The 71,129-nt window shown below is 46.0% G+C and overlaps 1 protein-coding gene and 1 long non-coding RNA gene across 2 annotated transcripts; one reads left to right on the top strand and one right to left on the bottom strand.

Annotated features, from left to right (window-relative positions):
- Window positions 1-12,324: 12,324 nt before the first annotated feature.
- On the bottom strand, window positions 12,325-16,529 carry LOC144667625 (protein Tob1-like). The gene is made up of 2 exons (XM_078529098.1): window positions 16,322-16,529; window positions 12,325-14,352 (listed from the first exon to the last, which is right to left on the bottom strand). Exon 2 carries the CDS (start codon window positions 14,168-14,170, stop codon window positions 13,199-13,201), a length of 972 nt encoding a protein of 323 aa, XP_078385224.1. The 5' UTR covers window positions 14,171-14,352; window positions 16,322-16,529; the 3' UTR covers window positions 12,325-13,198.
- A 655-nt stretch (window positions 16,530-17,184) lies between these two features.
- LOC144667631 (uncharacterized) lies at window positions 17,185-43,042 on the top strand. Its single transcript, XR_013573345.1, has 2 exons — window positions 17,185-17,343; window positions 42,789-43,042. It is a non-coding gene; the product is annotated as an uncharacterized LOC144667631 (long non-coding RNA).
- The last annotated feature ends 28,087 nt before the right edge of the window (window positions 43,043-71,129 follow it).

Here is a 71,129-nt window from a genome sequence, read left to right as displayed (position 1 = left end):
TCAGAGTTCATCCAGATCATAAATTCAGCTTTTCCAGAAGGGAAATTGAGCCACACAAGCCTGGACTCGATTACTGCTGTCACTCCGAAAGCACATCGAGTTACCTCTGCACTTCTGTTACTGCATCTCCATGGAGCTGTAATGAGGAAATGGAGGAAAGCCAACAGCTTATATAAATGAAAGCCTCTTATTGGCAGGATAAGGATGACCTTACCAACAACATTCCTTTTAAAGACAACAAACCCTCCAGCAGGACCCGTTAAAGAGAAAAGGCTAGGTTTCAACTCCTGCCTCTCACTGACAGTCAGAGTCCAGCCCAAACTCAGCAAGGTGTATGAGTTGACAGGTGGGAGCAAGTGTTGCAATGCCAGAGCCCCTTCTGATGCGAGGGTAACCCGCGGCTCTCGTGTCTGTTCCCGGGTGGGTGTCAAGCTCTACTGGAAGAAAGGATGGGAGTTCTCCCCATGTGTCCTGGACCAACATTCCTCCTTCAAATAACACCACAAGAAAAAACAGATTAACTGGCTCCTTGTGGAATCTTACTGTGCCCAAAAACGGTTGCTGCATTTCCCTACATAATAAATCACTGCCCCTTCAAAGTAATTCATTTTAACTTTTTCCGATTGTGAAAACAAGTGGTATTGGGCAGGTCGTGTTATACATGTCTCCTTAGTCATGGGGCATATATTTAATGAATTCTGCGCATTACAGCGTTGCCAGGAGTGGAAAATCACCCACATTATGCAAAGCACGGAGACTTGTTTTGCCTAATCTTGTTCAATTTGAATGTGAGTTTTTAGTTCTATTACAATGGGTTAAAAACTTGGAACTCCTTTCTTAACAGCATTGTGGGTGTACCTACACCAGACGGCACAGAAACAGGCCATTCAGCCCAAGCAGTCCATGCAGGGACTGGAGCGGTTCAATAAGGCGGCTCACCACCAACATCCCAATTAGGGATGGACAATAAACCCCGGCCTTATTTGCCAGCTCACATTCCAGGAACAAAAAATCTCCACCAAAGTGGAATTTAACTTTTAAACTGTCTTTGTTTTGCTGATAATCTTTGTGATGATTGAAAGAAAAATAAAGCAAAAGCATAAGAATGTAAGAACTAGGAGCAAGAGTAGGCCACTCGGCCCCTCCAGCCTGCTGCACCATTCATTACAGTCATGGTTGATCTGATTATGGCCTTAACTCCACTTTCCTGTCTGTCCCCCATAACCCTCGACTCCTGCGTAGATCAAAAACCTGCCTAACTCAGCCTTGAATATATTCAACGACCCAGCCTCTACTACTCTCTGGGAAAGAGAATTCCAAGATTAACAACCCCTGTGCAAAGAAATTCCTCCTCATTTCCATCTTAAATGGGAGACCCCTTACTTTGAAACTGTGCCCCCTAGTTCTAGATTCCCCCACGAGGGGGTTTGTGTTTCCATAGTGACTTCACCAACTCGGGATATCCTAAAGTGCTTCACAGCCGATGAAGTAATTTGGAAGTGTAGTCACTGTTGTAATGTAGGAAATGCAGCAGCTAATTTGTGTACAGCAAGATCCCACAAACAGCAATGTGATAATGGCCTGGTAATTTGTTTTTAGTGATGTTGATTGAAGAATAAATATTGGCCAGGACATGGGGAAGAACTCCCCTGCTCTTAAAATATTGTCATGGAATTTTTACTGATAGGAATAGGATTGCTTCCACCAAAGCCTATAGGGGTAGTCTTTAATGTCTCGTGCTGTGAACAAGGGGCCAGAGAAGAGAGGCCGCAGGGAGCAGGACAAGCAGTGGGTCTCCCGCTGGCTGTTGGCTCACTGTTGCAGTGGTGTGTGTAGGCCTGGCTCAGGTCAGGTCACTCTGGCAGCCTGGGACATGCATTCCTCTTGCTCCAGTTAGGTTTGGTACCCTCCCTGCCCCCAGCCAGTGCATTGATACTGCAGCAGTGACTTTTTAATCCCAGTGACTCTGCTTGTGTCTGATCCATGGCCCCAGTGAGGAAGGACAGGGTGGTGGGGGGGGTGGAGATTGAGGTCCAAGTAGCTTCATTGGAAACACAGAAGTAAAGATTGTATCTGTGGCATGAATAATTTCTAAATTAGGAGTGCTGAACTCCTTCAGCAAACATGTGGTTCTGGCCTGTGTTACAACGTGACTGCACATTCCTCATTGTGTAATCTCTCTCACATGCACTCGAAATATCAGAAGGACACTGCCCTTTCACATTTGGTACCTGGCTTCTAATCTACTCCACACAGATGACAGGATCTGTCTTTGGACATTATGACACGTAATGAGCTTGTGACAATTTCTGTCCAATTCTAAACATGAATGAAAAGAAAACCACAATTTATGCTGACAAGAATTGGCAATCTCTTCAAAGAAAGTTTTACTGTGAATCTAACCCATGCAAAAACTTTACTTTATAATTTTACTCATCTGTTTCTGAATTATGGGCCGTATTTATCGTCCATCCCTAGTACAGTTCCCAATGCTGGCGGCGGGGGAGGGGGGGGTATTCCCAGAGTTTTATCACATGACCTCCTTGCACCAAATGCTTCACCTCCACACTCATCCCATTGGTTGTCTATGTCCACCCTTGCGATGCCCCACATTTCCAGCCAATGAGAAATCAAACAGACTTCCCTCCAACTGATTGGATGATTCTTGACCGTCAGTCAGTCTTTTCCTTCCCATCACCAACATTTTTATAACTCAAAATATTTTAAACTTTAAAAAAAAAATTCTGCAATGATTTTTCACCTGGGATAATCGAAGAATTGTCCTGAGGATTCATCTGCAATTCCTGGAAACACCAGGGTAATCCTTGAGGTTGGCAACCCTAATCCTCAGTTGTTAGGGGACATCAGAAGCAGTGGGACCCAACCACAGTGTGGATTGGCAGTGGGGTCAATGGACCAGCTTCCCTGAAAGACATTAGCTGATGTTTACTGTAATCCAGCTATTTTCTCTAACCCTGTGCTGTACCTGCCCTGGGAGTGTTTGATGGGGATGGTGCAGAGGGAGCTTTACTCTGTATCTAACCTCGTGTTGTATGTGCCCTGGGAGTGTTTGACGGGGACAGTGTAGAGGGAGCTTTACTCTGTATCTAACCCCGTGCTGTACCTGCCCTGGGAGTGTTTGATGGGGACAGTGTAGAGGGAGCTTTACTCTGTATCTAACCCCGTGCTGTACCTGCCCTGGGAGTGTTTGATGGGGACAGTGTAGAGGGAGCTTTACTCTGTATCTAACCCCGTGCTGTATCAGTCCTGGGAGTGTTTGATGGGGACAGTGTAGAGGGAGCTTTACTCTGTATCTAACCCCGTGCTGTACCTGCCCTGGGAGTGTATGACGGGGACAGCGCAGAGTGAGTTTTACTCTGTATCCAACCCCGTGCTGTACCTGCCCTGGGAGTGTATGACGGGGACAGTGTAGAGGGAGCTTTACTCTGTATCTAACCCTGTGCTGAGCCTTCCCCTCAAGGTGTCTGATGTGAACCAGGCCCAACATTATGCAGTTAATGAAACAGTGTATCTGGCTGTTCTGGTGTTAGAACCACTATCATTACAATGGTTGTGAGATGACGCCTGGGCCCATCTAACATGCTGGAAAATCAGTATGACGCGGTCTAAGAGTTTTAGCCTGTCTCAGGACTCTGAGTGCAGCATCATTTTCAATTGCACATATTTCTTAGAGCACAGAAAGGGCCACCTGCGATCACTCTGTCTAAATATGGAGAGCCACAGGAAAGACACATTTTTTTCTATTATATATTTAGCTCTCGAGGACAGCTAAACTATAAATAACAAACATTGGTCATGGTCTTTCTGGGCCAACTTTGATGACACATAATAATCATGTTGGTGATTTCCACCCTGGCCTAGCTCAGGATCTTTCAACTTTCAAATTAGATAAACTCACAGGATCTTTGTAGCAATGGGATTGATATTTTTTCAGTTGTTTCAATCAATCCTGACCTTTTAAAATCAGTAATACTGTGTTAAGGTTGCCAGCTCTGATTAGATGTATTCCTGGAGATTTCGTCACATTCTCTCCCACCTTCACTAACCTGCTACCCCCCACCCCCCCACCAGCACCCCCATCACGTCCATCCTTGAGGTGTCTCACCCCTACCTGGTCACACCATGTCCATCTCAGTGCCCTGTCCTAAGGATCCTGCTACTGTTCATCTGACATGTTCATCCTCACAGCACCCCAACTCCACAGCCAATTAGAAAGCAGACAGACTATTCATGACTCAGTTGGATGATTCTTGATTCTCAGTCAAACAGCCTTCATTCCCCAAACTCCTATAACTGAAAAAACATGTTGAATGAAAGTGAAATTATTTTTGGCCCATTCCACTGCTTTATCTCTTGGGCTTTTGCTCAGTGTCCAGTCTTCAAACCCCAGAACTCAAATCCAGAGCAGGGGAGTGGGGAGAGTAAGTGGGTGTGATGATGTGGGGAGGAAATCTGAGATTAAGCATAAAACACAACGCTAAGACATGTCAGAGAAAAATAAACATCGGGCCCAATGAGTCCGGCTGTATCATGTGCCTGCTTGGAATTATGGTGTCAGTGTTGGCTCAATGGGTAACACAACCTCGGAGTCAAGATCCATTGCAGAGACTTTAGCAGAAAATCTGGACTGACACTCCCGCGCAGTGCTGAGGGGGAGCTGCACTGCCAGAGGTGCCACCTTCTGGATGATATATTAACCGAGGTCCTTCTGCCCTTCAAGTGGATGCAAAAGCTCCCATGGCAGTATTTGAAGAGCAGCAGCGGAGTGCACCCACCGTGTCCTGGTCAATATTAATCACAGCCAACATTGCTGAAAACATCATATGGCCATTATTTCAATGCTGCGTGTGGGAGCTTGCTGTGCAGAAATGGGCCACCACATTTTCTACATTACAACTATGGCTACTCTTCAAAAGTGCTTCACTGGCTGTAAAGTGTTTTGGGGTATCCTGAGATGGCTATAGAAATGCAGAGTCTTTCCTTTTCCTTGTGATTTTAACTCAGAGGTTGCAGCAAGGTCAAAGTGCAGAGTTTAATCGCCCAGTGTTCCATTTTTCAGCTGGTGCACTGGAACATTTGGGCCCAGGAGCCAAGAATTCCTTGGCGAAGCTGGGACTCTCTGGGTTAACAGCTGGGAACAAATCCCTGCTATCTGGCCAAGTGGTTGCATATGGATTCCTTTTCCACTCTACCTTGGCAATTCCAGACATGAGGAATGTTTAAATCTGTTTCACATCTGCTTCAAACTGTGCACACTGGCCCTATCTTACTCACTGAGCAGGCTCCTCTGTATTTGAGTGCTCCAACCTTACACCCACTCCCAAAACTCAGATTTATAGATGTTTACAGCACAGGGGGCCATTTGGCCCATCATGTCTGCACCAGTCAACAAAGATCTGACTACAGTAAGCCCATTCTCCAACGCTTTGCCCATATCTCTGGAGGCTATGGCAACGCAAGTGATTATCTAAATACATAAATGTTACGAGAGTTTCTGACTCAACCACCCTTTCAGTCAGAGTTCCAGACTCCACCACCCTCTGGGAGAAAAAAATTCTCAACTCCCCTCTTAGCCTTCTACGTCTTACCTTAAATCTATGCCCCCTGGTTATTGACCCCTCTACTAATGGAAAATGTGCCATCCTATCCACCCTATCTATGCCTGTCATAATCTTATACTCCTCTATCAGGAGTGTTAATGAGAGTAATACATGTGATGTGGTCGACATGGACTTTAGCAAGGTCCCTCATGGCAGACTGTCTTACTTGTCAAGTAAGAGTCCATGGGATCCAAGGCAAAGTGGCATATTGGATCCAAAAATGGCTGAGAATCAGGAAGTGTAACATAAACTGTAACAATCTCTCACCATGGTTTAAACACTAACACAGAAAGGTGGGATTTGTTAAAAACAGCACCAAATTTAAACTTACTGATTGAACAGCGCAGCCCTTTTCGTACAATAACAAACTAGCCAACCATATCTTACCAGATTTTCGAATCTTTAGTGGTTATGATCATTATATCATAAGGTTTAGGATGACAGTAGAAATGACATTGGTCAATCCAGAGTAAGGATAATCAATTGGCAGAGACCGGACTTCAATGGGCAAGATCTGAGCTGGGCCAGGTAGACTGGATCCAAAGGTTGGCAGGAAAAACACTAACTGAACAATGGGCTACCTTCAAAGAGGAGATGATTCAGGCACAGTCAAGGTATGTTCCTTGAAAAGGAAAGGGTAGGATAAACAAATCCAGAGCTCCCTGGATGACAAAGGAGATAGAAATTAAGTTAAAGAAAAAGTGTCCTTATGGCAGGTGTCAGGTAACAAATACAACTGAGAACCAAGCTGAATACAGAAGGCTCAGAAGGGATGTGAAAAAGCAAATACGAGAGGTAGAGAGGGATTATGAGAAAAGACTGGCAGCTAACATAAAAGGAAATCCCAAAGTACTCTATAAGCACATCAATAGTAAAAGGGTGGTAAAAGGAGGAGTAAGGCCAATTAGGGACCAAAAAGGGGTTTTTACACACAGAGCCAGGAGGCACGGCTGAGGTGTTAAATGAACACTTTGCATCTGTTTTTATCTACGAGGAAGAAACTGCCCAGGCCATGGTGACAGAGGAGGAAACTCAGTCACTTAGAAGGGTGTAAAATTGATAAGGAGGAGGTATTGGATAAGCTGTCGGTACTTAAAGTTGCTAAGGCACCGGAACCAGATGAGATGCATCCAAGAATATTGAAGAAAGTGAGAGTGGAAATTGCAGAGGCACCGGCCATAATCTTCCTCCTTTGGGGGGAGGTGCCAGGGGACTGGAGAATTGCAAACATTATGCCCTTGTTCAAAAAGGTTGTAAAGATCTGCCCTGCAATTACAGATCAGTCAGTTTAACTTCGGTGGTGGGGAAACTTCTAGGAACAGTTATTCAGGATAGAATTAATAGTCACATGAAAAAATGTAGATCAATTCAGAAGAGTTAGCATGGATTTGTTAAAGGAAAATCGTGTCTAACGAACTTGGGAGTTTTTTTGAAGAGGTAACAGAGATAGTCGATTAGGGCAAAGCCATTGATGTGGTGTATATGGACCTCCAAAAGACATTCAGTACAGTGCCACACAACAGACTTGTAGGAATAGAAGGGACAGTAGCAATGTGGATACAAAATTGGCTGAGGGATAGGAAACAGAGTTATGGTTAATGGATATTTTTCAGGCTGGAACGAGGTTTGTAGTGGAGTTCCCCAGGGGTTGGTATTGGGACCCTTGCTTATATATATATATATATATATATATATATATATAAATAAAAAAATGATCTAGATCTTGGTGTGCAGGGGATAATTTCAAAGTTTGTGGACGACAAAACTTGGGGTCGTTGTAAACTGTGAGGAAGACAGTGTAGAACTTCAAAAGGACATTGACATATTGGTAGAGTGGGCAGATAGGTGGCAGATGGAGCTCAATGTGGAGAAGTGTGAGGTCAAACACTTAGGTACAAAGAACACGGAGAGACAGATGAGGAATTTCTTCTCTCAAAGGGTAGTGAATCTGTGGAATTCTTTACTGGAGAGGGCTGTAGAGGCTGGGTCATTAAGTATATTCAAGGTTGAGATAGACAGATTTTTAATCAGTAAGGGAATCAAGGGTTATGGGGAAAAGGCAGGAAAGTGGAGTTGAGGGTTATCAGATCAGACATGATCTCATTGAATGGTGGAGCAGACTCAATGGGCCAAATGGCCTACTTCTGCTCCTACATCTTATGGAGGCAGTATAAAATAAAGGATACTATTCTAAAGGGTGTGCAGGAGCAGAGAGACCTGGGTGTATATGTACTTAAGTCATTAAAGGTTGCAGGACAGGTAGAGAGAGATGTTTATAAAGCTGTAAGTATTCTCGGCTTCATTAAAAGGGGCATAGGGTACAAGATCAGGAAGGTTATGATGAACTTATATAAGACACTGGTTAGGCCTCAGCTGGTATTGTGTACAGATTGGGGCCACACTATAGGAAGGATGTGAATGCATTGGAGAGTGCAGAAGAGATTTACGAGAATGGTGCCAGGGATGAGACACTTCAGTTATGAGGAAAGATTGGAGAAGTTGGGACTGTTCTCCTTGGAGAGGAGGAGACTTGATAGGAGTTTTCAAAATCATGAGGGGTCTGGACAGTGTCGACAGGGAGAAACTGTTCCCGCTCGTAAATGGATCAAGAACCAGAGGACACAATTTTAAAGTGTTTTGCAAAAGAAGCAAACATGAGGTGAGAAAAAACTATCACATAGCGAGTAGTTAGGGTTTGGAATGCACTGCCTAGAAGTGTGGAGGCAGGTTCAATTGAGGCATTCAAGAGGGCATTAGATGATTATCTAAATAGAAACAACAAGCAGGGGTAAAGGGAAAAGTCCAAATGACCTCCACCCTGTAACAATTGAGATTGAGGTTATACAGTTAGCGCAAAAAGCTTTAATATAGGTTTCTAATTATGGTCACTGCTACTAACACCATCATTGGTTTTATACAAAGCCTCACTGACCTGTGGCATTAAGGATGAAGTCTCCAAGGTTTCATCCTTGACGCCTTCCCATCCTCACTTGTAGGTTCTCCTTCCTTGACCCTAACTGCAAATAGTCAGCTTTCATGTGTAAGCACCTGATAACCATTTTCACGTCCAGCCTGCACTCCATGATCATTTGTCTGGCTATTTGGTCTAGTGTCAAGTATATAAATGAGCCAGGTTTGTTTTTAACTGCTTTTTAACAAGACCAATGCCAATTTGCTTGAATGGACCCAGGAGCTTTGCACCCAAGATCCATGTCCCATTCTTTCAACCTACTCCAGCTTCTAACTTGTGACCCGCTCCATTCTCGAACTGAGGTTCTCTGGAAAGACAATAGCGGAGGTACGTCATTTAACTAGTGATCCAGGGGCTTGGGGCAGACTTTTAAATCCCACCATGGCAGCTGGTAGAATGTACATTTAATTAATAAAATCAGGAATATAAAGCTAGCCTCAGTAATGGTGACCATGAAACTATTGTCGATTGTCATAAAAACCCATCTGCTTCACTATTATACTTTGGAGAAGGAAATCTGCCATCCTTACCTGGTCTGGCCTACATGTGACTCCAGACCCACAGCAATGTGGTTGACTCTTAACTGCCCTCTGAAATGGCCTAGCAAGCTACTCAGTTCAAGGGCAATTAGGGATGGACAACTAATATTGGACTTGCCAGCAATGCCCACATCCCATGAAAGAATTAAATTTAAACCTCATGTCCAATTTAACACCTACTTCTACCTCTGAACTAGTGTCTAACTCTTGTCTCTTCTACCACTGAAGATCTCATCCATGCCCTAATCACCTCCAGACACTCCTTCCCCCTTACCCTCCCCCATCCTAACCCTGAACAAAGTCCCACTCTTCCAACATGGTTAGACTGGCTCCCAGCTCCCCAAATTCAAAAACTTCAGAATGGAAACTCTGAATGGTAAAATTAAGATTCATCACTGTAGTATTAGGGTATTTGGGACTGTAATGGTTAATATGGGACCAGGGAAACAGTACCACCCACATTATGATGTAGTCACATGGGAATAGTAGAGTGTAGTGGAGAGTCTGGTAGAAATTGGAATGAAGATAGCACCTAGGTAGGTCTCCATCCTTATATATATGTTATTAATAAACAGTTATTGTTCAACCATACAAGCCACAAGAAAGTGGAATTCAACCCAGAGAAGTGAGGTAATGCATTTGGGGAGGAAAGGAATACACAATAAATGGGAGGATAGTGAAAGGTGTAGAGGAAGTAAGGGGCCTTAGAGTGAGTGTACACAGATCCACAAAGGTAGGGCAGGTCAATAATGTAGTTAAGGCATATGGAATACTTTCCTTTATTAGCTGAAACATTGAATGCAAGAGCAGGGAGGTTATGCTGGAACTATAGAAAACACTAGTTAGGCCACAATTTGAGTAATGTCTGCAGTTCTGGTCATTACTGAAAGGATGTAATTTATTAAAGAGGGTACAGAGAAGATTTATGAGGATGTTGCTAGGACTGGAAAATTGTAACTATGAGGGAAGATTGCATAGGCTGGGGTTGCTTCCCTTGGATCAGAGGCGGCTGAGGGGAGATTTGTACAAGGTTATGTGGGGCCTGGATACAGTACATGGGAAGGACCAGTTTCCTTTAGTGAGTTCAATGACTAGGGGGCATAGATTTAAAGTGATTGGTAGAAGGATTAGAAGAGATATGAGGAAAAAGCTTACACGTAGTGTGGTAAGGGTCTGGAGCACTCTGCCTGAAAGGGTAGTAGACACAGAAACCCTCAACTTGTTTAAAAAGGTGTCTGAATAGACACCTGAAGTCCCATAACCTCCAGGGCTACAGACCAAGTGCTAGAAAATGGGATTAAAGTGGGGGCTCATTTTCCAGCTGGTACACATGGGCACAGTGGCCTCCTTCTGTGCTGTAAATTCTTCTACATTTTCTAAACATCTGAAATGGGGGAATGTGGGGGAGTGGTTAAATGCAAATTGCACCGAGTCAGCATGGAAACAATGGGCTGAATGGCCGTCTGTGCTGTCACGCTTCTATGATAAGGCTCAAAGCACACAGTGGAAGCAAGTTTTAATCTGCCAGGAGTGCACAGACTGCAGCATACAGTTTTTTAAAAATCACCCTTTTGGAACTAAATCAGTTTAGAGTTTAATGCAATCCCCCCCATGCCCACTTGTTAATTGTCAGGACTACAGTCAAATACTAATATTGCCATCTTTGTTGCATGTGTGGGCATTCTTACTTCTAAATGGTGGTGAATAACTTTCAGAGCCAGCACAGATGAGATGATTGGGCTCCTCTGCTAGAATATACAACTGCAATGTGGTTCTAGAGATGCAGATTTTATGGAAACAACAGAGCAGAGTTTAAAAGCTCTCTTACACAGGAGAATTGTTTTGCCACAGACTTTCCCTCACCCTGCCGATCAGCACATTATTTGGTTTGTTGTTTTAAAATACACACTTATACCATTTCTGCTCTCTTGAGCAAGTGCTAAGAACGTAACACTGATCCAACAGGTGTTAGGTTCGTCCCCCAATCAGTCCAATGAACAAGGGGTTGCCAGACAAAGCTGCTATGCCTCCCTCAGTTGCATAGTCTGCCACCTATCACTGTCCATGCTCACACATTAAGATCCACATTGGCAAGGGAATGATGCTCAAACTGAAGCTGTCAAAGTGCAGCTACTTCATCCCATTCCACCTAAAGCATCAACTCCAACAGGAAAAGCAGGATTTACTTCAGCTCAAAACTATTTTTACTCAGAGGAAAGCCCCCCCCTCCTAAAGCAAGCAGCAGCAAATGTCATTGTGCAGCATTAAAACCACTGCAACACAGTTGAAATTTTATTTCTACAAAAATGCAGAGGCCAGTGTCTCATAATGAGACACGTCCATCCTTTACAGTTCACACACCAACCACACAGACGACATATGCCATTTTGTTTGTACATTGTGCAGCTAATGCTTATGTAATGGAACAATTGGCACAGGGCATCTGCACACAAATGAAAACACAGCCTCATTCACCAGGCTGGTCAAGACAAAAAGGTACAAATGCCAGTTACAGAAAGCATAGAAACAAGGAGGCCATTCAGCCCCAAGAGCCTGTTCCCCCCATTCAATTAGATCATAACTGATCTGTACCTCAATTCCATCTACACATCATTGCTCCATTTCCCCAGATTTCCTAACACAAAAGAAATCTAGCAATTCTATTCTCAAATGTTAACTGTCCGCTAAGCCACAGCCTTGTTGGGAAGAGTTCCAGATTTCTATCAGCCTGTGGAAGTAGTACTCTGTTTCACTCTTGAACAAGCTAACTCTAACTTTAAGGATATGCATCCCTCCACCCCCTTGCTCTCAATACTCCTTAAGATCAAATAGTTTCTCTGTATCTATCCTCTCAAAGCCACAATCATTTAAGACATCTGAACTAGATCACAGAACCTTCTAGAAGAGAATACTATCAGCTTATTTTCTTTTTAAAAAGGCTGAACAGATCAGTAGAACACAGATCCTCTGCTCCATAGTTTATTTTGGGCAACTCAATTTATAAATCTTGGTTTAAAAAAATCAGATGCAACACCAATTAGTTTATTTTGGGAACTGTGCAGAATTGAAAAGAAAAATTTGAAGAAATATTATGACCAAGAATTTGAATGTGCAGGTCTTCACCTACAGTAACTGGTTTTACATAATGGTGTATTTAACAATATGAAGCAGAGGAAAAGAAGCCCAAGACATGTAATTTTTGAATTATTTTAATACAAACTTTTACCAATATAAACTATCTCAGTCCCTCTTAACAGGTAAGACACAGACTCAAAATACTTTGTTATACTGTTTTTATCAAGTATTGCACAAGGTAGGTACAAAATTAATATTTACGATTACATTTGTCCATAATATATAGCAAAAAAAATTTATTTTTACTTTTTTTAAACTCTTAACAGAAAATACAACTCTCATGTTTTTCCAAAAAAAGCTGAAATTTCTACACTTTAAACACCATCACTAAGGAATATCCTGTACACAATCTTAAGAGTAGCTTGATGCCTCTGAATATGGATTTATTTTTTTTACAACGATTTGTAAAAAAAAATAGAATGCAAGCTATCGCAGCCATCACAGATCACTGAAGTAGTAAAAAGATATAAATGCAATACCGTGTTGTAGAAACAATATATACTCTGATATTTTACAAACTTCATACTAAATTAAATTATACAATTACAAAAAGACCAGAAATCCCACTTTTATTAGTGCCAATTGTTAAATCAGCCCATGTCCTGTCCAAGTGTAAATACTGTTTGAGGAGGTCTCATCTCCACAACATTTTTCTTTTTTTCTTTTTTTTTATTTTTAAAAAGGTACACAGTCCATATAAAATCATTTTTGTGCTTGGTTGGCAAAAACAAAACTTTCTGATGCTTCTTAAATAACCAAGCGCCAAACTACAAGCTTATTTCCCCCCCATTCCAAAAAACATTTGTAAAAAAAGAAAAAAGTTATCTCAAGGGGATTAAGGGGGAAAACACCCTTGGGTTCAATTAATTTTAAACTTTTACAATTAGAGCTTAATATTTAATTATAATGTATCGAATTTCCTCCCCCCCTTTTTAATTAGCCATGACAGGTTGGAACTGCTGGTTAGAATACTGCATGTTACTGAGGCTGAAATTCAGACCATCAACAAAGGATTTCTCATTGAGGCCTCCATAGGCAAACATATCAAAGGCATTACCATACTGGAGAGGGCTGAGATTTAGGGGACTCTCCCCTGGGAACATTGCACTGGTACCACTCTGCCCCTGGATGCCAGGGAAAACAAACTCCTTGGCATTGGGAGAGAGGGCTGAAGTCTTCTGCTGTTGCTGCTGGCTGCCCACACCAAGCCCATAGAGAGACTGCATGGATGACGACATGCTTTTCTGCTTCAGCAGGTTATTCATGTTCAAGCCAAGGTTAGTGGGGGATGCGCGAGCGACCTTGTTGCGGCCACTGCTCTTCATTTTGGTCGAGCCGAACTTTGTAGCAGCAAAAGTGGCAGTGGTGAATGTTAAAGGCTGGGCGGAACGAGGCATGAAAGTGGGGCTCACGGCAGCAGAGTGACCAAATGGGGGAGATGGGGAGCTGGATACAGATGAGCCCCCAGCTGGGTCACAAATGGGCATAAAGACCTGGGCCTCAGGGTTGAAGCTGTTTTTGATTTCTTTGTCCAGGTCTGTCCCAGTATCATTGTTATCATCCACATACAGCACCTTGATGGGCCCCTTCTCTCCAATCTGATACGACACCTCGAAAGGGTCTATCCACACACTCAGGTCCTGAGGCAGGTTGTCACGAACATCCTTCATGTCCAGTCCACTTTCTTTGGCAGCTTGCTCGATGACGGGGTCAATAGCCTCCCCTATGTGTATACACCTGTACCCAGACCCTCTGTATGGTTTGTCTGGATACCAGTGACCTTCATATTTCTTCTTCAGCAGCCGTTCCAACTCCTCCCCAAAGATGTTGACTCGTCGCCTCGGGAGTTTGTTGTACAAATACGAGATGATAAAATTGAGTGCTACTTGGATTTCAAGCTGCATAGCTGCTCAATCACTAGAATGAGTTGTAAACTCTGCGTTGCAAACCAAAAGAAAATATATAATATATATTAACTCCTGAAAGGCAGTGTTTAAATCGCCTCAGATAGAAGCTTCAGGTTTCTTACAAAGTGCTGGTTAGGGTGGAATTTTTGTTTTCCTCAAGTGAGCAATGCTGTCTGTTCCTTGAAAGGGGGAAAAACAAAGGTAAGTAAGAAAAAGGGCAACATTTCAGTGTCATCATTTCAATGGCACTTCCATCCTCATGTTACAACAGAGTAATTTTGAATAATTCCTGCTTTGCAGTTTAATCTCAACATGTAGCTCCTCATTAAATGTTAAACCATATAAAGACAGAGGCTTACAATGACTGAAAAAATCCAATGTCCCAGCACCTCAAGTATTCTTTTAGAGCAACTCTGACTCAATTACAAATCAAATTAAAGCCAGATGGCTTTTAAAAAAAATTGACAACCTTCAAAATAAATCAAATACCTACGTCACAGATTGAGCAATTAAGCCAACTGTCCAATTGGAATTAGGAAAATAGATCCGAGGGCAGCAATCTGCAGAATCGGCACCATTGCTCAGGGATAAATAACATCTTCAAAATAACCATGCAACAAATCCAAAGGGGAAAAATCTGGGCTTTTAATTTTGTATAAAAGAATTGTTTGCTCAGAGGTGAGAGGTTATATTTGGAAAGGTCCCAGCTTCTTTTATGCTTCAGGTCTCATATTGACGTCAAACGCATGATTGTGAAGCGCACAGAATGAATGAACGTCACTGACTGCAAATACCAGGCAGAATGCAAATGATCAGATTAACCGTAAGCATGCCAGACACATAAGCAATAAACACATCAGTACAACAGAGTAGGCCCCGAACACAGGCCCTTCAATACCAAATCAAGAGATGCCATGCACTAGGGAGGGCACAGACACCCTTTAAATACCATACAGATTAAAACCAGGCACTATGCCAGCCCTTTAAATGCCACAGGCAGACTGCCAGCTAAATTACTAACCCTTTCATTCCAGCTACAGCAGGAGAGAGATTACACCCAGCAATCAGAGTTAATTGCCAGGAGGGCAGAGCAAGATTTCAAGGCTATTAGGAGTTAGAGATGGGAGCAAATAAATGTTCCATTTTATTAAAGGCTGCGTAATGTCCTGGGGGAGCAAGGACTGCCCCTTCATGGGTATTAAGAGTTACAGGCTTTTGGAGAGTACACACCAATGGAGAGGTAGGATAGATGAGGGTAGGGTCTGCCAGGGAGAGTAGGTGCAGGGTGGGGAGGGGTCCCCAGGCAGAGGGAGGGGAGAGTGGGAGGAAGGGAAGCAGTCCCCAAGTGAAGTGGGAAGAGCTATAAAACAGACCCTAGGAGGGACTGGGGAGGTCCACCAGGCAAAGTGGAAGGGTCTCCAGAGTGGGGGAAAAGGGGTCCCTAGGCAAGGGGGGAGGGGAAGAAAATGGGGGGGTGGAGAGTGCGCGGCGTCCCCAGGCAACGGGGGGGGGGGGGGGGGCTGGTGACAGGGGGGTCCCCAGGTGGTAGGGGTTGGGGGGGGGGGGGGGGGGGCAGGGGCGGGTGAGAGGGGTCCCCAGGCGGTTGGGGGTGGGATATTTGGGGGGGTGGGGTGGGGGGGGGGTGATGATGTTTGGGCAGTGGGAGGGACGTGGAGGAGGAGGGGGGATATTTTGGTTGGAGGGGGGGATATTTGGGGGAGGAGGAGGAGAGGTATATTTTGGGGGGAGGAGGGATGTCTGGGGGGGGAGGGGAATATTTTTTTGGGGGGGAATATTTTTGGGGGGGAGGGGAATATTTTTGGGGGGGAGGGGAATATTTTTGGGGGGGAGGGGAATATTTTTGGGGGGGGAGGGGAATTTTTTTGGGGGGAGGGGAATATTTGGGGGGAGGGAATATTTTTTGGGGGGGGGGGGGGGGTTGTGGAGAGAGGGGGGGATCGGGAGGGGGATCGGGATCAGTAACCGCCACTCCCAAGAAGCGGGACTTCAAATATCAGCGAGTCAACCGACCGAATGCGGCAACGGCCGCCTCCGCCTCCGCCTCCCCCTCCCCGGCCTCAGTCTCTCCCTCCTTCACCCCCTGTATCTCCTCAGTCGCCCGCAAGCGGAGAATGTTCTAGTACTTACTCGGATGTTCCGGCGGTGGTGCAAATGGACAGTCAGTGAGGGAGAAGTTCGTCGCGATTTTGTTTTTTGTTGTCCTATAATTTTTTTTTAAATATTCTTGGTGGTGTTATATTAATTTTATATATTTTATATAATTTCCTTCTTGTTGTGTGCAGCGCAGCTCCTCCACCACAGGTAGACTCCCTCCACCCGGGAGCGTTTACAACTCATTGCCATCGGCCCGCAGCGCACCGCTATTTATAGCCTCGCCCCCTCCGCGGCCCCTCGGCACCGGGAGGCGGAGCGGCTCGGCGGCGAAATACCCGGAACTACTTTATCATTATGCACGTCAAGGCAGTAGGTGGCACCCCACTGCTTTGAGCGGTTTCGATTGGTCATCAGGCGGGTACTGACCCCACCCCTTTTTCAGTGATACCATTTAAATCGGGTGGAGACAAGGGGGGCGGGTCCTACATGCTTGATTGTGATTGGCTAAAGTGGCCTATCCGTCACTACATCACCGTCGTGTCAGCCTCAGCTGGTTAAGTGAAGGCCTCGGAAAATAGTACCTATGTTTTAACTCGTTCTTGTTTAAAAATCAAACAGAACAGCAAAATACACGAATTGAAATCACTTTAGTAATGAATCGTGACACTGTTGAAATCGTTGTAATAATAAATTTAAGGTACAGTCGATCGAAGCATCGTCTCTGGTAAACATAGATCGCGGAAGGATACGGAGTGAACGGCACTGGACTAAAAATACAGCGGGCAGGTAGTAGCCTCTCTCTGATTGGTCAGGACAAGCGGCGGGGACGGGCATTGCAGGAGAGTACTGTCTTCTGATTGGCTGTTGGTTTCTAGGGTCGTTGCGTAGCTCTCGTATTCAACAGGAAAATGCCGGAGATTTGTGAGGAACGGGAGCGCGCGATCCCCCGCGAAAACAAACCGCTGACTCTCGGGGCTGTGCGCGCGTTCACGGTCAGGCGCGTCGGCGTGTAACATTCAATAGAGAGGTCGAGAGTGCGGGACTGTGCATTGCAGGTATACATTTAAATCCACTAATAGGGTAATGGTTGTTCGGTTGGGTCTTTCGCACGGTTCTGGCCGCGCGCGCTCCCGATGAAGGGCTGCTGAAAGTCAAAGTGGGTTGGTGCTGCGCATGCGCGTCGACCCTCTGCCGGACGGTCCAATCAGAGGGGAGGAGGGGGTGTGCCCCGCCCCCCCCTCCCCCCCCCCCCCCCCCCCAGCTGGCGCATGCGCGCAGGCCGCCAGCACTTGAACAACCTGCAATGGCGCAACTTCTGTGAAGGGGCCGCTTCTGGGGAGTTGCGACCTCTACAGTCTGAACCCCTCCCCCCCCCTCTCCCAGTGTGTAAACCTCTCGCCTGTTCGTGTCAGCTGAAATGTGCATTTCCTGTAACCTGCCAGCGTGCAGTTATGGGGATGGTAATGTTAACCTTTGTGAGAGAGGCTATAGCTCATGGAATAAAGGGAACAGGGCTTTTTAAAATACTTCATGGGATGTGAGCTCTGCTGGCTAGGCCAGCCTTTATTGCCCCTTGCTCAGAGGGCCTGGAGTCACCTGTGGGCCAGGCCAGGTAAGGACGGCAGATTTCCTCCCCTAAAGGGACATTAGTGAGCCAGATGGGTTTTTAACAACAATCAGCAATGGTTTCATGGTCGTCATCAGACTTTTAATTCCAGGTTTCTTATCAAATTCCAATTTCACCACCTGCCGTGGTGGATTCGAACCCAGGTCTCCAGAGCATTACTCTGGGTCTCGGGAATACTAGTCCAGCACCACTACAGCAACATGGCTACAACATTGGTTGAGTAATAGGAAATGGCAAGTAATAGTTAATGGATATTTTTTGGGCCAGAGGAATGTTTGTTGTGGAGTTCCCCTTGCTTTTCTTGATAATATTAACGATCTAGATCTTGGTGTGCAGGGGACAATTGGAAAGTATTGTAAACTGTGAGGTCAGTGCAGAACTTCAAAAGGACAGACAAGTTTGTGGAGTGGGCAGGTATGTGGTATATGAAGTTCAATGCAGGGAAGTGTGAGGTGATTCATTTTGGTGGGAAGAAGATGGAGAAACAATATAAAATAAGGGGTACTATTCTAAAGGGTGTGCAGAAGCAGAGGGACCCGGGTGTATATGTGCATAAGTCATTAAAGGTGGCAGGACAGGTGGAGAGAGCAGTTAATAAAGCATACAGTATCCTAGGCGTTATTAATAGGGCAAAGAGTACAAGAGCAAGGAGGTTATGCTGAACTTGTATAGGATACTAGTTAGACCCCAGCTGGAGTATTGTGTACAGATATGGGTGCCACATTTTAGGAAGAATGTGAACGCATTGGAGAGAGTGCAGAAGAGGTTTACAAGAATGGTTCCAGAGATGAGAAACTTCACTTATGAAGATAGATTGGAGAAGTTGGGACTGTTTTCCTTGGAGAGTAGGAGGTTAAGAAGAGATTTGATAGAGGTGTTCATAATAATGGGGGGCTGAACAGAGTAGATAGGGAGAAGCTGTTCCCGCTTGTAAAAGGATCGGGAACAAGAGGACACAGATTTAAAGTGATTTGCAAAAGAAGGAAATGTGATGTGAGAAAAACTTTTTCACAGGTTCAGGTCTAGAATGCACTGCCTGGAAGTGTGGTGGAGGCAGGTTCAATGGAGGCATTCAAGAGGGCATTAGATGATTACTTAAATAGAAACAATGTGCAAGGGTATGGGGAAAAGGCAGAAGAATTACACTGAGGCATAATGCCTATTCTGAGAGCTGGTGCAGACACGATGGCCGATGGGCCAAATGGCCACCACCTGCACCGGAACAATTCTGTGATTCTTCAATGGACTCATAATACTGGGGACAGGATTAATACTCCAGAGACTTGAGTTCGCATACCACCATAGCAGCTGTGGGAATTTAAATTCAATTAATTAATACATCTGAAATAAAATGTTAGTCTCATTAATAATGACCATGAAACTATCAGATTGTCATTAAAAAAATCACTAATGTCTTTCAGGGGAGGAAATCTGTCTTCATTACCTAGTTTGGCCCAGATGTGACTCCAGACCCACAGGCACGGTTGACGTTTCAGTGCAGGACTGAAGGAGTACTGCATTGTTGGAGGTGCTGGCTTTCAGATGAGATGTTAAACCGAGGTCCCACCTTGGGTGGATGTAAATGATCCCATGGCACTATTTGGAAGAGTAGTGGAGTTCTCCCCACTGTCCTGGCCAATATCTATTCCTCAATCAACGTCACAAAAAACATTATCTGGTCATTATCACATTGCTGTTTCATTCATATAAAAAATCTGTTGGCGGATGTGATGCTGACACAACTGGAGGAAGCAATGTGGTTGATTAACTGCCTTCTGAAATGGTTGAGCAAGCCACTCAGTTCAAGGGCAACTAGGGATAGGTAATAAAATGCTGGCTTTGCCATTGACACATTCCAAGAACTAATTAAAATTAAAACACATCCTGCAACCATACAACATGCTAATAGACACTCACTGCAGCCATGCCAACTCTCCCAGTGTACATCCCCTACATCCCCTACAATATTGTTTGAGAGAGATGGAGAGTCACATTAAGCTGTTAAATTTAAGCACTGCAAGCTTCAGTGGGATGAGAAATAAATTGCCCATAGTAAACCAGGATGAACTGTTAACCAGACAAACAATGGTAAGTACTGTATTCAAAGAAGTATTCGATATGATTCAAAACCATTACATAACCCTGGACTGGCCTCTCTATGGGACAGGCAGTGAGGGCAGCGGAGAATAGAAATCTTTGGAGGAAGATTGTTCATATTGCAGCCAATCCTTGGAATGAGGTCAGATGAAAGACAAGCCATATAACCGTAAACAGCAAAGGCTCCTTTGGTGTAGTTAACCAACAATGTTCAACAAAGTAGGAGACAGTATTGAGCTAAAAGAAAAGGTTTACATAAGCACGTAGAAACGAAATCCAGCGGATTGTGAGAACTATAAAAAGCAAAGAAATACAAAGAAAGGTAATCAGGTGCAAAAAGGAAATTGGAAAAGAAGTTGCAACTAAGAAAACTCTGCTTATCAAAGCTAACAATAAAACCTTTTATGAATATATTGAGAGAGTGGAAAAGCGAACGTTGCCCCATTAGCACTAACCTATTTCTTTACCTATTTTGGGCTGACCACTAAATATATGTTTATTCTAAGCATATATCTAATTTCTAATGGAAAGATGCAGGCAAGATGACATTGGATAATAAAGGAATGGCAGACTTGTTAAATGAGTACTTTACAATGTTTTCAAAGTAAAACAAGAGGAGAAAATACTAGCAGTACAATGGAACCTACAAATAAGTCTAGGGGAAGAACTTAGTGGATTTAATACAAGTTTAAAAAAAAGTGGTAATGGAGAAAGTAATGAGACTTAAAGACAAATTTCTGGGACCTCGGGGTGTTTAAAGTAACAGGTGAGAAAATTGCTGATGTTCATAATGTTCCATAACTTTGTAGATTTGGGAATTAAGCCTTTGCATTGGAAAATTGCAAATGTCACTCCTTTTTTTGAGAGGAGAGGGTAACCAGGTAAGTACAGACCTGTCAAGTTAACACCAATTATGGGGAAGTTACCTTACTCAATCGTGAGAGCCAGAATAATCAGCTCTTGAATAAGTATCAACTATCAAAGAGAGTCAACATGAATTAGTGAAGAATGGGTCATGTTTGACCAACCCTTGTTGAATGTTGGAAAGAGATTACTAGCATGGTGGATAGGGGAATGTGTGAGGACATTGTCCCTCTGGACGTTCAAAGGCATTTAATAAGGTTTTGTGCATTAGGTTATTAACTAAGCTGAAAGATTGTGGAATTGGAGGTAACCTTGTGACATGGATCAGTAATTAGTTGGAAAAAGGAGACAGAAAGTAGAGATAAAGGAAGTGTTCCCTGATTGGCAGATTAAGACCAGTAATGTTCCCAAGGGGTCTATACTGGAGCCTCAGTTTTTCACCACATATCACACTGACTTGGATGGAGGAATAGAGAGTTGTATATCCATGTTTGCACATGACACTGTTGGGACATGCAGTAAGTTGTATGGATGGGAGCAGGATGTTACAAAGGGACAGGGACAGACTGAGTGGGGATAAACAATGGCAGTTCTGTTCAGATGGAGTTCAATGTGGGGGAAGTGTGAGTTCATCCATTTTAGATTGGAGAAAGATAAATTGGAATATTTTCAACCTACTAAGGGGCAAAGAGCTGAGACAAAGTGATTCTGGTTAGATCCCATTTGGAAACTGCTCAGTTCTGGGCCCTGTACCTCAGGAAGGATATATCGGCCTTGGGGAGGGTTGTCAAGAAGACAAGAAATGGTCATATTTTCCTTCTGTTAATAACCCTGTCATATTTCTTATGTACTGGAAGACAGGCTGTTGGGGGTTTGCAAATATGGTAATTGGAGTAAGAGCCAGAGTGACTGCAAGAGTCTAAAACCAACAGTAAGAAGTGGTTTTGATATGTTGATGAACCAAGAGGAACTTCAATCAAGAGTTTTACATAAAACAATAACAGGAGCAGTTTTGAATTGAGCTGTTTTAGTTCGAAGGGGGATATATTTGTAAAAAGGTAAGTAAATAAGGTAAAGATAGGGTAAGTTTATTTTTTAAAAAGCCTAGGAGCTAAAGTAAAGAATAGTCTAATCAAGTCTGGGAAGAAAGCATTTCTGAAGAGACTGGTTGAGACAATAGGGAGATCAAAGGGAAGGAATGCACTTAAGGAAATACTGAAGTCCCTGTGAGGGGGTAGCTGTTTAGATCTCCCAGAAGACAGTGTGAACAAAACCAGACCTGAAGATCCAGTTGCTGTGAGCCTCAGAGGACACCCCAAGAGGAAAAGCACTGTGTGGTTAAAAATTACTGGAATTCTATAGATTTGGAAATCCATAAGGATAGTTGTTGAACAGAAATGGGGACGGTTAGCTCTGAGGGTAGTTCAGATCTTGTGGAACTGTTTTAATGTTTTACTGTGAGAAGCCAGTCTTGTGTTTAAGTGTAATTGTTTTTTCTCTACTTTCTTTTAATAAATGTTTACTATGAAATCATCACAAGTAGTCAGAGACATCATTTCCTGATTTCAGAATCTCTCCTCATAGTGTACAAATTGCAAAAACCGTTTTGGCAGCTGTTTCAAGTTTCCCTTTGGAAGTTGGGCAGCTCGACATTTACCATCAGCCTTGCCATAACCCGTGCAGCATGGATACAGCAGAATAATCCTGGATTTAAAGGATTAAATTATGAGGACAAGTTGCATAAGGTTGGCTTGTATTCCCTTTAAGTTTAGAAGGTTGAGGGGTGATTTAATCGAGTTTAAAATGATAAAGGGATTCCTTTGAGTAGATAGAGAGGAACTGTTTCCTCTGGTTGGGGGTGGGGGTGCGGGGTGGGGGATGCAGAACAAGTGGGCAGAATCATTAAATTCAAGCTAGACCATTCAGGAATGGAATCAGTAAGCATTTCCTCACACAAAGGGGAATCTGCAGCATACAAATTGCCAATGGCTGTGGATTTTGGGGGATAATTGAAATTTTGGGACTGAGATGGAGAAAGGTGGACAAACGGAGCTGAGCTACAGAGTCAGCCACAATCTGACTGAATGACGAACAGGCATGTTGGATAGAGTGACTGACTACTGCTCCCTTCTTCCTAATCTCTTAGTCTGCAGTGCCTGCACATGTGTAACTCTGTAGCCGTGCAACCTACTAGCATACAACCCTGGCAGCCTTGCAGCCTGCTAGTCTCCAACCTATGCAGTAGGTGCAAACGACTCAAACATGAAACCTGCAAGGGTACAAATGAAAAGGAAATTAGACAGAAAATTCTAGAGAGTCAGCAGATAAATCAGCATTTGCAAATGAAAGCAGATTAATGTGTTGGGTATGGACTCTTCAGAAAAAGAATCTAATCTATCCCTGCTATTATGCTATCTGTGTAACCCTATAATGTTATCCTGGCTTTTCACTTTACACAGAATGACAGGCAAGTTATGTAAGGTTTGCTGACTCTGGTTTGATATAAATCCTGGAGGTTTCATCGCATTAGTTCTCCTGTATCCAAACCCCCACTCCCCACACTTTTTCTATTGGCTGCCTGACATGTCTATCCTCAATATTCCCCTCTGCCCAACACCCCCCTTATCATTGGCTGCCTGACATGTCAATCCTGTGATGCTCTGCCTTTCTACGCCAATCAGAATGTGAACAGCCTCTTCATCACCCTATTTAATGCTATTTAAGTATCAATCAAACAGCCCCATTTCCCATGTCCAATATTTTTACAACTAGGAACCAAATTGTTCAAAGAAATTTTCTTGTTAGCAGACAGGAAACAGAGTAGGAATAAATGGGTCTTTTTCGGAGTGTCAGGCAGTGACTAGTGCGATACCACAGGGATCAGTGCTTGGGCCCCTTCTGTTCACAATATATATCAATGATTTGGATGAGGGAACTAAATGCAATATTTCTAAGTTTGCTGACGACAGAAAACTTGGTGGGAATGTGAGCGATGAGGGTGTTAAGAGGTTTCAAGGTGATTTAGGCAGGTTGAGTGAGTGGGCAAACACATGGCAGATGCAGTATAACATGGATAAATGTGAAGTTACCCACTTTGGTAGGAAAAACAGAATGGCAGAGTATTTTTTAAAATGTTGATGTACAAAGGGACCTGGGTGTCCATGTACATCAATCACTGAAAGCAAGCATGGAGGTGCAGCAAGCAGTTAAGAAGGCAAATGGTATATTGGCCTTCATTGCGAGAGGACTTGAGTACAGGAGCAAGAATGTCTTACTGCAGCTGTACAGGGCCTTGGTGAGACCACACCTGGAGTATTGTGTGCAGTTTTGGTCTCCTTGCCTAAGAAAGGATATACTTGCCATAGAGGGAGTGCAGTGAAGGTTCACCAGACTGATTCCTGGGATGGCAGGATTGTTGTATGAGGAGAGATTGGGCCGACTAGGGCCTGTATTCACTGGGGTTTAGAAGAATGAGAGATCTCATTGAAACGTATAAAATTCTGACAGGGATGGATGCAGGGATGATGTTTCCTCTGGCTGGGTGGGTGTAGAACAGTCTCAGGATACAGGGTAGACCATTTAGGGCTGAGATGAGGAGAAACGTCTTCACTCAGAGGGTGGAGAAACTATGGAATTCGCTACCACAGAGGCTGTGGAGGCCAAGTCACTGAATATATTTAAGAAGGAAATAGATTTCTAGACTCTAAAGGCATCAAAGGGTATGGGGGGAGAGAGCGGGAGTACGGCATTGAGATAGAGGATCAGCCATGATCATATTGAATGGCAGAGCAGGCTCGAATGGCCAAATGATCTGCTTCTATTTTTCTATGTTTCTAAAAATACACAATTTTTCATGCCTCCTGTGTATTTTTCCTGGGTGTTGCTTGAAGCAGTGAGAATGAATCTCTAATTCCTGGAGACTCCAGGACAATCCTGGAGGGTTGGCAACACCTGGTTGTGTATCCCCAGCACTTGGTTTCAATTCTGCAAGTGGCCTGTGTGAAAACTGCAGCCTAAAGTTATCAACTTGGTTTGATAATAGCAGCCAGTGATTACCTGAAAAGCTGACAGATTGGTAATGGTTAGTCCCTGTCAGAGGTTGGGACACTGTTTCCTGATCAGTGTGACATTTAGATAATTAGACAGAAACATTCTAAAGGTACATTTTCAGTTGTCTATTTTACATTTCAGAAATTTTCTAGAGAACCCATTCGGGGAAATAAATTTCTGGTTTGAAAGCAGATAGCAGCCTAATGCAGGCTCTGCAGATATTGCCATCTGTATATGCCCCATCTCATGGAGAGAGGGAAAGTATCACACCCATCACACCCTCATCCTCAGTTTGTAAATCTCCCTTGTTTGAACTAAGAAACTTAGTTTAGAAAGGTTATAATTTTCATTAACATACCCAAATGGGCTTGCAACCTGTCTCATTCAGTCTTTTAGCCAATTCACACACTCCCAACATTTCTCTGATAGTCACAACACTGCTTGGCAATGTATAGTCCAACAGTGCAACCTGCAAATAACACAGTCCATGCTGCTAGAGTGTGATTGTAAGTGATTTTCTGGGACATTAACAAGGGCAGAATCAAAGCAAACGGGTATCTTTTTAAGGCCGGGACTTTAATAAAAATGTTTATAATTTTTGTAAAACATTCAGCTGTATTTGCATTTAAAAAGCTTTTGTTCCCATCGTCCTCTCGAGAGTATAGACTGTGACTCTTTAAATTAATTCTCTTTCTGTAATCTGGAAAGATAACATTGAGGGAGAAAACTATACCATTTTATATTTATAACTGCTGGAAAAGTTATTTCCGATGTCAAGTCTAAGTGATTTTTAACCCAATATTAATCCAATTTCAAACAGTTATTAACCCAATATTATCTCATTCTAAACTACTGTTAACTCAATATGAATTTAATTCTCAGCATTTATTAATTTAGGCTTTTAACAGTGACGTGGTGCATTGGGATAAATTATCCATCCATCTTTTCAGTAGTTTTTAAAGGACTGCTGCTGCAGTGCTGGCTGTGTTTCAGGGCAGGCTCTGTTCCTGGATCTAGGTGCAGTTTACACCAATGACTCAGTTCAGAGAGTCACCTGCCAAGTGGTATGGGGATGGTTTCTGGTGTAAGTAATAAAAGTACGCTCGGAATTGGGTACCAGAGATTTCAAGATGACAGGGAGACGGTCAGTTTGACGTTAGTTCACAACGTTTAAAAAAAACATCTTTTCACAGTGAGTGGAACGAGAAAGGAAAGGCTGACTCCCAGAATGTAGATTGTAAAAATAACATCTGAGAAATCTTACCCATTTCAAACTCCTTTCAAACTGCTCAAAGTGTTTAAGAAAAAAACGCCCACACTTTCCTCTGCCTATTTATGACCTGAATAAGGTGCCCTCTTGTCAAGGACAGGAGCCAGATAGTCACTAACAGCTGCCTATCTGCGGAAACTTTCTGCAGCAATTAGCCTCAGAATGTGACTCCTCCATACAAAGTGCCTTCTCCCACACCAGTCTCTGAGCCACGCATTCATTTCTCCAATCTTATTTGTCCTGTGCCAATTTGCAAGTGTCTCAGGTAATAATCCAGAGATTATTACCTTTGAGGTTCTACTTCTCAATTCTGTGCCTAGCTTGTCATATTGATGATGCAGAGCCTTCTTCCTCATCCTGCCAATGTCCTTGGTACCTACATGGACCACGACACTGGATTCTCCCCCTCCCACTGAAAGCTGCTCTCCAACCCTGTGCAGAAGTCCCGAACTCTGGCACCGGGCAGGCAACAAAGCTGTCTGCACTCTCGCTCTTTGCTACAGAGGACAGTGTCAATCCCCCTCATTATAGTGTCCCCTACTACCACTACATTCCTGTTTGTTTCCCCCACTTGAATGGCTCCCTATACCACGGTGCCATGGTCAGTTTGCTCATCCACCCTGCAGCCCCCACTCTCATCCAAACAAGCTGAGAGAACCTCAAACCTATTGGACAATTGAGAGGCTGACACTCCTGCCCTCTGGGTCCCCTTACCTGCCTCATTCGTAGTCACATCCTCCTGTCTCTGGCCGCTGACCAAATCAGAAGACCCTGTCCTAAGTGGTGTGACCGCCTCCTGGTATAAAGAATCCAGGTAACTTTCCCCTTCCCTGATGTGTTGCAGTGTCTGCAGCTCAGCCTCCAGCTCAATGACTCTGAGCCAAAGCTCCTCAAGCCGCAAACACTTATTGCAGCCGTGTTTGCCCTGGATCACAATGTTATCCAGGAGCTCCCACATGCTGCAGCCTCGACACATCACCTATCCTGCCATCCTTAATGTGTTTTAAACAATTACTTCATTATATTAATCACTTATTTATGTTGCTTTTTTATATATTTTATTAACTTTACAACCAAATTTTGTACTATTTTAAACCTTAGGGATAGAATAGAACTTACAACTTACCAGATACTCACCAAACAGCTAGCTCCTTTCCCTGTAGTAGAGCGAGAACCAATTTCTATAGGGTGAGAAAGATAGAAAGAGGAAATGAACAACTCCTTCTCCCCCATCACCGAACTCCCCTCTCACCAAACTCCAAGTCTTCACTCAGTTAGTCAGCTGTCATTGATGTATGGCTACTCTGGACATTACTATACAGAACAGTTTGCCATGGCTTCATTGCACCACCAGTCATAGCTAATCCTATTTTTGTTTGGAAAAGAAAGTTTCAGGAAAAGCTTAGAATAAAGGATACAGAAATGAGCTCAGAGACACAGAAGGGTGCTCAGAGACACAGAAGGGTGCTCAGAGACATATATGGGAGTAAGCTGGACACCCTGGAAAATCTCACAAATAAGAGAAATTTGAGAACCAGTTCTAATAAAATAGGCAAGTCAATGTACCTGTGAATTTTACTCCTATTTTTCACCAGGTTAATCTTCTATGTACAAAGATTATAAACGCTTGCTTTGCTGATACAGTCTTATCAAGCCAGTCGACTATATTTGAATTGTCACGAATCCAACTAGTTTTGAAATCATTGTGCCAATTTGATTTTATGCAATGCTTTAGTTAACTACTTCCAAGGTTAAGAAGAGTTTTTACTTAAAGTTCAAATATAACTTACTTTTATTTCAATATTGACAACATATGGTATTCTTGTATCCATAGATGCTAATAACACATCTACATATCTAGTATCCCCATCAAACACTCCTAAGGCAGGTATACTGCAGGTTAGATACAGAGTAAAGCTCCCTCTGCACTGTTCAAGTTTTAAAGTGGCCGTGATTCTCACCCATGATTATTCGTGTGGCTGATGACACTATAAAGTTACAGCAATTTCACCAATGGCTTCACCAATGGCTCACACCCATTAGGCCACCTTTGCTTCTGTAAGACTGGCTTGCTGGGTGCAAGACGTCTTCATAAAGCCTAAGGCAACTTTCTTGGATATTTGGAATTTACCTCTCATGTTGCTTTGTTCAGGCTTTGATCTGGGTTCAATAATTCCCAGGTTCTAATGAAATTAGAATTTTAATCATTCACATTGCTGGGTACAATATGTCAGGTGCTTTTCCAAGAGTGTTATTGGTCAGAGGCAGATGATGTCAGTTGAAAGTCAGTGTTCAACGTGCCTTTATTCCACCAGACAGTGGGAGCAGCCAAGAACTCACATAAACCCGTCTCATGTTTAATTGTCCTCGATACACATGATGGAATGCTGTCGCTTCCAATTTCTCTGCCTTGAGACTGCCAGTCTGGCTAGTGGTAGCACACTCACCACTGGATCAAGAAGTTCTGGCTTCAAGATTTGAGCATTCAATCCAGATTGAGACTTCAGTGCAATACTGAGGAAGTGCTGCACTGTCAGAGGTGCTCCTTTCGGACGTGATGTTTAACTGAGGCCCCATCTGCTTGTTCTGTTTGGCGTTAAAGATCTGAGTCGACTCCTTATAGGAACAGGATGCCATTCAGCCCCTTGAGCCTGTCTAACTTTCAGTTCAATCATGGCCTGTCTTTCAAATGCGTTTACTTGCTTTGGTTCTGTATCCCTTCATCTACTTCCCTAATAAAAGCCTAGCAATCTCAGGTTGGAAATTTTCAACTGGGTCCCAGTATTAACAGCTTTTTGGAAATAAAATTCCAAATTTCAACTAACCTTTGTGTGAAGAAAATCCCAAGGAATACAAACCTAATTTTTGCAACCTGTCATCATAATTTTACCCCTCTGGCTCTGGTATCAGTCTGGTGATAATTGAACAAGACCAGTCAGCTAATTCTCCTGGGATCTCAGTCAATATTTCATCCTGAATGAATATCACATGAAACCAAGTAACTGAGTCATTTACCTTATTGCTGTTTGTGAGATCTTGCTATGGACATGATCCTGTGTAACAAGACAGGTTGTTTTTTAAAGTAATTTACTGCAGGAGGTGTTGTTGAGAAATATGATAAGGTGCAGTATTCATGAATGGTTGATCTGACAACTGACTCTGACCAAGTCAATCTTGGTTGCCTTTGGGAAGGTGCTCCAGTTGGCTAATTTAAGTGATTGTGTCTCCTTTAAGGCAAAGATGACCATGTTCATCATCAGGGGTGTTTGAAGGTGTCAGCTGTGGCTCAGTTCATAGCACCCTCGCCTTTGAATCAGAGGGTGTGGGTTCATGTCCCACTCCCGGAAAACAAGAACTGTGATTGTACTCAAAAGAGTTGCAATCTGTGACTGTTGATAACTCGAAAGAGTTTCCTACATGTGTGTGATGGAAAAAAAAAAAAATCAGGGGTGTTTGGTAGGGTTCCTGTGGGTACGTATGTGACTGTTAAGGCTGATCTGCCCCCGGAATGTTCTGCTGCCAACAGAACAGGATACTGCAGGCAATTGAGTTTTGGCTGAGTTGCTGGCTTGGGATTTCCTCTCCTTATGATTTCTCTCTGCCTTTGATATGCACTTGTTTTCGAAGGAGACTGCACTGTTTTCATTTGGTTGCGCCAGGTGCAGTGACCCTGGGTGAGCTTCTCCCAAGACTCAAATCTCCTAAGCGAAGCTGTCAGATTATCCTTCTAGTGCTTCCTTTGACCACCATGAGAGAGCACTCAAGCTCTCCATAGAAGATTCACTTTGTTAAGCAAATGTCAGGCATTCTGGCTACATGACCAACCCAACTCAGTTGTGACTCTCAGTATGGTGTGGAAGCTTGGCATGCCAGCTTAGGTGAGCACCTGAGTGTCTGGTATTTTGTCCTGCAATCTGATCTTCAGGGACTTCTGAAGACAGCTCGAGTAAAAGTGGTTGAGCTAATTTAGGTACTGTCACTACAAAGTGACACTGTGTTCATTGGGATTACGGACAGTTTGTTTGAAGGGCTTCCCTGGAATCATAGAATAATTACAGCGCAAATGGAGACCATTCAGCCCATCTGGTTCATGCTGGCTCTCTGCAACAGCAATTTAACTAGTTCCACTCTTTGGCCCTTTCCCTGTATCTCTGTAATTTTTTTTCCCTTGATGTGCTTATCGAATTCCTCTTTGAAATCCATGATTGAATGTGCCTCCACCACACTCTGAGACAGTGCATTCCAGATCCTAACCAGTCGCTGTGTAAAGAGGTTTTTCCTCATCTTGCCTTTGATTCTTTTGCCATTCACCTTTTTTTTAACGTATTTGTTCGTGGGATGTGGGCTTCGCTGGCTGGGCCAGCATTTATTGCCCATCCCTAATTGCCCTTGAGAAGGTGGTGGTGAGCTGCCTTCTTGAACCGCTGCAGTCCATGTGATGTAGGTACACCCACAGTGCTGTTAGGAAGGTACTTCCTGGATTTTGACCCAGTGACAGTGAAGGAACGGCGATATATTTCCAAGTCAGGATGGTGTGTGACTTTGAGGGGAACTTCCAGGTGTTGGTGTTCCCATGTGTCTGCTGCCCTTGTCCTTCTAGGTGGTAGAGGTTGTGGGTTTGGAAGGTGCTGTCGATGGAGCCTTGGTGAATTCCTGCAGTGCATCTTGTAGACGGTACACACACTGCTGCTACTGTGTGTTGGTGGTGGAGGGAGTGAATGTTTGTGGATGTGGTGCCAATCAAGTGGGCTGCTTTGTCCTGGATGGTGTCAAGCTTCTTGAGTGTTGTTGGAGCTGCACTCATCTAGGCAAGTGGAGAATATTCCATCACATTGTACATTGTAGATGGTGGACAGGTTTCGGGGAGTCAGGAGATGAGTTACTCAGTGCCCTCTGGTTCTTGATTCTTCCACCAATGGGAACAGTTTCTCTTTATCTATCCTGTCCAGACCCCTCATGAGTTTGAACACCTCTATCAAATCTCCTCTCAACTTCCTCTTCCCAAAGGAGAACAGCCCCAGCTTCTTCAATCTATCCATATAACCAAAGTTCCTCGTTCCTGGAACCATCCTTGTAAATATTTCTGCACCCTCTCTAAAGCCTTCACATCCTTCCTAAAATGTGGTGCCTGGAATTGGACACACTACTCCATTTGAGGCTGAACCAGTGTTTTATAAAGGTTCATCATAATTTCCTTGCTTTTGTATTCCATGCCTCTGTTTATAAAGCCTAGGATCCCATATGCCTTTATAACCACTTTCTCAACCTGCTCTGCCACCTTCAATGATATGTGCACATATATACAGGTGCCTCTACTCCTGCACCCACTTTAGAATTGTATCCTTTGTTTTATATTGCCTCTCCTCGTTCATCCTACCAAAATCTATTACTTTGGACTTCTCTGTGTTAAATTTCTGTCCACCATCTACAAAGCACAAGTCAGGAGTGTGATGGAATATTCTCCACTTGCCTGAATGAATGCAGCTCCCACAACACTCAAGAAGCTCAACACCATCCAGGACAAAGCAGCCCCGCTTGATTGGCACGACATCCACAAACACTCACTCCCTCCACCACCGACGCACAGTAGCAGCAGTGTGTACTATCTACAAGATGCACTGCAGGAATTCACCAAGGCTCCTTTGACAGACACACCTTCCAAATCCATGACCACTACCACCTAGAAGGACAAGGGCAGCAGATAGATGGGAACACCACCACCTGGAAGTTCCCCTCCAAGCCACTCACCATCCTGATTTGGAAATATATCGCCATCCCTTCACTGTCGCTGGGTCAAAATCCTGGAAGTCCCTAACAGCACTGTGGGTGTACCTACACAACATGGACTGCAGCGGTTCAAGAAGGCAGCTCACCACCACCTTCTCAAGGGCAACTAGAGATGGGCAATAAATGCTGGCCCAGCCAGCGAAGCCCACATCCCGTGAGTGAATATATTAAAAAAATTTCACCCGCCCATTCCATTGATCTATGTCCTCTTGAAGCTTATCACTATCCTCCTCACAGTTCACAATACTTCCAAGCTCTGTGTTAGCTGCAAGTTTTAAAATTGTTCTTTACATCCAAGTCTAGGTCATTAATATGTATCAAGAAAAGCAGTGGTCCTAGTACCGACCCCACTATAACTTCCTCCAATTCCTCCACTGTTCACCACTACCCTCGGTTTCCTGTCACGCAGCCAATTTTGTATCCATGTTGCTACTGTTCCTTTTATTCCATGGGCTTTAACTTTGCTATTCCTATTCTGTGACACTTTTTCAAATAGTTTTTTGGAAGTCACATATACACTACATCAATTGAAATACCCATATCAACCCTCCCTACTACCTCGGCAAAAAACTCAAATCAAGTTCGTTAAACATGATTTGCTTTTAACAAATCCATTCTGGCTTTCTTGAATTGATCCACACTTGTCCAAGTGCCTGTAGGCGCCAAGATCCTCATAAACTGCAATTGCACATTCAGTCAGTGTGAGGCCCAGTGCAGCAAGGGTAGGACAGCCACATAAGACTGCTCTGCACTGAGTTGCACATTAAGAATAGTAGACCCTATAAATAGTTGATCTTGAATTTTCCAAATAGTTCAACAATCATACAACTAAGTAACAAAGTGTAAAACTATATTGCAGTTAATATTGGGTACAGTACTTCACTGGTTATGTCACTGGAATAGCAAAATAGGAATTAGCCCTGAAAATCCATAGCATTTCTGATCTGTTTCAATAAACACTTTTGAATGGACCAGTAACTAGACTGACACTGAGATGCACGACATCTTGGTCTTATTTTAAGAATTCCAATTTTTAAAAATTCATTCTAATTCAGGATATGGGTGTGACTAGCAAGCCTGGCATTTTATTACCAACCCCTAGTCGGTCCTCAGAAGGTGCCGGAGAGTCTCCTTCTTGAACCACTGTTGTTGGTTGCTCCCGCAGAACTGTTAGGGAGGGAATTTCAGGATTTTGACCTCGCAACAATGAAGGAGCAGCAGATATATGCCCAAATAAGGCTGGTGCTTGACTTGGAGGAGAACTTTTGAGGTAGTGGTGTTCCTGTGCACCTGCTGCCTTTGTCCTTCCAGATAATAGAGGTTGTGAGTTTGGGAGATGGTGGTGTTGCCAGGCACCTGCTGCCTTTCTATTCTAGATACTATTATGGGTTATTGTGGGTTTTTTGCAAAAGTCGAATGTTTTCACGCGAGTCCTTCAGGACAGAGAACCTGTAGCCAGCCTGCACATTATGTCAGCCTATCCCACACACCTGGCTGACTCTGAATTCCCCTCAAAGAGCCTAGCAAGCCTCTCAATTTGATTGGGATCCCAGGGATCGGCAATAAATGCAGCCTTGTCAGCACCACTGACATTTGGAGGACTCATGATAAAATGTGTACCTTTGTACATCTCAAACATATTGTAAAAGAGAATTACACCTTACATTCAAGTTTGGGTGTAAAATGTTGACCCAGAATGGCCCCTTTAAAAGTTTAGTAGAGTTGGTGTGAATGGCACACCTGCTGATCACAGTGCAGTAACTTTTTAATTCCAGGGTCTTGCAGCGATTAATTTAATGACGGTTGTTCCTTAAGGCTGGAACAGCTGTTGTGTCCAGGATTAGTGGGTGTTTATCTGTTCTAACCAAAATTACACACTGTATTCCCTGACCCCTTCTGGAGATCAACCTGGCTTAGTGCATAAGCCTATAACTGTGGCCTGTGTTTTTAACAATTAGTATTTGTGAAGAGTAGCATTCAATAGTGGCACATGTTGGTTGGAGGCAGACTTATGAAATATATCCTCTTCTGTCATGGGGAGAACATGCAACAAACAGCAATGTTTGTATCTCAGGAACTTATCAGGGACCTTTTTAAAGTGGGATTTTCACCATGTGGAATCCCTTTTAAAGAGGGAGTCTCACCATCAGGGACCCTTGTTAATGAGGAAATCATCACATCAGGGACCCATTGAATGGGAAATGGTTACAAGGAACTCTGATGAGCTCTAAACACATTGCTTTCTTGTGATTTTTTAAAAAAGACCTATTTTCATTGTAGCAGCAAGTGTTGATAACATATTCTGGGAACTGACTGGAGGAGTTACAGCAAGAGCAGAGACTGCATTAACTTGCACCATGGAAACTGCGTGATGGTACAATCAGCAGTGGTTAATGATTACATGAATGTTCAAACCAATCCAGCTCCCACACAATAAATAAAAGCAAAATACTGTGGATGCTGCAAATCTGAAATAAAAAGGAGAGAAAATGCCGAAGAAACTCAGCAGGTCTAGTAGCATCTGTGGAGAGAGAAACAGAGTTATCATTTCGAGTCCTATGACTCTTCTTCGGAGTCATATTGCATTTGAAACACTAACTCTGTTTCTCTCTCCACAGATGCTGCCAGACTGGCTGAGTTTTTCCAGCACTTTCTGTTTTTATTTCAGCTGATCACACGCTGATGGGTAACTGCAGCACTCTGCAGCTTGGCCTGAACATTCAATGATTAAACCATCAACATTAAAAAAAGACAAGAAAGTAATTAGAAATAAAGTAGGGGAACTTTATAAAGCAATTTGATCTTTCTAAAGATGCTGATGTGGCTCAGTAAGTAAATAAAATCAAAAGGCTGACAAACAGTGCTGATAAAATGAAAATATGCAACCTCTAATTTACAGATGATAAAAATATAGAAATCATGGATTTGTACAGTGCAAAAGGAAGCTGTTCAGACCATCGTGCCTCTTTGAAAGAGCTATCCAATTAGTCCCACTCCCCTGGTAATTTTTCATAGCCCTGCATATTTCTCCTTTTCAAGTATTTACCAATTCCCTTTGGAAGGTTGGGTCAAATCCACTTTCACCACCCTTTCAAAGCAGCTCATCAAGATCATAACAATTTCCTTTATGAAAGAGCCTCTAAGTCAGAGACCAAAGTGTAAACTTCAGGTGAAATAGAGATAGACGGTGAAGGAAGTTGACTGAGCGAGTGCTCACATAATTCAATCTCCATGTTAAAGTCCGACATTGTGTCCTTCATTTTTAATCTTCATTATAAATGCCTGTATCTATATTTAAAACAGAAAGTACCTATGTAAACTTGTCAGGTGAGGAGAGGTTGTAATTACAAGATTACATGGCAATTTCCATTCTCGATGTGGAACTAGGAAATTATAATGAAGAAAGTTGACAACATCCAGACAGATGTAAAATTATTAATATATTAAATACATAGTTAGCCATTCAAATACCAGACCAACAAATGGCACAACATCACATTCAGTAATATTAAGCAGTGCTTTTCAAATACCTAAACTTGCTAATCTTGCTCCTTTGAATTTATCCACCATCTACCCCTTAGAATGTCAGTAACACAAGTAGGATTGCTCTGTGTTAGGTAAAATACAACTGTTAATCCTTAAGACCTGAGTGCTATAAAGATGATGTCACAGAAGTAAATAATTTTCTGTTGTTGAGGTGATGCAGGTAGTAAAATGGCCATGTCTGGTGTACAGAGACCTGTTTCCATTCAGTAAACAACATTTTCCATCTTTCCTGCCAGATCAATTTACCTTCCACTTCAATGTGAAATAAGACGGACCCTATGGGAGCCAGTTAGAGACCTGAGCAGTTAGGTACTTTCCATTTATCACAACAACTTGCATTTACATAGCACCTTTCACATAATAAAACGCCCCAAGGTGCTTTACAGGAGAATTACCAAACAAAATATGACACTGAGCCACGCGAGGAGCTATTAGGACAGATGTTCAAAGACTTGATCAAAGAGGTGGGTTTTTAGGAGCAACTTAAAGGAGGTCAGGGAGGCAGAGAGAGAGAGGTGGGGAGGTTTAGGGAGGGAATTCCAAAGCTTAGGGCCCAGGCAGCTGAAGACATGGCCACCATGAGTGGAGTGAAGAAAATCAGGGATAGACAAGAGGCTAGTTTATTTGGACAGCTCAGATTCTGTTAAAAGGACCAGACCCGTGCTTGATTCCTTGAAAGAGGAGAGTGATTTTTAACACGATGCACCCAGTAGGACACTGAACGAGATTGGATTGGCAATTCGATTTTGTTGTCTGTTGAAATCAATGGAAAATCATATTGGAGCTGGTATATAAGAGAAAACTGGCCCAAAACTGTCAGGCTCCGGCTGGTAAAGGCAAAATACTGCAGATGCTGGAAATCTGAAACAAAAACAAAAAATGCTGGAAATGCTGGAAAAACTCAGCGGGTCTGACGGAATCTTTGGAGAGCAAGACAGAGTTAACGTTTCGAGTCTGTATGACTTCTTCAGAGCTAAAGGGATGTGGAAATGTGGTGAAATATATACTGTTTAAGGGGGTGGGACAGGTGAAGCTGGATAGAAGGCCAGTGATAGGTAGAGGCAAAGGAGAGACAACTCTTTTTTTGGTACATTGATGACTGTTTTGGTGCTGCTTCATGCTCTTGTCTGGACTTGGAAAAACTTATCAATTTTGCTTCCAATTTCCACCCCTCCATCACTTTCACATGGTCCATCTCCGACACTTCCCTTCCCTTCCTTGACCTCTCTGTCTCAATTTCTGGTGATAAACTGTCCACCAATATTCATTACAAGCCTACCGACTCCCACAGCTACCTCGACTACAGCTCCTCACACCCCGCTTCCTGTAAGGACTCCATCCCATTCTCTCAGTTCCTTCGCCTCCGTCGCATCTGTTCTGATGATGCCACTTTCCAAAACAGTGCTTCTGACATGTCTTCCTTCTTCCTTAACCGAGGTTTCCCACCCACCCAAGGGCCCTCAACCGTGTCCGACCCATCTCCTGTGCACCTTCCTCTCCCTCCCAGAACCATGATAGGGTCCCCCTTGTCCTCACTTTTCACCCCACCAGCCTTCGCAGTCAAAGGATCATCCTCCGCCATTTCCACCAATTCCAGCATGATGCCACCACCAAACACGTCTTCCCTTCACCCCCCCCGGCGGCATTCCGTAGGGATCGTTCCCTTTGGAACACCCTGGTCCACTCCTCCATCACCCCCTACACCTCAACCCCCTCCCACGGCCCCTTCCCATGCAATCGCAGAAGGTGCAACACCTGCCCCTTTACCTCCTCCCTCCTCACCGTCCAAGGGCCCAAACACTCCTTTCAAGTGAAGCAGTGCTTCACTTGCACTTCCCTCAATTTAGTCTACTGCATTCGCTGCTCCCAATGCGGTTTCCTCTACATTGGAGAGACCAAACGCAGACTGGGTGACCGCTTTGTGGAACACCTTTGGTCTGTCTGCAAGCATGACTCAGACCTCCCTGTTGCTTGCCATTTCAACACTCCACCCTGCTCTCATGCCCACATGTCCGTCCTTGGCCTGCTGCATTGTTCCAGTGAAGCTCAACGCAAACTGGAGGAACAGCACCTCATCTACCGTCTAGGCACTTTACAGTCTTCCAGACTGAATATTGAGTTCAACAACTTCAGACCATGAACTCTCTCCTCCATCCCCACCCCTTTTTGATTCCCCCCCTTTTTTCTATATTAATTTTCATTTGTTTAGTTAGTTATTTATTTTCCCCCATTTATTTTCATTATTATTATTTTTTAAATTTATTTCCATTTTTGTTCATGGTTTTATCCCCAGCTTTTAGCCTATTTCGATCTTTTTTCCCACACCGTCCCCTCCCCTCACCCCCACCCCACCCCCACTAGGGCCCCAGAGCGCTTTCATTATCACATTCTGCTTTCCACTCTTAATGTCATCAATAGCACCTCCTTTAGCCAGTATCACCACTATTAACAACCCTTTGACCTTTTGTTTATGACATCTTTTGCAATCTCTCCTTTGCCTCCACCTATCACTGGCCTTCTATCCAGCTTCACCTGCCCCACCCCCTTAAACAGTATATATTTCACCATATTTCTACTTCTCTTTAGTTCTGAAGAAGAATCATATAGACTCGAAATGTTAACTCTGTCTTTCTCTCCACAGATGCTGTCAGACTGGTTGAGTTTTTGCAGCGTTTTTTGTTTTTGTTTCAGGTTCCCGCTGGACTGGTTAGGTTAAAATTTACCCTCTAGGTATTTTTTAAAGTGAGGTCAAACATAAGGCCCACCCTATTTGCAGAGGTTTTGTTGAAACAAGAATTGATTGTCCCTTGTGATTTTGCCTTATTAGGAAAGAGAAACAACAGCTCTGTAGTGACGCAGTGAGTTTGATCAGGGGAATTGAGGAACAGGAGGAGGCATTCAGGCCCTCAGCCATTCAATGAGATCAAGACTAATCTGTATCTGAACTCCATTTTTAGTCTTTGGCTCCATATTCTTTTACACCCTTGGCTAGGCCAGGAAAAATCTACCAATCACAGACAAAAAATGATCAAATGAGCTCGCATCTGCTACTTTCTCTGCGGAGTTCCACACTTCGACCACCCTCTGTGAAAAAGACTTTTGGAACTTCTCTCCGGAAAGGCCTGGCTCTGATTTTAAGATTACATGTTCTAGTCCTTGGAGACTCCCTTACCCAGTGGAAACATTTTCTCCCAACCCTTTCTATTAATTCCTTTCAAAACTCTAAAAACCTCAATCAAAACCTTAACCTTCTACATTCCAGAGAATACAAGCCTAGTTTATATAATCTCTCCTAACAATCTAACCCTTGGGAGTCCTGGTAACGTTCTGGTGAATCTGCGATGCACTCTCTCCATGGCCAAAATCCTCTGTAAGGTGCCCAGAACCTGAATGGTATAGACCCGGATTAGCCAAAGAGGACACACCTCTAGTTACCTAGGCCACAAGCTCTGGAATTCCCTCCCTAAACCTCTCCACCTCACTTTCTTCCTTTAAGACACTCCTTAAAAACCTACCTCTTTGACCAAGCTTTTGGTCATCTGACCTAATATCTCATAGGGCGGAATCATCCCAGATTTGCACTAAGTGCGATAGTGGGCGGTAAAACGGCCGCAATGGTGGGTTTTCACTCAGTATTGTCCCAAACCCGCCGCATTAATTATGCATTCCCTGGAAACACACCGTTTCCATGGCAGGCAGGCTCTCATTCGCCCACCACACCATTACCTCACTGCTTCATCACGCCAGGCACCAGATTTAAACTGCAGCCGCGCGTACACCTCTCAGAGCTTCCAGCCCACGGCTGCTGCAGAGAAGACACGGCCCCAAAAGGCAAAAAGATGGCAGCCCCCAAGTTCAATGACGCGTCTCTCGAGCGCCTTTTGTATGCAGTGGATGCTCGGTGTGATGTCCTGTACCCCAGCTTTGGCCGCAGGATGGGCAGCAGCGTCACTAACCCGGCTTGGAAGGCGGTAGCAGCAGTGTTCAATGCCAACGCCCTGCAAAAGAGGACAGACACCCAGTGCCGCAAGAGGATGAATGATCTCCTCTGTTCCACCAGGGGAAGTCACTTTTCTCATCACTCTCAACTCACACATTCACAAACCCAAAGTTGTGTTCCCTCGTGAAGATGGCTTCCATGACCTCATGGATGCCTTTGTGGGTGGAGGCTTGTGCTATCTCAGAGGCCAACTGTGGAGCCCTGAAATGAGCCACTGGCATAGAAATTGAGCGCCACGGTCACTTTCACAGCCACTGGCAGTGGATGTCCTCCATGTCCCCGTGGTGCCAAATCCTGCAGCAGCTGGCAGATGTGATCGACCAGTTCCCTAACTACGCACAGTCTTTGGCGACACTTGTTCTCGGTCATCTTCAGGAATGTAAAGTGGTGTCTATAAACCCTGGGTGTGGTTAGGTGCTGACCAGTGACAGCTTGCTGTGGCTCTTTGGTGGTGTGTGTGGGAGCCCCAGCTGCCCCTTCCCCCTGAGGTTGCTGCTCCTGCCTCAGCGCAGCCAGGAGCCTCAGTCACTCTCTCCTCATCGTCTTCACTCTCTGTCGGCCATCAGGTATACAGCTAGTTCACCAGGCTCCATGATCCTGATGTACTCCTCCTGTAGGATGAAAGAGAGGGACCTGTAGGTTAGCATGGGTACACTAAGAACCTCTCTTGGTTAAGTTTGAAGGCCCCTTAACGCATCCCGGAGAGTGCTGGCCAGCACTTGGATGGCCAGAGTTTAGTGAGCTGCATGGCTGCCCGAAACCTCACCCACCTCCACCCCACCCCACCCGACCGATTGGCGGCAGCGGTTCAAGAAGGCAGTTCACCACCTCCTTCTCAAGGGCAACTAGGGTTGGGTAATAACTGCTGGCCCAGCCAGCGAAGCCCACATCCCATGAATGAATAAAAAAAAGCTTTGCCCATTGGACTGCAGGCTGTGCTCTCAGCTCAGGCACAGGCATTCTCCTAACCCGCACTGCAAGGTTGCCCTGTTAGCTTCAACCATGATGGATACTGGTCTAAGCCGGGATGCTGACATTGCCAAGGGGCTGTGAACACCTCCAGCAGTGACTGCCCCATGGCCAGATTTAACCAGGAGATTGTACAATGTGTGCAGTCGTCCAGCTGTTCTACTGTCCACTAAAATGCTCAGGACTTTGGAGTCTGTGCCTGAGGGGTGAAAAGCTCTAGAGCATTTGGTGGCACTTTGATGCCTCTACATTGCTTGAGTGGGCAGATAAGCTAGAGGCCCAACTCCAATCATATCAATGTGGCTGTGCCTGAACTGCTTCAGCTGCAGAGGGATGGTCACTTTACACAAGGTGTCCCTAATGCGTGGCCACTCCCCTCCCCCACCCCATCCTTGTGCGCTACCTTCAACTGTAGAGCAGCCTTTGACCCTCCTGCCAACGTGCCTCAACCTTGAAGTCCAACAGATGTCCCTCTCAAGCACTGCGCAACGTTACTATGTACTCACCTCTGAGTTCCCCTCAAAGTGCAGCCTGCCAAGTGCATGTTTTTTATATGAAACATGTTGGCGTGATCGCACGCCAATGTGGACAGACAATCCAGCAGGGGGGAATGATTCCGGCAGACTGGCCTTATAATGATATGCAGATATATCACAATGAGGTTCCCGACATCCAATGGTGGAAACTGTGGCCTGCCATCAATGGGCTGAGCGGACAATCACAAACTGGTTTCACAATGTCGTAAAACCAGTTTTTGGCTTTCTCACCATATTGTCCACTCACAACACCTAACACACCCAATGCCAGCGGGCACAGAAAATTCCACCCATAATGTGGCTTGATGTCATACAACAAGTCCTGGCGTGGGAGCCCAGAGCTTCTGGCCAAGAGGCAGGGACATGCATTGTTGTTAGGATGCAACTGTTGTAAAATACTCCAATAGGAACCATAAGGCTTTTTTCCTTATTGTCCTTTATGGAAGCTCAAAGTTATGTAAATACAGTTAAACAACAATAACAACAAGAATCCAGATACTAGTAATGGGATCCTCCTACTGAAATAAAAACAGAATTACCTGGAAAAACTCAGCAGGTCCGGCAGCATCGGCGGAGAAGAAAAGAGTCGACGTTTTGAGTCCTCATGACCCTTCAGCAGAACTTTTTTGTTTTTATCTCCTCCTACTGAAGCTCACCCTACTCCCTCCCCTCGCCTGGACACACATTCCAGGTCCCTCTTCTTCAAGGCTGGGGAACTGGGAGTTGAACAGGCCAATGCTTGACCAGTGAGTGTAATTTGTTGGTGCTGTGATGCCAAGATTCTAAACTACGGAGCTGCTGAAGGAAGATATAAACTACAACTCCCAGCATGCTTTCCCAGGCATTCCAACAGTGGTGTTAGTCCATTTTAAACCAATTAGATCCCATCGTGAGACTCTGGGATCTAATCCTGCTGAGATCAGGACCAGTCAGCAATATAAACTGTGTGCCCCATCAGTGAAGGAGAATTCCAGCCTAATCATTCAAGCAAATTGCTCATTCGGAGAGCTGGTGCAGACATGATGGGCTGAATGGCCTCCTGCACTGTAACAATTCTGTGATTCTGATTCTAATCTAGAGATTAGGATCGTGTACAGCACATGCCCAGAATGAGCACCAGTTACACAGTGTCTTGCCCATCCTGTTCTCCTTCCTTAGGAGAATCATCATTTGCTTTAAGTTTAAGACTGCCACCTATTTTGATATATGTTACTCTTAAAAAAAGCTTTGGCTCCATGTACTTAAGGATAAATCAGTCTTGCCAATAATAAATGCCATCTGTCTCTTTCCCATGTGTTAACAACTCTGACTATCCATGTCTCACGACTATTAAAGTGTTTACGTTATTTTTGTAATTAGATCATTTTGAATGCTGTGCAGCCAAGATTGCATCTCCCACCTCCAGCAACCCCCAGCAAACCCTGCCTCCCAGGACAAAATCGTTTCATTGAATGTTTCAAACTCCTCAAAACTGACGATACTGTGATACCACCAGTCCCTAGTCCCCATGCCAGGTGTCCAGAGTATGATGGCCTGTACCACTCATGTTGAACTGGCCTCAGTTGGTGTAACAAGCCACCCTTACAGGAGAGGCACAGCTGTGGGCTCTGGCTCAGTGGAATCGAAAGTCGTGGCTGCAAGACTTGAGCACATAATCCAGGCCGACAGCCCTGCAGTACTGGGGGAGTGCTGCATTGTTGAAAGTGCTATCTTTTGGATGAAAAGTTAAATTGAGGCCCCATTTGTCTTCTCAGGTGGAAATGATGATCCCATAATCCTATTCGAGGAATGAAAGGAAAATCAGATGCATTTCTTCAAAGCCATGTACTCCAACATGCCTGTTCTTCAAATATTTACCGTGGCCAAGAAATTCAGAGAGTGAGTTCTCAGGAAAATCACCCTCCTGAGTCATTGTATGGAGAACAGGAGAGTTCTCCCTATTAGCATGACAAATATTCATTCCTTAACCAACATCACAAAAGCATGATCCAGTCATTATCATATTGCTGTTTGTGGGAGCATGCTATATGCAAATTGGCTGTCATGTTCCTCCATTACAATACTGGCTACACTTCCAGAGTACTTCATTGGCTGCAAAGTGCTTTGGGACATCTTTTTGTAGTGAAAGATGCTATTTAAATGCAAGGGTCTCTTTTAAGTGTGGTCTCCTCAAAGTTCTATATAATTGCAGCTAGATTCCCTTACTCTTACACTCCAAGCCCCATTGCAGGAAAGGCTAGTATACTATTTGTCTTCCTTGTTGCCCAACTACTTAACTGGTCTATAAATTAATAGGAATTTTATCACTGTGTGCGGGGAGTTTAGTAGTACAGTGTTACTGTGTGTGGGGAGTTTAGTGGGTCAGTGTTACTGTGTGTGGGGAGTTTAGTGGGACAGTGTTACTGTGTGTGGGGAGTTTAGTGGGACAGTGATACTGTGTGTGGGGAGTTTAGTGGGTCAGTGTTACTGTGTGTGGGGAGTTTAGTGGGATAGTGTTACTGTGTGTGGGGAGTTTAGTGGGACAGTGTTACTGTGTGTGGGGAGTTTAGTGGGACAGTGTTACTGTGTGTGGGGAGTTTAGTGGGACAGTGTTGCTGTGTGTGGGGAGTTAAGTGGGACAGTGTTACTGTGTGTGGGGAGTTTAGTGGGACAGTGTTACTGTGTGTGGGGAGTTTAGTGGGACAGTGTTACTGTGTGCGGGGAGTTTAGTGGGACAGTGTTACTGTGTGTGGGGAGTTTAGTGGGATAGTGTTACTGTGTGCGGGGAGTTTAGTGGGAGATTGTCCGTGTATGTGGGGAGTTTAGTGGGACAGTGTTACTGTGTGTGGGGAGTTTAGTGGGACAGTGTTACTGTGTGTGGGGAGTTTAGTGGGACAGTGTTACTGTGTGTGGGGAGTTTAGCGGGACAGTGTTACTGTGTGTGGGGAGTTTAGTGGGTCAGTGTTACTGTGTGTGGGGAGTTTAGTGGGACAGTGTTACTGTGTGTGGGGAGTTTAATGGGACAGTGTTACTGTGTGCGGGGAGTTTAGTGGGACAGTGTTACTGTGTGCGGGGAGTTTAGTGGGACAGTGTTACTGTGTGTGGGGAGTTTAGTGGGACAGTGTTACTGTGTGTGGGGCGTTTAGTGGGACAGTGTTACTGTGTGAGGGGAGTTTAGTGGGACAGTGTTACTGTGTGTGGGGAGTTTAGTGGGACAGTGTTACTGTGTGTGGGGCGTTTAGTGGGACAGTGTTACTGTGTGTGGGGAGTTTAGTGGGACAGTGTTACTGTGTGTGCGGAGTTTAGTGAGACAGTGTTACTGTGTGTGGGGAGTTTAGTGGGACAGTGTTACTGTGTGTGGGGAGTTTAGTGGGACAGTGTTACTGTGTGTGGGGAGTTTAGACGGACAGTGTTACTGTGTGTGGGGAGTTTAGTGGGACAGTGTTACTGTGTGTGGGGAGTTTAGTGGGACAGTGTTACTGTGTGTGGGGAGTTTAGTGGGACAGTGTAAGTGCGTGTGGGGAGTTTAGTGGGACAGTGTTACTGTGTGTGGGGAGTTTAGTGGGACAGTGTTACTGTGTGTGGGGAGTTTAGTGGGACAATGTTACTGTGTGTGGGGAGTTTAGTGGGACAATGTTACTGTGTGTGGGGAGTTTAGTGGGACAGTGTTACTGTGTGTGGGGAGTTTAGTGGGACAGTGTTACTGTGTGGGGAGTTTAGTGGGTCAGTGTTACTGTGTGTGGGGAGTTTAGTGGGACAGTGTTACTGTGTGTGGGGAGTTTAGTGGGACAATGTTACTGTGTGTGGGGAGTTTAGTGGGACAGTGTTACTGTGTGTGGGGAGTTTAGTGAGACAGTGTTACTCTGTGCGGGGAGTTTAGTGGGACAGTGTTACTGTGTGTGGGGAGTTTAATGGGACAGTGTCAGTGTGTGCAGGGAGTTTAGTGGGACAATGTTACTGTGTGTGGGGAGTTTAGTGGGACAGTGTTACTGTGTGTGGGGAGTTTAGTGGGACAGTGTTACTGTGTGTGGGGAGTTTAGTGGGACAGTGTTACTGTGTGTGGGGAGTTTAGTGAGACAGTGTTACTGTGTGTGGGGAGTTTAGTGGGACAGTATTACTGTGTGTGGGGAGTTTAGTGGGACAGTGTTACTGTGTGTGGGGAGTTTAGTGGGACAGTGTTACTGTGTGTGGGGCGTTTAGTGGGACAGTGTTACTGTGTGTGGGGAGTTTAGTGAGACAGTGTTACTGTGTGTGGGGAGTTTAGTGGGACAGTGTTACTGTGTGTGGGGAGTTTAGTGAGACAGTGTTACTGTGTGTGGGGCGTTTAGTGGGTCAGTGTTACTGTGTGCGGGGAGTTTAGTGGGTCAGTGTTACTGTGTGTGGGGAGTTTAGTGAGACAGTGTTACTGTGTGTGGGGAGTTTAATGGGACAGTGTTACTGTGTGGGGAGTTTAGTGGGACAGTGTTACTGTGTGTGGGGAGTTTAATGGGACAGTGTTACTGTGTGGGGAGTTTAGTGGGACAGTGTTACTGTGTGTGGGGAGTTTAGTGGGACAGTGTTACTGTGTGTGGGGAGTTTAGTGGGACAGTGTTACTGTGTGTGGGGCGTTTAGTGGGATAGTGTTACTGTGTGTGGGGAGTTTAGTGGGACAGTGTTACTGTGTGTGGGGAGTTTAGTGGGACAGTGTTACTGTGTGTGGGGAGTTTAGTGGGACAGTGTTACTGCGTGTGGGGAGTTTAGTGGGACAGTGTTACTGTGTGTGGGGAGTTTAGTGGGACAGTGTTACTGTGTGTGGGGAGTTTAGTGAGACAGTGTTACTGTGTGTGGGAAGTTTAGTGGGACAGTATTACTGTGTGCGGGGAGTTTAGTGGGACAGTGTTACTGTGTGTGGGGAGTTTAGTGGGATAGTGTTACTGTGTGTGGGAAGTTTAGTGGGACAGTGTTACTGTGTGCGGGGAGTTTAGTGGGACAGTGTTACTGTGTGTGGGGAGTTTAGTGAGACAGTGTTACTGTGTGTGGGGAGTTTAGTGGGACAGTGTTACTGTGTGTGGGGAGTTTAGTGAGACAGTGTTACTGTGTGTGGGGAGTTTAGTTAAACAGTGTTACTGTGTGTGGGGAGTTTAGTGGGACCGTGTTACTGTGTGGGGGGAGTTTAGTGGGACAGTGTTACTGTTTGTGGGGAGTTTAGTGAGACAGTGTTACTGTGTGGGGTGTTTAGTGGGACAGTGTTACTGTGTGTGGGGAGTTTAGTGGGATAGTGTTACTGTGTGTGGGGAGTTTAGTGAGATAGTGTTACTGTGTGTGGGGAGTTTAGTGAGACAGTGTTACTGTGTGCGGGGAGTTTAGTGAAACAGTGTTACTGTGTGTGGGGAGTTTACTGGGACAGTGTTACTGTGTGTGGGGAGTTTAGTGGGATAGTGGTACTGTGTGTGGGGAGTTTAGTGGGACAGTGTTACTGTGTGTGGGGAGTTTAGTGGGACAGTGTTACTGTGTGTGGGGAGTTTAGTGGGACAGTGTTACTGTGTGTGGGGAGTTTAGTGCGACAGTGTTACTGTGTGTGGGGAGTTTAGTGGGACAGTGTTACTGTGTGTGGGGAGTTTAGTGGGACAGTGTTACTGTGTGTGGGGAGTTTAGTGGGACAGTGTTACTGTGTGTGGGGAGTTTAGTGGGACAGTGTTACTGTGTGTGGGGAGTTTAGTGGGGCAGTGTTACTGTGTGTGGGGAGTTTAGTGGGACAGTGTTACTGTGTGTGGGGAGTTTAGTGGGATAGTGTTACTGTGTGTGGGGAGTTTAGTGGGACAGTGTTACTGTGTGTGGGGAGTTTAGTGGGACAGTGTTACTGTGTGTGGAGAGTTTAGTGGGACAGTGTTACTGTGTGTGGGGAGTTTAGTTAAACAGTGATACTGTGTGTGGGGAGTTTAGTGGGACAGTGTTACTGTGTGTGGGGAGTTTAGTGGGATAGTGTTACTGTGTGTGGGGAGTTTAGTGGGATAGTGTTACTGTGTGCGGGGAGTTTAGTGGGACAGTGTTACTGTGTGTGGGGAGTTTAGTGTGACAGTGTTACTGTGTGTGGGGAATTTAGTGGGACAGTGTTACTGTGTGTGGGGAGTTTAGTGGGTCAGTGTTACTGTATGCGGGTAGTTTAGTGGGTCAGTGTTACTGTGTGTGGGGAGTTTAGTGGGAGAGTGTTACTGTGTGTGTGGAGTTTAGTGGGACAGTGTTACTGTGTGGGGAGTTTAGTGGGTCAGTGTTACTGTGTGTGGGGAGTTTAGTGGGACAGTGTTACTGTGTGTGGGGAGTTTAGTGGGACAATGTTGCTGTGTGTGGGGAGTTTAGTGGGACAGTGTTACTGTGTGTGGGGAGTTTAGTGAGACAGTGTTACTGTGTGCGGGGAGTTTAGTGGGACAGTGTTACTGTGTGTGGGGAGTTTAATGGGACAGTGTCAGTGTGTGCAGGGAGTTTAGTGGGACAATGTTACTGTGTGTGGGGAGTTTAGTGGGACAGTGTTACTGTGTGTGGGGAGTTTAGTGGGACAGTGTTACTGTGTGTGGGGAGTTTAGTGAGACAGTGTTACTGTGTGTGGGGAGTTTAGTGGGACAGGGTTACTGTGTGTGTGGAGTTTAGTGGGAGAGTATTACTGTGTGTGGGGAGTTTAGTGGGACAGTGTCACTGTGTGTGGGGAGTTTAGTGGGACAGTGTTACTGTGTGTGGGGAGTTTAGTGGGACAGTGTTACTGTGTGTGGGGCGTTTAGTGGGACAGTGTTACTGTGTGTGGGGAGTTTAGTGAGACAGTGTTACTGTGTGTGGGAAGTTTAGTGGGACAGTGTTACTGTGTGTGGGGAGTTTAGTGAGACAGTGTTGCTGTGTGTGGGGCGTTTAGTGGGTCAGTGTTACTGTGTGTGGGGAGTTTAGTGGGTCAGTGTTACTGTGTGTGGGGAGTTTAGTGAGACAGTGTTACTGTGTGTGGGGAGTTTAATGGGACAGTGTTACTGTGTGGGGAGTTTAGTGGGACAGTGTTACTGTGTGCGGGGAGTTTAATGGGACAGTGTTACTGTGTCTGGGGAGTTTAGTGGGACAGTGTTACTGTGGGTGGGGAGTTTAATGGGACAGTGTTACTGTGTGTGGGGACTTTAGTGCGACAGTGTTACTGTATGTGGGGAGTTTAGTGGGACAGTGTTACTGTGTGTGGGGAGTTTAATGGGACAGTGTCAGTGTGTTCCGGTAGTTTAGTGGGACAGTGTTACTGTGTGCGGGGAGTTTAGTGGGGCAGTGTTACTAAGTTTGGGGAGTTTAGTGGGACAGTGTCACTGTGTGTGGGGAGTTTAATGGGACACTGTTACTGTGTGTGGGGAGTTTAGTGGGACAGTGTTACTGTGTGTGGGGAGTTTAGTGGGACACTGTTACTGTGTGTGGGGAGTTTAGTGGGACAGTGTTACTGTGTGTGGGGCGTTCAGTGGGACAGTGTTACTGTGTGTGGGGAGTTTAATGGGACAGTGTTACTGTGTGTGGGGAGTTTAATGGGACAGTGTCTGTGTGTGCAGGGAGTTTAGTGGGACAGTGTTACTGTGTGTGGGGAGTTTAGTGGGACAGTGTTACTGTGTGTGGGGAGTTTAGTGGGTCAGTGTTACTGTGTGTGGGGAGTTTAGTGCGACAGTGTTACTGTGTGTGGGGAGTTTAGTGGGACAGTGTTACTGTGTGTGGGGAGTTTAGTGGGACAGTGTTACTGTGTGTGGGGAGTTTAGTGGGACAGTGTTACTGTGTGTGGGGAGTTTAGATGGACAGTGTTACTGTGTGTGGGGAGTTTAGTGGGACAGTGTTACTGTGTGTGGGGAGGTTAGTGGGATAGTGTTACTGTGTGTGGGGAGTTTAGTGGGATAGTGTTACTGTGTGTGGGGAGTTTAGTGGGACAGTGTAAGTGTGTGTGGGGATTTTAGTGGGTCAGTGTTACTGTGTGTGGGTAGTTTAATGGGACAGTGTCAGTGTGTGTGGGGTGTTTAGTGGAACAGTGTTACTGTGTGTTGGGAGTTTAGTCGGACAGTGTTACTGTGTGTGCGGAGTTTAGTGGGACAGTGTTACTGTGTGTGCAGCGAGTTTAGTGGGACAGTGTTACTGTGTGCGGGGAGTTTAGTGGGACAATGTTACTGTGTGTGGGGAGTTTAGTGGGTCAGTGTTACTGTGTGTGGGGAGTTTAGTGGGACAGTGTTACTGTGTGTGGGGAGTTTAGTGGGATAGTGTTACTGTGTGTGGGGAGTTTAGTGGGACAGTGTTACTGTGTGTGGGGAGTTTAGTGGGACAGTGTTACTGTGTGTGGGGAGTTTAGTGGGACAGTGTTACTGTGTGTGGGGAGTTTAGTGGGTCAGTGTTACTGTGTGTGGGGAGTTTAGTGGGACAGTGTTACTGTGTGAGGGGAGTTTAGTGGGACAGTGTTACTGTGTGCGGGGAGTTTAGTGGGACAGTGTTACTGTGTGTGGGGAGTTTAGTGCGTCAGTGTTACTGTGTGTGGGGAGTTTAGTGGGACAGCGTTACTGTGTGTGGGGAGTTTAGTGGGACAGTGTTACTGTGTGTGGGGAGTTTAGTGGGACAGTGTTACTGTGTTTGGGGAGTTTAGTGGGACAGTGTTACTGTGTGCGGGGAGTTTAGTGGGACAGTGTTACTGTGTGCGGGGAGTTTAATGGGACAGTGTTACTGTGTGCGGGGAGCTTAGTGGGATAGTGTTACTGTGTGCGGGGAGTTTAGTGGGATAGTGTTACTGTGTGCGGGGAGTTTAGTGGGACAGTGTTACTGTGTGTGGGGAGTTTAGTGGGACAGTGTTACTGTGTGTGGGGAGTTTAGTGGGACAGTGTTACTGTGTGTGGGGAGTTTAGTGGGACAGTGTTACTGTGTGTGGGGCGTTTAGTGGGACAGTGTTACTGTGTGTGGGGAGTTTAGTGGGACAGTGTTACTGTGTGTGGGGAGTTTAGTGGGACAGTGTTACTGTGTGTGGGGCGTTTAGTGGGACAGTGTTACTGTGTGTGGGGAGTTTAGTGGGACAGTGTTACTGTGTGTGGGGAGTTTAGTGGGACAGTGTTACTGTGTGTGGGGAGTTTAATGGGATAGTGTTACTGTGTGTGGGGAGTTTAGTGGGACAGTGTTACTGTGTGTGGGGAATTTAGTGGGACAGTGTTAATTTGTGAGGGGCGTTTAGAGGGACAGTGTTACTGTGTGTGGGGAGTTTAGTGGGACAGTGTTACTGTGTGTGGGGAGTTTAGTGGGACAATGTTACTGTGTGTGTGGAGTTTAGTGGGATAGTGTTACTGTGTGCGGGGAGTTTAGTGGGACAGTGTTACTGTGAGTGGGGAGTTTAGTGGGTCAGTGTTACTGTGTGTGGGGACTTTAGTGGGATAGTGTTACTGTGTGTGGGGAGTTTAGTGGGACAGTGTTACTGTGTGTGGGGAGTTTAGTGGGTCAGTGTTACTATGTGTGGGGAGTTTAGTGGGACTGTTACTGTGTGTGGGGAGTTTAGTGGGACAGTGTTACTGTGTGTGGGGAGTTTAGTGGGACTGTTATTGTGTGTGGGGAGCTTAGTGGGACAGTGTTACTGTGTGTTGGGAGTTTAGTGGGATAGTGTTACTGTGTGTGGGGAGTTTAGTGGGACTGTTACTGTGTGTGGGGACTTTAATGGGACAGTGTTACTGTGTGTGGGGAGTTTAGTGGGACAGTGTTACTGTGTGTGGGGAGTTCAGTGGGACTGTTACTGTGTGTGGGGAGTTTAATGGGACAGTGTTACTGTGTGTGGGGAGTTTAGTGGGATAGTGTTACTGTGTGTGGGGAGTTTAATGGGACAGTGTTACTGTGTGTGGGGAGTTTAATGGGACAGTGTTACTGTGTGTGGGGAGTTTAGTGGGATAGTGTTACTGTGTGCGGGGAGTTTAGTCGGACAGTGTTACTGTGTGTGGGGAGTTTAGTGGGACTGTTACTGTGTGTGGGGAGTTTAATGGGACAGTGTTACTGTGTGTGGGGAGTTTAATGGGACAGTGTTACTGTGTGCGGGGAGTTTAATGGGACAGTGTTACTGTGTGTGGGGAGTTTAGTGGGACTGTTACTGTATGTGGGGAGTTTAGTCGGACAGTGTTACTGTGTGTGGGGAGTTTAGTGGGACAGTGTTACTGTGTGTGGGGAGTTTAGTGGGACTGTGTTACTGTGTGTGGGGAGTTTAGTGGGACTGTTACTGTGTGTGGGTAGTTTAGTCGGACAGTGTTACTGTGTGTGGGGAGTTTAGGGGGACAGTGTTACTGTGTGTGGGGAGTTTAGTGGGACAATGTTACTGTGTGCGGGGAGTTTAGTGTGACAGTGTTACTGTGTGTGGGGAGTTTAGTGGGACAGTGTTACTGTGTGTGGGGCATTTAGTGGAACAATGTTACTGTGTGTGGGGAGTTTAGTGGAACAGTGTTACTGTGTGTGGGGAGTTTAGTGGGACAGGGTTACTGTGTGTGGGGAGTTTCGTAGGACAGTGTTACTGTGTGTGGGGAGTTTAGAGGGACAGTGTTACTGTGTGTGGGGAGTTTAGTGGGACAGTGTTACTGTGTGTGGGGAGTTTAGTGGGATAGTGTTACTGTGTGTGGGGAGTTTAGTGGGATAGTGTTACTGTGTGTGGGGAGTTTAGTGGGACAGTGTGAGTGTGTGTGGGGAGTTTAGTGGGTCAGTGTTACTGTGTGTGGGTAGTTTAATGGGACAGTGTCAGTGTGTGTGGGGAGTTTAGTGGGAAAGTGTTACTGTGTGTTGGGAGTTTAGTCGGACAGTGTTACTGTGTGTGCGGAGTTTAGTGGGACAGTGTTACTGTGTGTGCAGCGAGTTTAGTGGGACAGTGTTACTGTGTGCGGGGAGTTTAGTGGGACAATGTTACTGTGTGTGGGGAGTTTAGTGGGTCAGTGTTACTGTGTGTGGGGAGTTTAGTGGGACAGTGTTACTGTGTGTGGGGAGTTTAGTGGGATAGTGTTACTGTGTGTGGGGAGTTTAGTGGGACAGTGTTACTGTGTGCGGGGAGTTTAGTGAGACAGTGTTAATGTGTGTGGGGAGTTTAGTGGGTCAGTGTTACTGTGTGTGGGGAGTTTCGTGGGACAGTGTTACTGTGTGTGGGGAGTTTAGTGGGACAGTGTTACTGTGTGTGGGGAGTTTAGTGGGACAGTGTTACTGTGTGTGGGGACTTTAGTGGGACAGTGTTACTGTGTGTGGGGAGTTTAGTGGGACAGTGTTACTGTGTGTGGGGAGTTTAGAGGGACAGTGTTACTGTGTGTGGGGAGTTTAGTGGGATAGTGTTACTGTGTGTGGGGATTTAGTGGGATAGTGTTACTGTGTGCGGCGACTTTAGTGGGACAGTGTTACTGTGTGTGGGGAGTTTAGTGAGACAGTGTTACTGTGTGAGGGGAGTTTAGTGGGACAGTGTTACTGTGTGTGGGGAGTTTAGTGGGATAGTGTTACTGTGTGTGGGGAGTTTAGTGCGATAGTGTTACTGTGTGTGCAGGGAGTTTAGTGGGTCAGTGTTACTGTGTGCGGGGAGTTTAGTGGGACAGTGTTACTGTGTGTGGGGAGTTTAGTGGGGCAGTGTTACTGTGTGTGGGGAGTTTAGTGGGACAGTGTTACTTTGTGTGGGGAGTTTAATTGGACAGTGTTACTGTGTGTGGAGAGTTTAGTGGGACAGTGTTACTGTGTGTGGGGAGTTTAGTGGGACAGTGTTACTGTGTGTGGGGAGTTTACTGGGACAGTGTAAGTGTGTGTGGGGAGTTTAGTGGGACAGTGTTACTGTGTGTGGGGAGTTTAGTCGGATAGTGTTACTGTGTGTGGGGAGTTTTGTGGGACAGTGTTACTGTGTGCGGGGAGTTTAGTGGGCCAGTGTTACTGTGTGCGGGGAGTTTAGTGGGACAGTGTTACTGTGTGTGGGGAGTTTAGTGGGACAGTGTTACTGTGTGTGGGGAGTTTAGTGGGACAGTGTTACTGTGTGTGGGGAGTTTAGTGGGACAGTGTTACTGTGCGTGGGGAGTTTAGTGGGACAGTGTTACTGTGCGTGGAGAGTTTAGTGGGACAGTGTTACTGTGTGTGGGGAGCTTAGTGGGATAGTGTTACTGTGTGTGGGGAGTTTAGTGGGACAGTGTTACTGTGTGTGGGGAGTTTAGTGGGACAGTGTTACTGTGTGTGGGGAGTTTAGTGGGACAGTGTTACTGTGTGTGGGGAGTTTAGTGGGACAGTGTTACTGTGCGTGGGGAGTTTAGTGGAACAGTGTTACTGTGCGTGTGGAGTTTAGTGGGACAGTGTTACTGTGTGTGGGGAGTTTAGTGGGATAGTGTTACTGTGTGTGGGGAGTTTAGTGAGACAGTGTTACTGTGTGTGGGGAGTTTAGTGGGACAGTGTTACTGTGCGTGGGGAGTTTAGTGGGACAGTGTTACTGTGCGTGGGGAGTTTAGTGGGACAGTGTTACTGTGTGTGGGGAGTTTAGTGGGAAAGTGTTACTGTGTGTGGGGAGTTTAGTGGGACAGTGTTACTGTGTGTGGGGAGTTTAGTGGGACAGTGTTACTGTGTGTGGGGAGTTTAGTGGGACAGTGTTACTGTGTGTGGGGAGTTTAGTGGGATAGTGTGAGTGTGTGTGGGGAGTTTAGTGGGACACTGTTACTGTGTATTGGGAGTTTAGTGTGACAGTGTTACTGTGTGTGGGGAATTTAGTGGGACAGTGTTACTGTGTGTGGGGAGTTTAGTGGGACAGTGTTACTGTGTGTGGGGAGTTTAGTGGGACAGTGTTACTGTGTGTGTGGAGTTTAGTGGGACAGTGTTACTGTGTGCGGGGAGTTAGTGTTACAGTGTTACTGTGTGTGGGGAGTTTAGTGGGATAGTGTTACTGTGTGTGGGGAGTTTAGTGGGACAGTGTTACTGTGTGTGGAGAGTTTAGTGGGACAGTGTTACTGTGTGTGGGGAGTTTAGTTAAACAGTGATACTGTGTGTGGGGAGTTTAGTGGGACAGTGTTACTGTGTGTGGGGAGTTTAGTGGGATAGTGTTACTGTGTGTGGGGAGTTTAGTGGGATAGTGTTACTGTGTGCGGGGAGTTTAGTGGGACAGTGTTACTGTGTGTGGGGAGTTTAGTGTGACAGTGTTACTGTGTGTGGGGAATTTAGTGGGACAGTGTTACTGTGTGTGGGGAGTTTAGTGGGTCAGTGTTACTGTATGCGGGTAGTTTAGTGGGTCAGTGTTACTGTGTGTGGGGAGTTTAGTGGGAGAGTGTTACTGTGTGTGTGGAGTTTAGTGGGACAGTGTTACTGTGTGGGGAGTTTAGTGGGTCAGTGTTACTGTGTGTGGGGAGTTTAGTGGGACAGTGTTACTGTGTGTGGGGAGTTTAGTGGGACAATGTTGCTGTGTGTGGGGAGTTTAGTGGGACAGTGTTACTGTGTGTGGGGAGTTTAGTGAGACAGTGTTACTGTGTGCGGGGAGTTTAGTGGGACAGTGTTACTGTGTGTGGGGAGTTTAATGGGACAGTGTCAGTGTGTGCAGGGAGTTTAGTGGGACAATGTTACTGTGTGTGGGGAGTTTAGTGGGACAGTGTTACTGTGTGTGGGGAGTTTAGTGGGACAGTGTTACTGTGTGTGGGGAGTTTAGTGAGACAGTGTTACTGTGTGTGGGGAGTTTAGTGGGACAGGGTTACTGTGTGTGTGGAGTTTAGTGGGAGAGTATTACTGTGTGTGGGGAGTTTAGTGGGACAGTGTCACTGTGTGTGGGGAGTTTAGTGGGACAGTGTTACTGTGTGTGGGGAGTTTAGTGGGACAGTGTTACTGTGTGTGGGGCGTTTAGTGGGACAGTGTTACTGTGTGTGGGGAGTTTAGTGAGACAGTGTTACTGTGTGTGGGAAGTTTAGTGGGACAGTGTTACTGTGTGTGGGGAGTTTAGTGAGACAGTGTTGCTGTGTGTGGGGCGTTTAGTGGGTCAGTGTTACTGTGTGTGGGGAGTTTAGTGGGTCAGTGTTACTGTGTGTGGGGAGTTTAGTGAGACAGTGTTACTGTGTGTGGGGAGTTTAATGGGACAGTGTTACTGTGTGGGGAGTTTAGTGGGACAGTGTTACTGTGTGCGGGGAGTTTAATGGGACAGTGTTACTGTGTCTGGGGAGTTTAGTGGGACAGTGTTACTGTGGGTGGGGAGTTTAATGGGACAGTGTTACTGTGTGTGGGGACTTTAGTGCGACAGTGTTACTGTATGTGGGGAGTTTAGTGGGACAGTGTTACTGTGTGTGGGGAGTTTAATGGGACAGTGTCAGTGTGTTCCGGTAGTTTAGTGGGACAGTGTTACTGTGTGCGGGGAGTTTAGTGGGGCAGTGTTACTAAGTTTGGGGAGTTTAGTGGGACAGTGTCACTGTGTGTGGGGAGTTTAATGGGACACTGTTACTGTGTGTGGGGAGTTTAGTGGGACAGTGTTACTGTGTGTGGGGAGTTTAGTGGGACACTGTTACTGTGTGTGGGGAGTTTAGTGGGACAGTGTTACTGTGTGCGGGGAGTTTAATGGGACAGTGTTACTGTGTGTGGAGAGTTTAGTGGGACAGTGTTCCTGTGTGTGGGGAGTTTAGTGGGACAGTGTTACTGTGTGTGGGGAGTTTAGTGGGACAGTGTTACTGTGTGTGGGGTGTTTAGTGGGACAGTGTTACTGTGTGTGGGGAGTTTAGTCGGATAGTGTTACTGTGTGTGGGGAGTTTTGTGGGACAGTGTTACTGTGCGTGGGGAGTTTAGTGGGACAGTGTTACTGTGTGTGGGGAGTTTAGTGGGACAGTGTTACTGTGCGTGGGGAATTTAGTGGGACAGTGTTACTGTGCGTGGGGAGTTTAGTGGGACAGTGTTACTGTGCGTGGAGAGTTTAGTGGGACAGTGTTACTGTGTGTGGGGAGCTTAGTGGGACAGTGTTACTGTGTGTGGGGAGTTTAGTGGGACAGTGTTACTGTGTGTGGGGAGTTTAGTGGGACAGTGTTACTGTGTGTGGGGAGTTTAGTGGGACAGTGTTACTGTGTGTGGGGAGTTTAGTGGGACAGTGTTACTGTGTGTGGGGAGTTTAGTGGGACAGTGTTACTGTGCGTGTGGAGTTTAGTGGGACAGTGTTACTGTGTGTGGGGAGTTTAGTGGGATAGTGTTACTGTGTGTGGGGAGTTTAGTGGGACAGTGTTACTGTGCGTGGGGAGTTTAGTGAGACAGTGTTACTGTGTGTGGGGAATTTAGTGGGACAGTGTTACTGTGTGTGGGGAGTTTAGTGGGACAGTGTTACTGTGCGTGGGGAGTTTAGTGGGACAGTCTAACTGTGTGTGTGGAGTTTAGTGGGACAGTGTTACTGTGTGCGGGGAGTTAGTGTGACAGTGTTACTGTGTGTGGGGAGTTTAGTGGGACAGTGTTACTGTGTGTGGGGAGTTTAGTGGGACAGTGTTACTGTGTGTGGGGAGTTTAGTGGGACAGTGTTACTGTGTGAGGGGAGTTTAGTGGGACAGTGTTACTGTGTGCGGGGAGTTTAGTGGGACAGTGTTACTGTGTGCGGGGAGTTTAGTGGGACAGTGTTACTGTGTGTGGGGAGTTTAGTGGGACAGTGTTACTGTGTGTGGGGAGTTTAGTGGGACAGTGTTACTGTGTGTCGGGAGTTTAGTGGGACAGTGTTACTGTGTGCGGGGAGTTTAGTGGGACAGTGTTACTGTGTGTGGCGAGTTTAGTGAGACAGTGTTACTGTGCGTGGGGAGTTTAGTGGGACAGTGTTACTGTGTGTGGGGAGTTCAGTGGGACAGTGTTACTGTGTGTGGGGCGTTTAGTGGGACAGTGTTACTGTGTGTGGGGAGTTTAGTGGGACAGTGTTACTGTGTGTGGGGAGTTTAGTGGGACAGTGTTACTGTGTGCGGGGAGTTTAGTGGGATAGTGTTACTGTGTGCGGGGAGTTTAGTGGGACAGTGTTACTGTGTGTGGGGAGTTTAGTGGGACAGTGTTACTGTGTGTGGGGAGTTTTGTGGGACAGTGTTACTGTGTGTGGGTCGTTTAGTGGTACAGTGTTACTGTGTGTGGGGAGTTTAGTGGGACAGTGTTACTGTGCGTGTGGAGTTTAGTGGGATAGTGTTCCTGTGCGTGGGGAGTTTAGTGGGACAGTGTTACTGTGTGTGGGGAGTTTAGTGGGACAGTGTTACTGTGTGTAGGGAGTTTAGTGGGACAGTGTTACTGTGTGTGGGGAGTTTAGTGGGTCAGTGTTACTGTGTGTGGGGAGTTTAGTTGGACAGTGTTACTGTGTGTGGGGAGTTTAGTGGGACAGTGTTACTGTGTGTGGGGAGTTTAGTGTGACAGTGTTACTGTGTGCGGGGAGTTTAGTGTGACAGTGTTACTGTGCGTGGGGAGTTTAGTGGGACAGTCTTACTGTGTGTGGGGAGTTTAGTGTGACAGTGTTACTGTGCGTGGGGAGTTTAGTGGGACAGTGTTACTGTGTGTGGGGAGTTTAGTGTGACAGTGTTACTGTGTGCGGGGTATTTAGTGGGACAGTGTTACTGTGTGTGGGGAGTTTAGTGGGACAGTGTTACTGTGTGTAGGGAGTTTAGTGGGACAGTGTTACTGTGTGTGGGTTGTTTAGTGGGACAGTGTTACTGTGTGTGGGGAGTTTAGTGGGACAGTGTTACTGTCTGTAGGGAGTTTAGTGGGACAGTGTTACTGTGTGTGGGGAGTTTAGTGGGACAGTGTTACTGTGTGTAGGGAGTTTAGTGGGACAGTGTTACTGTGTGTAGCGAGTTTAGTTGGACAGTGTTACTGTGTGTAGGGAGTTTAGTGGGACAGTGTTACTGTGTGTGGGGAGTTTAGTGGGACAGTGTTACTGTGTGTGGGGAGTTTAGTGGGACAGTGTTACTGTGTGTGTGGAGTTTAGTGGGACAGTGTTACTGTGTGTGGGGAGTTTAGTGGGACAGGGTTTCTGTGTGTAGGGAATTTAGTGGGACAGTGTTACTGTGTGTGGGGAGTTTAGTGGGATAGTGTTACTGTGTGTGGGGAGTTTAGTGGGATAATTTTCCTGTGTGTGGGGAGTTTAGTGGGACAGTGTTACTGTGTGTTCGGAGTTTAGTGAGACAGTGTTACTGTGTGTGGGGAGTTTAGTGGGACAGTGTTACTGTGTGTGGGGAGTTTAGTGGGACAGTGTTACTGTGTGTGGGGAGTTTAGTGGGACAGTGTTACTGTGTGTGGGGAGTTTAGTGGGAAAGTGTGAGTGTGTGTGGGGAGTTTAGTGGGACAGTGTTACTGTGTGTGGGGAGTTTAGTGGGACAGTGTTACTGTGTGCGGGGAGTTTAGTGGGATAGTGTTACTGTGTGCGGGGAGTTTAGTGGGACAGTGTTACTGTGTGTGGGGAGTTTAGCGGGACAGTGTTACTGTGTGTGGGGAGTTTAGTGAGACAGTGTTACTGTGTGTGGGGAGTTTAGTGGGACAGTGTTACTGTGTGTGGAGAGTTTAGTGGGACAGTGTTACTGTGTGTGGGGAGTTTAGTGGGACAGTGTTACTGTGTGTGGGGAGTTTAGTGGGATAGTGTGAGTGTGTGTGGGGAGTTTAGTGGGACAGTGTTACTGTGTGCGGGGAGTTTAGTGGGACAGTGTTACTGTGTGCGGGGAGTTTAGTGGGACAGTGTTACTGTGTGCGGGGAGTTTAGTGGGACAGTGTTACTGTGTGCGGGGAGTTTAGTGGGACAGTGTTACTGTGCGCGGGGAGTTTAGTGGGACAGTGTTACTGTGCGCGGGGAGTTTAGTGGGACAGTGTTACTGTGCGTGGGGAGTTTAGTGAGACAGTGTTACTGTGCGTGGGGAGTTTAGTGGGACAGTGTTACTGTGTGTGGGGAGTTTAGTGGGACAGTGTTACTGTGTGTGGGGAGTTTAGTGGGACAGTGTTACTGTGTGTGTGGAGTTTAGTGGGACAGTGTTACTGTGTGTGGGGAGTTTAGTGGGACAGTGTTACTGTGTGTGGGGAGTTTAGTGGGATAGTGTTACTGTGTGTGGGGAGTTTTGTGGGACAGTGTTCCTGTGTGTGGGGAGTTTAGTGTGACAGTGTTACTGTGTGTGGGGAGTTTAGTGGGACAGTGTTACTGTGTGTGGGGAGTTTAGTGGGACAGTGTTACTGTGTGTGGGGCGTTTAGTGGTACAGTGTTACTGTGTGTGGGGAGTTTAGTGGGATAGTGTTCCTGTGCGTGGGGAGTTTAATGGGACAGTGTTACTGTGTGTGGGGAGTTTAGTGGGACAGTGTTACTGTGTGTGGGGAGTTTTTTGATCAGTGTTACTGTGTGTGGGGAGTTTAGTGGGACAGTGTTAATGTGTGTGGGGAGTTTAGTGGGACAGTGTTACTGTGTGTGGGGAGTTTAGTGGGACAGTGTTACTGTGTGTAGGGAGTTTAGTGGGACAGTGTTACTGTGTGTGGGGAGTTTAGTGTGACAGTGTTACTGTGCGTGGGGAGTTTAGTGGGACAGTGTTACTGTGTGTGGGGAGTTTAGTGTGACAGTGTTACTGTGCGTGGGGAGTTTAGTGGGACAGTGTTACTGTGTGTGGGGAGTTTAGTGTGACAGTGTTACTGTGTGCGGGGAGTTTAGTGGGTCAGTGTTAATGTGCGTGGGGAGTTTAGTGTGACAGTGTTATTGTGTGTGGGGAGTTTAGTGGGACAGTGTTACTGTGTGTGGGGAGTTTAGTGTGACAGTGTTACTGTGTGCGGGGAGTTTAGTGGGACAGTGTTACTGTGCGTGGGGAGTTTAGTGGGACAGTGTTACTGTGCGTAGGGAGTTTAGTGGGACAGTGTTACTGTGTGTGGGGAGTTTAGTGGGACAGTGTTACTGCGTGTGGGGAGTTTAGTGTGACAGTGTTACTGTCTGTAGGGAGTTTAGTGGGACAGTGTTACTGTGTGTAGGGAGTTTAGTGGGACAGTGTTACTGTGTGTAGGGAGTTTAGTGGGACAGTGTTACTGTGTGTAGGGAGTTTAGTGGGACAGTGTTACTGTGTGTAGGGAGTTTAGTGGGACAGTGTTACTGTGTGTGGGGAGTTTAGTGAGACAGTGTTACTGTGCGTGGGGAGTTTAGTGGGACAGTGTTACTGTGTGTGGGGAGTTTAGTGGGACAGTGTTACTGTGTGTGGGGAGTTTACTGGGACAGTGTTACTGTGTGTGGGGAGTTTAGTGGGACAGTGTTACTGTGTGTGGGGAGTTTAGTGGGACAGTGTTACTGTGTGTGGGGAGTTTAGTGGGATTGTGTTACTGTCTGCAGGGAGTTTAATGGGACAGTGTTCCTGTGTGTGGGGAGTTTACTGGGACAGTGTTACTGTGTGTGGGGAGTTTAGTGGGACAGTGTTACTGTGTGTGGGGAGTTTAGTGGGACAGTGTTACTGTGTGTGGGGCGTTTAGTGGTACAGTGTTACTGTGTGTGGGGAGTTTAGTGGGATAGTGTTCCTGTGCGTGGGGAGTTTTGTGGGACAGTGTTACTGTGCGTGGGGAGTTTAGTGGGACAGTGTTAATGTGTGTGGGGAGTTTAGTGGGACAGTGTTACTGTGTGTAGGGAGTTTAGTGGGACAGTGTTACTGTGTGTGGGGAGTTTAGTGGGTCAGTGTTACTGTGTGTGGGGAGTTTAGCGGGACAGTGTTACTGTGTGTGGGGAGTTTAGTGGGACAGTGTTACTGTGTGTGGGGAGTTTAGTGGGACAGTGTTACTGTGTGTGGGGAGTTTAGTAGGACAGTGTTACTGTGTGTGGGGAGTTTAGTGGGACAGTGTTACTGTGTGTGGGGAGTTTAGTGGGACAGTGTTACTGTGTGTAGGGAGTTTATTGGGACAGTGTTACTGTGTGTGGGGAGTTTAGTGGGACAGTGTTACAGTGCGCGGGGAGTTTAGTGGGATAGTGTTACTGTGTGTGGGGAGTTTAGTGGGATAGTGTTCCTGTGCGTGGGGAGTTTAGTGGGACAGTGTTACTGTGTGCAGGGAGTTTAGTGGGACAGTGTTACTGTGTGTGGGGAGTTTAGTGGGACAGTGTTACCGCGTGTGGGGAGTTTAGTGGGACAATGTTACTGTGTGTGGGGAGTTTAGTGGGTCAGTGTTACTGTGTGTGGGGAGTTTAGTGGGACAGTGTTACTGTGTGTGGGGAGTTTAGTGGGACAGTGTTACTGTGTGTAGGGAGTTTAGTGGGACAGTGTTACTGTGTGTGGGGAGTTTAGTGGGTCAGTGTTACTGTGTGTGGGGAGTTTAGCGGGACAGTGTTACTGTGTGTGGGGAGTTTAGTGGGACAGTGTTACTGTGTGTGGGGAGTTTAGTGGGACAGTGTTACTGTGTGTGGGGAGTTTAGTAGGACAGTGTTACTGTGTGTGGGGAGTTTAGTGGGACAGTGTTACTGTGTGTGGGGAGTTTAGTGGGACAGTGTTACTGTGTGTAGGGAGTTTATTGGGACAGTGTTACTGTGTGTGGGGAGTTTAGTGGGACAGTGTTACAGTGCGCGGGGAGTTTAGTGGGATAGTGTTACTGTGTGTGGGGAGTTTAGTGGGATAGTGTTCCTGTGCGTGGGGAGTTTAGTGGGACAGTGTTACTGTGTGCAGGGAGTTTAGTGGGACAGTGTTACTGTGTGTGGGGAGTTTAGTGGGACAGTGTTACCGCGTGTGGGGAGTTTAGTGGGACAATGTTACTGTGTGTGGGGAGTTTAGTGGGTCAGTGTTACTGTGTGTGGGGAGTTTAGTGGGACAGTGTTACTGTGTGTGGGGAGTTTAGTGGGACAGTGTTACTGTGTGTGGGGAGTTTAGTGGGATAGTGTTACTGTGTGTGGGGAGTTTAGTGCGATAGTGTTACTGTGTGTGCAGGGAGTTTAGTGGGTCAGTGTTACTGTGTGCGGGGATTTTAGTGTGACAGTGTTACTGTGTGTGGGGAGTTTAGTGGGACAGTGTTACTTTGTGTGGGGAGTTTAGTGGGACAGTGTTACTGTGTGTGGGGAGTTTAATGGGACAGTGTTACTGTGTGTGGAGAGTTTAGTGGGACAGTGTTCCTGTGTGTGGGGAGTTTAGTGGGACAGTGTTACTGTGTGTGGGGAGTTTAGTGGGACAGTGTTACTGTGTGTGGGGTGTTTAGTGGGACAGTGTTACTGTGTGTGGGGAGTTTAGTCGGATAGTGTTACTGTGTGTGGGGAGTTTTGTGGGACAGTGTTACTGTGTGCAGGGAGCTTAGTGGGACAGTGTTCCTGTGTGCGGGGAGTTTAGTGGGACAGTGTTACTGTGTGTGGGGAGTTTAGTGGGACAGTGTTACTGTGTGTGGGGAGTTTAGTGGGACAGTGTTACTGTGCGTGGGGAATTTAGTGGGACAGTGTTACTGTGCGTGGGGAGTTTAGTGGGACAGTGTTACTGTGCGTGGAGAGTTTAGTGGGACAGTGTTACTGTGTGTGGGGAGCTTAGTGGGACAGTGTTACTGTGTGTGGGGAGTTTAGTGGGACAGTGTTACTGTGTGTGGGGAGTTTAGTGGGACAGTGTTACTGTGTGTGGGGAGTTTAGTGGGACAGTGTTACTGTGTGTGTGGAGTTTAGTGGGACAGTGTTACTGTGTGTGGGGAGTTTAGTGGGACAGTGTTACTGTGCGTGTGGAGTTTAGTGGGACAGTGTTACTGTGTGTGGGGAGTTTAGTGGGATAGTGTTACTGTGTGTGGGGAGTTTAGTGGGACAGTGTTACTGTGTGTGGGGAGTTTAGTGAGACAGTGTTACTGTGTGTGGGGAATTTAGTGGGACAGTGTTACTGTGTGTGGGGAGTTTAGTGGGACAGTGTTACTGTGCGTGGGGAGTTTAGTGGGACAGTCTAACTGTGTGTGTGGAGTTTAGTGGGACAGTGTTACTGTGTGCGGGGAGTTAGTGTGACAGTGTTACTGTGTGTGGGGAGTTTAGTGGGACAGTGTTACTGTGTGTGGGGAGTTTAGTGGGACAGTGTTACTGTGTGTGGGGAGTTTAGTGGGACAGTGTTACTGTGTGAGGGGAGTTTAGTGGGACAGTGTTACTGTGTGCGGGGAGTTTAGTGGGACAGTGTTACTGTGTGCGGGGAGTTTAGTGGGACAGTGTTACTGTGTGTGGGGAGTTTAGTGGGACAGTGTTACTGTGTGTGGGGAGTTTAGTGGGACAGTGTTACTGTGTGTCGGGAGTTTAGTGGGACAGTGTTACTGTGTGCGGGGAGTTTAGTGGGACAGTGTTACTGTGTGTGGCGAGTTTAGTGAGACAGTGTTACTGTGCGTGGGGAGTTTAGTGGGACAGTGTTACTGTGTGTGGGGAGTTCAGTGGGACAGTGTTACTGTGTGTGGGGCGTTTAGTGGGACAGTGTTACTGTGTGTGGGGAGTTTAGTGGGACAGTGTTACTGTGTGTGGGGAGTTTAGTGGGACAGTGTTACTGTGTGCGGGGAGTTTAGTGGGATAGTGTTACTGTGTGCGGGGAGTTTAGTGGGACAGTGTTACTGTGTGTGGGGAGTTTAGTGGGACAGTGTTACTGTGTGTGGGGAGTTTTGTGGGACAGTGTTACTGTGTGTGGGTCGTTTAGTGGTACAGTGTTACTGTGTGTGGGGAGTTTAGTGGGACAGTGTTACTGTGCGTGTGGAGTTTAGTGGGATAGTGTTCCTGTGCGTGGGGAGTTTAGTGGGACAGTGTTACTGTGTGTGGGGAGTTTAGTGGGACAGTGTTACTGTGTGTAGGGAGTTTAGTGGGACAGTGTTACTGTGTGTGGGGAGTTTAGTGGGTCAGTGTTACTGTGTGTGGGGAGTTTAGTTGGACAGTGTTACTGTGTGTGGGGAGTTTAGTGGGACAGTGTTACTGTGTGTGGGGAGTTTAGTGTGACAGTGTTACTGTGTGCGGGGAGTTTAGTGTGACAGTGTTACTGTGCGTGGGGAGTTTAGTGGGACAGTCTTACTGTGTGTGGGGAGTTTAGTGTGACAGTGTTACTGTGCGTGGGGAGTTTAGTGGGACAGTGTTACTGTGTGTGGGGAGTTTAGTGTGACAGTGTTACTGTGTGCGGGGTATTTAGTGGGACAGTGTTACTGTGTGTGGGGAGTTTAGTGGGACAGTGTTACTGTGTGTAGGGAGTTTAGTGGGACAGTGTTACTGTGTGTGGGTTGTTTAGTGGGACAGTGTTACTGTGTGTGGGGAGTTTAGTGGGACAGTGTTACTGTCTGTAGGGAGTTTAGTGGGACAGTGTTACTGTGTGTGGGGAGTTTAGTGGGACAGTGTTACTGTGTGTAGGGAGTTTAGTGGGACAGTGTTACTGTGTGTAGCGAGTTTAGTTGGACAGTGTTACTGTGTGTAGGGAGTTTAGTGGGACAGTGTTACTGTGTGTGGGGAGTTTAGTGGGACAGTGTTACTGTGTGTGGGGAGTTTAGTGGGACAGTGTTACTGTGTGTGTGGAGTTTAGTGGGACAGTGTTACTGTGTGTGGGGAGTTTAGTGGGACAGGGTTTCTGTGTGTAGGGAATTTAGTGGGACAGTGTTACTGTGTGTGGGGAGTTTAGTGGGATAGTGTTACTGTGTGTGGGGAGTTTAGTGGGATAATTTTCCTGTGTGTGGGGAGTTTAGTGGGACAGTGTTACTGTGTGTTCGGAGTTTAGTGAGACAGTGTTACTGTGTGTGGGGAGTTTAGTGGGACAGTGTTACTGTGTGTGGGGAGTTTAGTGGGACAGTGTTACTGTGTGTGGGGAGTTTAGTGGGACAGTGTTACTGTGTGTGGGGAGTTTAGTGGGAAAGTGTGAGTGTGTGTGGGGAGTTTAGTGGGACAGTGTTACTGTGTGTGGGGAGTTTAGTGGGACAGTGTTACTGTGTGCGGGGAGTTTAGTGGGATAGTGTTACTGTGTGCGGGGAGTTTAGTGGGACAGTGTTACTGTGTGTGGGGAGTTTAGCGGGACAGTGTTACTGTGTGTGGGGAGTTTAGTGAGACAGTGTTACTGTGTGTGGGGAGTTTAGTGGGACAGTGTTACTGTGTGTGGAGAGTTTAGTGGGACAGTGTTACTGTGTGTGGGGAGTTTAGTGGGACAGTGTTACTGTGTGTGGGGAGTTTAGTGGGATAGTGTGAGTGTGTGTGGGGAGTTTAGTGGGACAGTGTTACTGTGTGCGGGGAGTTTAGTGGGACAGTGTTACTGTGTGCGGGGAGTTTAGTGGGACAGTGTTACTGTGTGCGGGGAGTTTAGTGGGACAGTGTTACTGTGCGCGGGGAGTTTAGTGGGACAGTGTTACTGTGCGCGGGGAGTTTAGTGGGACAGTGTTACTGTGCGCGGGGAGTTTAGTGGGACAGTGTTACTGTGCGTGGGGAGTTTAGTGAGACAGTGTTACTGTGCGTGGGGAGTTTAGTGGGACAGTGTTACTGTGTGTGGGGAGTTTAGTGGGACAGTGTTACTGTGTGTGGGGAGTTTAGTGGGACAGTGTTACTGTGTGTGTGGAGTTTAGTGGGACAGTGTTACTGTGTGTGGGGAGTTTAGTGGGACAGTGTTACTGTGTGTGGGGAGTTTAGTGGGATAGTGTTACTGTGTGTGGGGAGTTTTGTGGGACAGTGTTCCTGTGTGTGGGGAGTTTAGTGTGACAGTGTTACTGTGTGTGGGGAGTTTAGTGGGACAGTGTTACTGTGTGTGGGGAGTTTAGTGGGACAGTGTTACTGTGTGTGGGGCGTTTAGTGGTACAGTGTTACTGTGTGTGGGGAGTTTAGTGGGATAGTGTTCCTGTGCGTGGGGAGTTTAATGGGACAGTGTTACTGTGTGTGGGGAGTTTAGTGGGACAGTGTTACTGTGTGTGGGGAGTTTTTTGATCAGTGTTACTGTGTGTGGGGAGTTTAGTGGGACAGTGTTAATGTGTGTGGGGAGTTTAGTGGGACAGTGTTACTGTGTGTGGGGAGTTTAGTGGGACAGTGTTACTGTGTGTAGGGAGTTTAGTGGGACAGTGTTACTGTGTGTGGGGAGTTTAGTGTGACAGTGTTACTGTGCGTGGGGAGTTTAGTGGGACAGTGTTACTGTGTGTGGGGAGTTTAGTGTGACAGTGTTACTGTGCGTGGGGAGTTTAGTGGGACAGTGTTACTGTGTGTGGGGAGTTTAGTGTGACAGTGTTACTGTGTGCGGGGAGTTTAGTGGGTCAGTGTTAATGTGCGTGGGGAGTTTAGTGTGACAGTGTTATTGTGTGTGGGGAGTTTAGTGGGACAGTGTTACTGTGTGTGGGGAGTTTAGTGTGACAGTGTTACTGTGTGCGGGGAGTTTAGTGGGACAGTGTTACTGTGCGTGGGGAGTTTAGTGGGACAGTGTTACTGTGCGTAGGGAGTTTAGTGGGACAGTGTTACTGTGTGTGGGGAGTTTAGTGGGACAGTGTTACTGCGTGTGGGGAGTTTAGTGTGACAGTGTTACTGTCTGTAGGGAGTTTAGTGGGACAGTGTTACTGTGTGTAGGGAGTTTAGTGGGACAGTGTTACTGTGTGTAGGGAGTTTAGTGGGACAGTGTTACTGTGTGTAGGGAGTTTAGTGGGACAGTGTTACTGTGTGTAGGGAGTTTAGTGGGACAGTGTTACTGTGTGTGGGGAGTTTAGTGAGACAGTGTTACTGTGCGTGGGGAGTTTAGTGGGACAGTGTTACTGTGTGTGGGGAGTTTAGTGGGACAGTGTTACTGTGTGTGGGGAGTTTACTGGGACAGTGTTACTGTGTGTGGGGAGTTTAGTGGGACAGTGTTACTGTGTGTGGGGAGTTTAGTGGGACAGTGTTACTGTGTGTGGGGAGTTTAGTGGGATTGTGTTACTGTCTGCAGGGAGTTTAATGGGACAGTGTTCCTGTGTGTGGGGAGTTTACTGGGACAGTGTTACTGTGTGTGGGGAGTTTAGTGGGACAGTGTTACTGTGTGTGGGGAGTTTAGTGGGACAGTGTTACTGTGTGTGGGGCGTTTAGTGGTACAGTGTTACTGTGTGTGGGGAGTTTAGTGGGATAGTGTTCCTGTGCGTGGGGAGTTTTGTGGGACAGTGTTACTGTGCGTGGGGAGTTTAGTGGGACAGTGTTAATGTGTGTGGGGAGTTTAGTGGGACAGTGTTACTGTGTGTAGGGAGTTTAGTGGGACAGTGTTACTGTGTGTGGGGAGTTTAGTGGGTCAGTGTTACTGTGTGTGGGGAGTTTAGCGGGACAGTGTTACTGTGTGTGGGGAGTTTAGTGGGACAGTGTTACTGTGTGTGGGGAGTTTAGTGGGACAGTGTTACTGTGTGTGGGGAGTTTAGTAGGACAGTGTTACTGTGTGTGGGGAGTTTAGTGGGACAGTGTTACTGTGTGTGGGGAGTTTAGTGGGACAGTGTTACTGTGTGTAGGGAGTTTATTGGGACAGTGTTACTGTGTGTGGGGAGTTTAGTGGGACAGTGTTACAGTGCGCGGGGAGTTTAGTGGGATAGTGTTACTGTGTGTGGGGAGTTTAGTGGGATAGTGTTCCTGTGCGTGGGGAGTTTAGTGGGACAGTGTTACTGTGTGCAGGGAGTTTAGTGGGACAGTGTTACTGTGTGTGGGGAGTTTAGTGGGACAGTGTTACCGCGTGTGGGGAGTTTAGTGGGACAATGTTACTGTGTGTGGGGAGTTTAGTGGGTCAGTGTTACTGTGTGTGGGGAGTTTAGTGGGACAGTGTTACTGTGTGTGGGGAGTTTAGTGGGACAGTGTTACTGTGTGTGGGGAGTTTAGTGGGACAGTGTTACTGTGTGTGGGGAGTTTAGTGGGTCATTGTTACTCTGTGTGGGGAGTTTAGTGGGACAGTGTTACTGTGTGTGGGGAGTTTAGTGGGTCAGTGTTACTGTGTGTGGGGAGTTTAGTGGGACAGTGTTACTGTGTGTAGGGAGTTTAGTGGGACAGTGTTACTGTGTGTGGGGAGTTTAGTGGGACAGTGTTACAGTGCGCGGGGAGTTTAGTGGGATAGTGTTACAGTGCGCGGGGAGTTTAGTGGGATAGTGTACTGTGTGCAGGGAGTTTAGTAGGACAGTGTTACTGTGCGCGGGGAGTTTAGTGTGACAGTGTTACTGTGTGTGGGGAGTTTAGTGGGAGTTACATTCCTGGAACCACCTTTCACAAAGTATTCCACGGGAATGGGAAAACCCATATTTGGAAAAAGATATATTTTTGATATTGGTATGCAAGTTATCTGCGTAAAAAGTGATGAGTTGTAGATTTTCAGATCATTTTGACCCAAGCTGAGACAGCCAGAGCTCATTGAACTTGAAGCCAGGTCCCACATTGATAAAGTGCAAAATCAGTGCCAACAGGACAGGAGATCTGCCCCAGCTCCAGGTTTCTGTATATACTGAGACCTGCAGCAGAAAGGGTGTTTGTTAAACAAGTTATTTGATCTGGCCAAGCTGAGGTGAATGTGACATTTTGGCTTGATCCTGTATCTCTGCCACTGTCTTTAGCATCAGCCTGTAGCACCAGGAGTCAACAGGTTTTTAGTGAAAGCTCCATTATAAAAACCCATTCTTCCTCTCCAGATGGTCTTAACCTCACTTGAAAAGGAATCCTGAGCAATTGATTAATAAAACTTTTTCTGTTTTACAATTGTCAGATGCTGTAGAGTCTTTTCCAGTTTACCAAACCATACATGGCAATAATAAAAACAAAAAGCTAAAAGCTACTGCGGATGCTGGAAATCCAAATCAAAAACAGAATTACCTGGAAAAACTCAGCAGGTCTGGCAGCATTGGTGGAGAAGAAATCAGTTAACGTTTCGAGTCCTCATGACCCTTCGGCAGAAACTGATACATTCCTGCTGTGCCAAGTGTTGGGGTGTGGCTCTGTACCCCAGAGGGATGTTTACAAACTTAACCATCAAGTTCCCATAGGGAGGGGAAGGCAAATCAATTAGATTGTCACTCTGACACACACTTACACACAAACCCAGGCGTCTAGCTTCATGCTGGCACGCTTTGGTCACTCCTGCCTTATGTTCCAAAGAGCAGCATTTAACATGGAGGCAGCAAGCAATGTTTCACGGCATTGATGGAGTGCATGTTCTGATTGGGAAAACAGAATTCACTGGAATAGTGCAGATAATGATTTATTCAGGATATTTTTCATACAGATGATCTGGATTCAATAGGCATTCCAATTTAACCAGGACATTGGTGGAATCTTCCCGGATTTGCACCAAGTGGAGTAGCGGGTGTGAAAAACAGTGGTGGTCAGTGTCAATGCTGCACAGAAGAGGTCGGCCATCCAGTGCAGAAAGAGGATGAATTATCTCATTTGTGCCACCAGGGGAAGGTAACCATCTCATCGCTCTAAACTCACACACTCACAAGCCCATCACACATTCACTGGCATCTCACTCACTGCCAGCTCAAGGGACATCACCACTCACTCTCTCACACACAGCCTCATACCTCCATCTGGCCTCATCTCCTCTGGAGGCTGCCACCTCAGCCCTCATCACCTTGAGGCCACTTGCACAGATCAACATGTGGCCCCCACACACACCCTGGGATACCCTCCTTCCCCAGTTCAGCCCTCGCCCTGCAGCCTCTTCCCTTACCTGAAGCCACTTCTCCCCCTTCCCCAAGTAAGCCCCAGCCCTGCAGCTGTTGAAAAGCCCCCCCCGCCTTACGGCTGGTCTGGTAGATAGAGACCTGCCCGTGAGCCCCCCCTAAAAGTGATGTGGTGCTGCCTGCGAAGCCTGGCGCTGAGACCACGAGTGCTGCCCGAAGCAAGGTGGGCAAACACACCTCGAAATCCTGAGCAACGTGCAGCTCACCAGGTGCACGTTGTTTATGTACAGTTGTGAAACACGTCAGCGTGATTCCCGGATGATCCAGTGTTGGTGGGGGGGATGAATCCAGTGAGCAGAGTTTATAATGAGATGTTAAAGGATTGAAATGAGGTTCCTGATGTGTGGTGGTGGGAAACCCGGTCCTGCCATTGATGGGTGGAACAGACAATCACAAACTGGTTTCACCACAGCATCAAACTGATTTTGACCTTCTCGCCATTTTATCCGCTCACAATGTCTAAAATGCCCGCTGACAACGGGCACAGAAAATTCTGCCCATTATCACACTTCAGATCTCAATCCAGAGGCCAGGGCGCAATGGTCCATGTTGGAAGAGCTTCCTTTATACTGTGGAAAAAAGACTTGCATCCATATAAAGCCTTTTGGGGCATTCCAAGCTCTTTACAGAAAATCTAATTCTTTAAGTGTAGTCACTATTGTGTAAGAGACACAGCAGCCAATTTGTGCACAGCAAGATCCCAGAGACAACAATGTGATAATGACCAGATAATCTGTTTTTGTGGTGTTGACTGAGGGATGAATATTTGCCAGGACACCAGCGATAACTCTCCTGCTCTTCTTCAAAACAGTGCCATAGGATCTTCTACATCCAGCTGAGAAGCTTGATGGGCCCTCAGTTTAACGTCTCATCCAAAAGATTGGGGTGTCAGCCTAGAATTTTGTGCTGAAGTCCTTGGATGCAACTTGAAGCCATAACCTTCTGACTTAGAGGCAAGAGTGCTACCCACTGAGCCACGGCTGACACGCCTGGAGTACTGTGTGTAACTCTGGTCTCCAAAGGAATAATTTATGCCCTGGGACAAGGGACTGGGGATGCAATGAAGGTTCACTAGATTGGTAACCTGGGATGAGAGGGTTGTCCTATGATGAGAGATTGAGTAGAATGGGCCTATATTCTTTGGAGCTTAGAAGAATGAGAGATGATGCCATTGAAACATATAAGATTCTAAAAGGGCTTGACTAGATGGATGCTGAGAGGCTGTTTCCCTTGGTTGCAGAGTCAGGAATTTGGGGTTCTCGTCTTGGGCTATGGACTCAGCCATTTAAGACTGAGATGAGGAGGAATTTCTTTGCTCAGAAGGTTGTGAATCTTTGGAATTCTTTACCCCAGGGAAACTGTGGATGCTGAAACGATGAATTTATTCAAGATTGAGATTGATAGATGAGGGAATTATGGGATATGGAATAGGGTAAGAAAATGAAGTTGATGTAGGAGTTCAACTGTGATCTTACTAACTGGCAGAGTCCTATTTCTTATTAAACTCTCTTCACATGGTAACACTCCTTTTACATAGCATCCTTAACCTAACAACATTTTGAGGTGCCTCACAGCAGCATTATCAGACAGCAACTACGAAGATAAGGAGATATTAGAATACGTGACAA

The sequence above is a fragment of the Cetorhinus maximus genome, chromosome 24 (assembly GCF_964194155.1).
Source record: "Cetorhinus maximus chromosome 24, sCetMax3.hap1.1, whole genome shotgun sequence".
Classification (NCBI taxonomy): domain Eukaryota; kingdom Metazoa; phylum Chordata; class Chondrichthyes; order Lamniformes; family Cetorhinidae; genus Cetorhinus; species Cetorhinus maximus.
The sequence above is the reverse complement of the archived record's forward strand: the minus strand, read 5'-3'. Positions and strand labels throughout refer to the sequence as shown.

Bases quoted from the DNA above. Each gene is read 5' to 3' on its own strand.
- LOC144667625 (XM_078529098.1), bottom strand. From the start codon at position 14,170: ATGCAGCTTGAAATCCAAGTAGCACTCAATTTTATCATCTCGTATTTG.